This window comes from Myxocyprinus asiaticus, chromosome 45 (assembly GCF_019703515.2).
Source record: "Myxocyprinus asiaticus isolate MX2 ecotype Aquarium Trade chromosome 45, UBuf_Myxa_2, whole genome shotgun sequence".
In the NCBI taxonomy this organism is placed as follows: Eukaryota; Metazoa; Chordata; class Actinopteri; order Cypriniformes; family Catostomidae; genus Myxocyprinus; species Myxocyprinus asiaticus.
In genome coordinates, this window is record NC_059388.1 from 25,970,528 (window position 1) to 26,042,616 (window position 72,089).

At 37.1% G+C, this 72,089-nt stretch overlaps 1 protein-coding gene across 1 annotated transcript; it reads right to left on the reverse strand.

The window, feature by feature from the left end:
• Positions 1–15,877: 15,877 nt before the first annotated feature.
• On the reverse strand, positions 15,878–46,653 carry LOC127435082 (myoD family inhibitor domain-containing protein-like). The gene is made up of 5 exons (XM_051688249.1): positions 46,438–46,653; positions 45,964–46,127; positions 42,895–43,029; positions 25,352–25,636; positions 15,878–18,650 (listed from the first exon to the last, which is right to left on the reverse strand). The coding sequence occupies exons 2-5, from the start codon at positions 46,055–46,057 to the stop codon at positions 18,403–18,405; spliced, it is 762 nt and encodes a 253-aa protein (XP_051544209.1). The 5' UTR covers positions 46,058–46,127; positions 46,438–46,653; the 3' UTR covers positions 15,878–18,402.
• Between the last annotated feature and the right edge of the window lie 25,436 nt (positions 46,654–72,089).

Below are 72,089 nucleotides of genomic sequence, written 5' to 3' on the forward strand. Positions count from 1 at the left end.
ACTGTCACAATCCTGCCAAATAACGAATAAAACCAGATCAAAATGGCAGGATCATGACATTCATATTTGCATTCCTCATCACCTTTTTTTACTGAAAAAGTTGAAAATAACTAAACCATAGACCCATTTGATGCATATTATTTGCACTTGCATGCAAGTGTTAGCATCTAGCTAAATTCATTACCTTAACTACCATTATTTAACTTTTAGGTTAATAAATATTAATAATAATAATAAAAAAAACAGCTTTGGCAGCTTCATATTTGCATTCCTTGTCACTTTTTAAAAATGGAAAATGAACCTTCGCAATTCCTATTCCTATGTAGCACAAAGGTTTGTGGGCAATATTAGCTGAAAAAGCATGCATGGAGGCACACTTCAAAAATCCACCAGAAATAATATACCATCCAGGCACTTTTGGCTTACTACAGGTGCATCTCAATAAATTAGAATGTCATGGAAAAGTTCATTTATTTCAGTAATTCAACTCAAATTGTGAAACTCGTGTATTAAATAAATTCAATGCACACAGACTGAAGTAGTTTAAGTCTTTGGTTCTTTTAATTGTGATGATTTTGGCTCACATTTAACAAAAACCCACCAATTCACGATCTCAAAAAATTAGAATACATCATAAGACCAATAAAAAAAACATTTTTAGTGAATTGTTGGCCTTCTGGAAAGTATGTTCATTTACTGTATATATACTCAATACTTGGTAGGGGCTGCTTTTGCTTTAATTACTGCCTCAATTTGGCGTGGCATGGAGGTGATCAGTTTGTGGCGCTGCCGAGGTGGTATGGAAGCCCAGGTTTCTTTGACAGTGGCCTTCAGCTCATCTGCATTTTTTGGTCTCTTGTTTCTCATTTTCCTCTTGACAATACCCCATAGATTCTCTATGGGGTTCAGGTCTGGTGAGTTTGCTGGCCAGTCAAGCACACCAACACCATGGTCATTTAACCAACTTTTGGTGCTTTTGGCAGTGTGGGCAGGTGCCAAATCCTGCTGGAAAATGAAATCAGCATCTTTAAAAAGCTGGTCAGCAGAAGGAAGCATGAAGTGCTCCAAAATTACTTGGTAAACAGGTGCAGTGACTTTGCTTTTCAAAAAACACAATGGACCAACACCAGCAGATGACATTGCACCCCAAATCATCACAGACTGTGGAAACTTAACACTGGACTTCAAGCAACTTGGGCTATGAGCTTCTCCACCCTTCCTCCAGACTCTAGGACCTTGGTTTCCAAATGAAATACAAAACTTGCTCTCATCTGAAAAGAGGACTTTGGACCACTGGGCAACAGTCCAGTTCTTCTCCTTAGCCCAGGTAAGACGCCGCTGACGTTGTCTGTGGTTCAGGAGTGGCTTAACAAGAGGAATACGACAACTGTAGCCAAATTCCTTGACACGTCTGTGTGTGGTGGCTCTTGATGCCTTGACCCCAGCCTCAGTCCATTCCTTGTGAAGTTCACCCAAATTCTTGAATTGATTTTGCTTGACAATCCTCATAAGGCTGCGGTTCTCTCGGTTTGTTGTGCATCTTTTTCTTCCACACTTTTTCCTTCCACTCAACTTTCTGTTAACATGCTTGGATACAGCACTCTGTGAACAGCCAGCTTCTTTGGCAATGAATGTTTGTGGCTTACCCTCCTTGTGAAGGGTGTCAATTATTGTCTTCTGGACAACTGTCAGATCAGCAGTCTTCCCCATGATTGTGTAGCCTAGTGAACCAAACTGAGAGACCATTTTGAAGGCTCAGGAAACCTTTGCAGGTGTTTTGAGTTGATTAGCTGATTGGCATGTCACCATATTCTAATTTTTTGAGATAGTGAATTGGTGGGTTTTTGTTAAATGTGAGCCAAAATCATCACAATTAAAAGAACCGAAGACTTAAACTACTTCAGTCTGTGTGCACTGAATTTATTTAATACACGAGTTTCACAATTTGAGTTGAATTACTGAAATAAATGAACTTTTCCACGACATTCTAATTTATTGAGATGCACCTGTATTTTCAAATGTACTATTATTGGGGATGCACTTATAGTTTTATTTTGCATACTAGTCAGGACAGACAGTAAGCAAACTGGAAAGCAGAGTGTGTCTCATGTACTGTACAAAATGTCTGTTTTGTAAAAAAAAAAAAAAAAAAAGTGAGGGGGAAATTTGAGATGGCAAATCACTTCTGCATGTTACACAATACAGCACAGCTGGCCAATGGGCAACTACTTTTGATGCATGAAACTCTGTATCTCGGTGAGAGAGAATATGATTTCAGAGAGCAAAGCTAAAACAGAGACCTGACTGTGTCCATGGCCAGGCTGCAGTTTTCTTCCTGTGAACGACATGGACAGGAGATCTGCCTTCCTTCCTTTTCGCTCTGGCATACACAGATGAGTCATTGTTTACCATCTTTTCAGATCTGCTGCCCTCACAGGCCTTCCTGACAACACTTTTCCATTCACTCAGAATCCGTGCATGTTGCAGCTTGACTCTGTGCCATTCAACAAACCTCAAATATTATGAGGTTAAACTCTTCTTCTCTGGAGCATGTCACTGTAAAATCTAAACTAGCTGTCCACAAACACACACAATCTGCTTGTAGCCAAAAGCTCTATTTAACACATGCAATAGCAGTTTGCACCATGTGTGACATTTCTCACCATGCAACGCAGTTTTGGTGTCCTAAAGGCATTAAGCAGATTACGTGTACATATCCCTATAAATCAAGTATATTCTGGTGCTGTAACTGGAAAAAGTTACTCATGAATTAACCCGTTGTTTTACCAGCTACCACACAGAAGATTTCACAGCCCGTTTTACGCCCTCACCCACAGTCTTAACAGTGCATACAAACCAAGCCTATTTTTTTCCCTCGGGCTTTAAAAACTGTATAATTAAACTTGATTCTAATTACTTTCTTAGTACATGTTTCAAGTCTTAATGTGAGCAACTCATTGGTGCACTGTAATAAAACTCACCTGTCTTCGTAAATGTTTCATCATAAACTTGCTCTGCCTCTGAAACAACTTTCTTTTTTGGCTGATTACTAAGGCTGGGTAAAAATATAGATTTTTCTATCAGCATTTGATTGATCCTGATATAGATTCTTAAAATCCAGAGATACATTTTTACTTTTTGGTTGTGTTGATTATTATATCTGTTCAATAAATAGCAACTTGTCAACCCTTGTGGTAGTGATGATGAGGAGGTGATGGATCTATTTGCAGGCTTTAATGAAGAAGACAATGATGATATAAAACAATGTGGAGTGCCATAAACCAAATCTACAAACTAACACAAGCATTACACAGACGAGAACTGACAATGAATGAAAAAAAAACTGGATGGTATATATACAAAAGGAACTAATGAGGGAATAGAATGCAGGTGAGGATGATGTGGAACAGATGGAAGTGATGAGGGCAGTGCACTATGGGAAATGTAGTCCAGGGGAAAAACTTCAAAATAAGAGTCCTAGGGAAATGTGAAGAAGACAGAACGTGACACAACTGAACTGCATAGGTTGGGTCCTGTTATTAATTTTTTAATTAATATTTTTGTAATGTATCAAGTTAGAAGGTTCCCTGTATAAATGTACAGCATTAACTGAGAGATAATTTCTTTTAATATGCAAAAAAATGGAAATATACTGAAATGCTTCAGAATGGAATAAAATCATATAAATATCTGAATCAATTCAAGAGCTTGTGAATCGGAATCTAATCAAATTGGGAAATCTGTATTGATATCTATCTATAGACATCAATAAGCCCTCTTAATTTTCAACCTCTTCATTTCAACTATCTGTTATACAAAGACCACTTTTCACGAAAAAACAAAACAAATTCTTGATGGATAAAATCAAGTCTACTATTTTTCACTTTGAAAATACATTACATTACAGAAATAAAATGTTGCAAATGTCATTTCACGTTGACAAGCCTGTGTCAGACGACTGACACATTGTTACACTGTCAACTTTATAGTCACTAGCTAAATGAAGAATAAAATGCCATCCCAAACACCCCTGCTTCCCAAGCTGACACCTTCAGTATCTACAGCAGATGTGACTGTCCCTTTCTCTTAGTGCTGATAATAAAAAGCTGCTGGTTTTTCCAGTAAATCAGACAAAACAAAATCTCCTGATAAGTCAATAAAGAGCCAAATTAGTCTGGGGCTTAATTAAAAGAGAGGGAACCCTCTTTAAGGATATGCCATGATGTGTACGGAATGTTTAAAGAGGAGATTGAACAAACGGAGCTTGTTAAAACTCGCTGTGAGTCACCTGACATGGCTGCAACTAGGGCTTCACAAATAGAATGTCAGGCGGCACTCCCCAGATCTCTGAATGCTAATCTGGGACGGGGCGAAATAAGTACCACGCAACACCAGCTGGCACAACAGGAAGTAAACACTTGCAAAATCTCATGCTTAGCAGCCCAAGGAGCTGTGTGCATCTCCTGCTATGAAAGATCAATCTCTGAGCAACACGATTGTAGCTCTAAATGCATGTCAGCAATTGACTCGTTCTTGTCTAATTTTGTTTTTCCAAAGGAATTTTAGGAGAAACATCTGAGACAAAGATGATACTTTAATTAAACATGACTAAAATGCCTAAACTATGAAAAAGCACCCTGAGCAATTTTTTTTCCCCCTTTGGGTAGATGTACAACTGCTCATTGACTTCCTCAGGCAGTCGTGAAAATAATAATAGTGATCAGGTACATTGTATCATTTTCAGGAAATGGCAATAGTAAATTCACAAGACTTCTTGTGAAGGGATGCTCCTCTGTAATGATGGTCCAGACACAGCACTACCAAATTCATATCCGTAATTTAAGAGATGAGCAAAAGGCTGATATTTCCTTTTGAGGCAGAATAAATTATGCATCGTTTCATTTCAAAGAGAGGTAATATTATACTGGCTTTGTCTGTCTTCATAAATCCAGAGCTTTAAAACACTCACAAATGCATGCACACCAACACGATCCCTTTCACGCTATAACACACACACACACACACATACACGAGACAAGATTTTTGCCAGTGTCTTGAGATTTAGGAGTCAGTACACTAAAACATCACAGTTCACTGACTGTGTTGCCATCTCAGCGTCAAGTTCTATCCAGAACAATGCGACAGCTGACAGCTTGAACAGAGATTCATCCCGCTAAGCAGAATTATTTCTGCCACGTGCTAATTTATTAACAACCTGTGCATGCTCTAATGTAGTAAATTTGCATATACATTTTTAACCTGGAAGCAAGATCATGAATATTCCTGGGGCAGGCGAGTAGTTCTCTTTGTTAGTCACTTTTGATTCTTAGAAGAGGGATTGAGATGAGAAAGAGAAGCCACAATCATTCCAATTTTGCACAAGGCACGTACAGTTTTCTTTCAGGGCAATATATCGGTCAGTCATCCACATTTTGCTCAGAACACAGCCGAATTCAACATTAAACCTTTTTTTGCTGAAATGTACTTGATCCATAGGTGTTTGACCTGAAATAGCATAATAATGTGCAGGAAATATAAAATAGTGGGTAGTATAGAAGTACAGGAGCACAGTGGAATGAGGATGTAGATTGTTTCAGATCAGTGATTATTAACCAGAGGTACGTGTTGCAGGTTCACTAAAGCAGATTTCAGGGTGTACTTGGAAAGATTTAAATTTTACTTTGGTAAATCTATAAAACAAAAATTACTACTTAAAAACATAAGGCTGTCTGTCAAAAGATTCAAATAATTAAAAACGAACTTATGATTTTTTTTAATGTAAATGTCAGCTTAAAGAGATAACTCAACCAAAAAATGAATATCCTGTCATCATTTACTCACCCTCTTAATATTCCAAACCAGAATCTTTTCTGGAAAGCAAGAGAAGATGTGGAACACAAAAGGTGATGTTACGCAGAATGTTAGCCTCAGTCATCATTCACATCATGCAAATGAAAGTGAATGGTGACTGAGGCTAGCATTCTGCCTAACGTCTCCTTTAGTGGTCCACAGAGGAAAAGAAAGTCAAATGGGTTTAAAGCAATGTGAGGATGAATATGTAATGCCAGAATTTTCATTTTTGGGTGAATTATGTTTGTTTGTTTTTAATGGTATGCTTCTATGTCTACTTTAATGGTGAAATCCAGGTTAAAATATAAAAACAGGTAAAAAAAAAAAAAAAGAAAAAGAAACTTGAGATTCATTTTTTTTAATAAATATCAAACTAATTATCAATCGACTTCGATAAAAAAAATTAAAAAAAAGTTTAAAGGGTGTTTTTTGGGTGAACTGTGTTGCCATTTCAGCGTCAACCCCTTCAGTTACTTTTAAAAAAAGAAAACAATATAATATGTGCACGTTTATATATACTGTATATACAGTTGAAGTCAGAAGTTTACATACACCTTAGCCAAGTACATTTAAACTCAGTTTTTCACAATTCCTGACATTTAATCGTAGAAAACTTTCCCTGTCTTAGGTCAGTTAGGATCACTACTTTAAGAACGTGAAATGTCAGAATAATAGTAGAGATAATTATTTATTTCAGCTTTTATTTCTTTCATCACATTCCCAGTGGGTCAGAAGTTTATGTACAATTTGTTAGTATTTGGTAGCATTGCCTTTAAATTGTATAACTTGGGTCAAAGTTTTGGGTAGCCTTCCACAAGCTTCTCACAATAAGTTGCTGGAATTTTGGCCCATTCCTCCAGACAGAACTGGTGTAACTGAGTCAAGTTTGTAGGCCTGCTTGCTCGCACACGCCTTTTCAGTTCTGCCCACAAATTTTCTATTGGACTGAGGTCAAGGTCTTTGTGATGGCCACTCCAATACCTTGACTTTGTTGTCCTTAAGCCATTTTGCCACAACTTTTGAGTTATGCTTGGGGTCATTGTCCATTTGGAAGACCCTGGCTGATGTCTTGAGATGTTGCTTCAATATATCCACATAATTTTCCTTCCTCATGATGCCATCTATTTTGTGATGTGCACCAGTCCCTCTTGCAGCAAAGCACCCCCACAACATGATGCTGCCACCCCCATGCTTCACAGTTGGGATGGTGTTCTTCAGCTTGCAAGCCTCACCCTTTTTCCTCCAAACATAACAATGGTCATTATGGCCAAACAGTTCAATTTTTGGTTCATCAGACCAGAGGACATTTCTCCAAGTAAGATCTTTGTCCCCATGTGCACTTGCAAACTGTAGTCTGGCTTTTTTTTATGGTGGTTTTGGAGCAGTGGCTTCTTCCTTGCTGAGCAGCCTTTCAGGTTATGTCAATATAGGACTTGTTTTCCTGTGGATATAGATACTTATCTACCTGTTTCCTCCAGCACCTTCACAAGGTCCTTTGCTGTTGTTTTGGGATTGATTTTCACTTTTTGCACCACACTAATTTCATCTCTAGGAGACAGAAAGCGTCTCCTTCCTGAGTGGTATGATGGCTGCGTGGTCCCATGGTGTTATATTTGCATACTATTGTTTGTACTAAATTTTTTTCTTTTTATGAAGGTCTTTGCTGATTTCTTTTGATTTTCCCATGATGTCAAGCAAAGAGGCACTGAGTTTGAGCCTTAAAATACATCAACAGGTACACCTCCAATTGACTCCAATTAGCCTTGACTAAAGGCTTGACATCCTTTTCTGAAATTTTACAAGCTGCTTAAAGACACAGTCAACTTAGTGTATGTAAACTTCTGACCCACTGGAACTGTGATATAGTCAGTTAATAGAAACAATCTGTCTGTAAGCAATTGTTGGAAAAATTACTCATGTCATGCACAAAGTAGATGTCCTAAACGACTTGCCAAAACTATAATTTGCTAATATGAAATCTGTGGAGTGGTTAAAAAAAGAGGTTTAATGACTTCAACCTAAGTGTATGTAAACTTCCAACTTCAACTGTAACAGATTCCTGTCCTGTTTACACACTCTACTGATCAGTTAGGTTTAGATAAGGGGTTTGGGTAAGGGCATAGTATTAATAAGTATGTCCTTGACATCTTGCTTGTGGAACTCACGCTTACTTCCGCATTACACATCTGGGCATTTGCACGTGATGAAATCATATGAATTCATATGGAATAGCCAACTCGTAAAATATGTAAGAATTTTCGTGAGATCGGGTTGAATGAAACACAGTGACACAGAGGAGCCCTGTGTCACGACTGAGATGATAGAATGAAGAAACACAGAATCTCAAAGGTCTTTAATCATGTGAAGGGCTTATGGGTTTAATCGGAGAGCCTTAAAGTAATGTGTGAAAGTGAAGAATTTTGGATAGAAATATTTTACTATTGCATACTTATAATATAATATAATAGCTATTCAGGTTGGCTATCCAACAGCAACAGTGTAAATGCAAAATTGACCAAGACCGAAGTTGACCAAAGAGATAGATATTTGAAGTATCTTATTATTTTTAATGTCCTTCATAAGTTTTTAAAGCCTTAAATGAAATCACGTAAAAGTTAATATGAGTAAATTACTTCTTAAGGTTTATAAAGCACACATACTGTTCACCTATGACAAAAGCAGGACAATTTGTATGACAATTAATCGTCATAATTGTAAAAGCCCTAAAACGGACAATTAAACGCCATAATCATCATAACCGTGAGAGCCAATTAATTGTTTGACAATTAACCGTCAGCCAAGTTTCATAATCGGGACAGCCCTACTGACCCCCCCACCCCCCAAGAGATCTGAACACCCCCCTGTGAACTCTTATGCCGTATTGAGAGGCGTGTGGACCCCAGGTTGGGAACCACTGCTTAAGATGTACGAACAAGTCTAGGAGGTTTGGGGGGTTGATTTAAAAGAAAGACCAGGATGTGCAGCTATTATGGGGGTTGGTCACGTGGCACTGGGGCAGCAGCAGTTATCCCTGCGAGAGGAGGCTGCAGGTGCATGATTTGCACACCTGCAATGTTTCCTGTGTATTCCCTTGCGTTGCCCAACGATGCAACAATCAGATTTAGACATAAACACCATGCTGTTGTCACAATGCAACAAACTGTACCTGTCAGCTCGGCAGGTTGCGTCTGAATGGTGAATAAACAAGTGAAACAGAGGCACAAACAGATTTTTTCTCAGACAGCTGTTGTCTGAGGAGCCTGACAGAATGATAAACAAATCAAGAGCACCTGTAACAATATAATTACTGCTGGAAATGCTGGAAATGATTATATGTAGTTCCTCTGGAAAAAAAATTACACCAATTTTGTTTGGTGCTTTGGTTGGTTGACATAAAATAGATTCATTTTATGGATTATTTTGACAATAGTACACTTTACATGAGTGTGATAAAAAATATCTCTATATTACAGTATTTCTACCTCTAAATGAGGCCTCTTAAATTGTTCATACAAATTCAACAGGAAGAGATTGTGAAGATGCTGTGCTTTTTCTCAAAAACATGATCCGGTCAAATATCAAAATTAAGCATATTTTTAAGACTATTAAAACTGTTTTACATTGTGACATTATTTTCATTACAATTAAGTACATTTCCTCTGCATGTTCTCATTACTTAATACATTGGAGCATTAAAAATGCCTTTTTTTCCTTCTTTTTTTTTTAGCATATTGTAATGCCAATTATTCACAATGGTGAACGACTATAATACTTTATAGTTGAAATCAGTTTTTATTGAAATCAGTATGAATTAAAGGCAGTACAACAAATACTACCATGATGAGGGAGGAAAATGTGCTTAATTGTAATAAAATTGTAATGGTCCTACTAATAGGTTTCATTTTCTTTAAGGAAAATATAATTTATTATTACTTTCTTTTGATTTTGGGGCAAAATATAATGTGGACGAGAGATTCACAGAGTTTTGTACCACCAATGTTTTGGTGTCAGTGGGAAGGAAACATCTTAACAACCAGCCAATAAATCAGGCTTCGTTAAGCATGCTGGTCTGATCTGACATGCCACTGACTCTACCACAAGATATCACACTGAAAAAACATAGGGATTAAGCCGTTTATCTCTTGTAAACTGTGCCTTCCATTACTGACTGACAAAACCAAATCAAAATATATGTTCTATGTTCAGAATTATATTTAGAGCCTAGAAGAAAAACAATGTTTTTTTCTTGACATAATTACCATCAAACCCTGTAGGTTATGATAGCGTTTGGATTACGATACACACGCTCATCAAAGCATCCCTACAAACACCACTGCCAATCCTTGAGAATGACTCCAGGCCAACAAGGCCTTTCATTTAAGTGATGTTAAGAGCAAACAATCAAACGGCCTGCTTTGGTACCCACAACACTTCCATATCAAAGAATGACATGTAGCAAAGGTGACATCCAATTTATAGCTCAAGGACTGGGAACAAGCAAATAAACAGGCATTTCCGAACCACGTGTCCAATTCAATTTGCCTCTCCTATGGTTCGATGCATTTAAGGGTTGGAAAAAAGTTGGTGCAGAACTTTAATGTCGTACTAATAGGCTACAAGCCCCAGCCATTCACGATCACAGCTAGCAGCCGAGGATTCATGTACATTTACATGCAAGCTTATAGTCTTGATATGCAGTTGAAAACGTTGTTCTCTCAACAAGTTAAGACATATGTTCAAAATACATCTAAATGTGTTTCTTTCTGTCTAAATCTAACAGCAATGTTGTCAGCGCTCGACTTCAAAAAGGTGAATCGTAGAAACTTTGAACCACTTTGTGCCCTCTCTGTGGCTGTGGGCTTGTGTTCCTGATCTCGCTAACTACTGCTTGCTGTCATTACATTGCTGTTGCTTCGCCTGCAGGTAAAGAGAGATTAAACAGCATGTGGTGCCCTTGTAAATGAAGTTTTATGAAGGGGGTCTTTAAATATTTAAGGTGTGAGTACAATGAGACCATACTGAAATACAAAATACAAACCTGCAAATCATTTACATTTCATTCACTGTGTCTATTTTACATTTAATAAAGTTTTTAGGAACAAAATTCCTTTGCAAAACGGAAAATAAACGTACAAATATGACAGTCATTTGTCGCGAGGTTATAGTCATAGGTTAGAAATAGGTGCTGTTTTTCCCACTCCCAAATCATGAACAAATTAATCAAAATGAAACGATAATCTTTTTTTGGCTGTATAAAATAAAAGTTTTCATGGTGGTATTTAAAGACACTTTGAATTTTTAAATTTTTCACAATTATTATAATAATATTTCAGTAAACAACTTTAAACATTCTTGGCCACACAGCACAATTTGCAATGTGATTTTTTTTACATTTACATTCATTAATTTGACAGACGCTTTTATCCAAAGTGACTTACAAAAGAGGAATAATACATCATAAGCGATTCATCTTAAGGAGACTGTGGTAAGAAAAGTGCTGCATTACAAAGTTTCACTAGCATCAGAATAGTAGTATTCAAGACAGATAAGAGTGCAACAAGAATATATATATACTGTATATATATATATATATATTTTTTTTTTTTTTTTTTTTTTTTTTTTTTAATGAGTGAATGGTCAAGTGCTCATGGAAAAGATGTGTTTTTAGGCATTTTTTTGAAGACAGAGTGTGAGTCTGCTTCACGGATTGGAGTTGGGAATGTCATTCCACCAACGTGGTACAGTGAAACCGAAAGTCTGGGAAAGTGTTTTGGTGCCTCTTTGTGTTGGTACAACAAGGCGCCGCTCATTAGCCAACTGCAGGATTCTACAGAAATGATTTTAGGTAATTTTTCACTTCTTCAATAAATAGCAATTTAACCAGTAAATTTGAGGTCTAAATCAATGAACTTCAGATTTTTGTGGCAAATGACGAGAAAACAAAAATACTGAATTCAAAACATTCCGAGCCCTTGTCACAGTCAATTAAGTGAGCTAGGTAATGAGGCCATTTGCATTGTAAAGCATCCCCCATGTGTGAGGGTTTTAATGGGGACAGGACCTGAGGAGATTAATTGAGAGTGACATTTCTTGAACTCTATTTATCCCCCCTCCATGTCTTGCCTTTGCTTACCTGACTGACAGATCTACCTTTCAAACTCTATTTAAAAGACTGTCCACTCAAACCAATTTTTGACTAATATTTAAAAGGGCAGTATGGTACATTATGCATTTGGCTCAAGCTAGAAACAGAAGTGCTTTATTTCAGGAAAAGGGATTATAAAAACTGTATTTTCTCAACAAAAAAAAAATTGTATAGAAAATTTTGTTTGAAAGCCACAAACATGCCTATATTTCTGGGGAGCAATGCTTTACTGTGGTTCTATCATTCTATTAGGAACTGCACCAAAATTCATGGCTTACATCAAAATGTATGGACAGTCTGGCCTTGTATGTCAGTTATTCAAACCAAATGCATACAAACAGTCTAGAAAAGTATATATTTGTCCTGACTTGCATGTCAACAACTTTTAGCTTAATTTGTATATAGGATGCAATTTGTGTGTGTGTGTGTGAGAGAGAGAGATAGAGAGAGCGAGAGAGTTTTTTTTATTATTTTTATGTTATGAAGAACTCCATTTGTCAATATAAGTGGAATATTCCTCACATTGAAAGAATACCCATGTTCAATACAAGTTAAGTTCAATCGACAGCATTTGTGGCATAAAATTTATGACCACAAAAAATATTTTAAACTTAAAGCATATTATGAAAAACAAAACAAAAAATCTTGGTTACAGTAAGGCACTTACAATACAATGAATGTAAATGGGGTCAGTCCATATACACTGACATACACATTGTTTCAAAAGTACATAATGTGCATCGCTTACTAACCTTTTCACTGTAAAGTTGTATATAATATTGACGCATGCAATGCTATATAAACCCTATAAGCAATTTTATCACATCAAATTAATGTAGAAGAGATTTTAGCACACTATAATCATGTTAGCATGTAAAACATTTACGTCTTCCTGTGGCTATACTTTTGAAACAATGTGTATGTCAATGTATATGGACTGACCCCAATCACTTCCATTGTAAATGCCTTACTGTAACCACGATTTTTTTTAAAACGAGGAACGAATTGAAAATATTTCTGTGATAATCTGTGATAATCAATATTATGCCACAAAATGTAGTCAATTGAGTTTAACTTGTATTTAACTCAAAAGTATTCCCTTAAAGGAGCAATATGTAACATTGGCAACAAGCGTTCAAAATGGGTACTGCAGTCCAAATTCTAAATATTGTAGAGTTGTCTCCCCCACCCCCTCCTCCCCAGACTTGAAGCTCACGTGGGTTGCCAGGTTGAGGACATGCAACAGGAACGAGCAAACTGACAATGGCAAGCAACTTACACTGTAAGTTGATCAGCTAATGTTTTTATTGTTTGCAAATGATAAACCAGCTCATGTGGATTTTTTATAACTCTGTCAATGTTAGCTAGATGTATTGCTGGCTTCCATGGCTGCAGCACGCTGTGTTTGCCCGCTAACTTGTTTCACATCTGGCAACCTGGGATGTCAAAATACTATTGGGAAATGGTCAATATTATATATATATATATATATATATTATTATTATTATTATTATTATTATTATTATGCAAAATACAATGTGATGGCTGTTAAAAGATATTTATGGCAGATAAATTTCCTCAATTCACCTCCCATTGGCATTGATGTACATATCGCCACTTACTGGGGCAGGAGGAGTATTTATAGTTAAAAAAAAGACTTAAATATTGATCTCTTTCTCACCCACACTTATCATATCACTTCAGAAGATATGGCTTTAACCACGGGAGTGATATGGATTACTTTAATGCTGCCTTTATATGCTTTTCGGACCTTCTAAGTTTTGGCCACCATTCACTTGTATTGTATGGACCAACAGAGCTGAGATATTCTTCTAAAAATCTTTGTTTGTGTTCAGCAGAAGAAAGTAAGTCATTCACATCTAGGATGACATGAGGGTGACTAAATGATGAGAGAATTTTCATTTTTGGGTGAACTATTCCTTTAACTTTAGACCCTGCAGCTACACATACTGTAAAGTATCTGCAGTCTCTCCCTCATAATTAGCACCAAGTAGCCAAAATGTTGGGCTAGCTGAGCCAAATGAGCCAAGCTCCATTATAAACATTACACTTCAGGGAACAATTATCTTTAAGTTCTATCTCATACAATCAGTTTAAACACTACTAATCATCATAAACTACACCCTTTCATAAATCATATATTTATGTGTCCTACTGTCCTCTTATGATGCAAGCATTGTGCAACCAGAGCCTTTAAATATGCAGTTTTAGAGTGCCTACAAAAGACTGGATTTTGGTCCAGATTTTCTGCAAAGACAGAGCAACAGCACACCATTCAGGGTGGGGGTGGTCACGGGCCACTAATGACTTATTTAATACTGTAAGAGAAATGACCCAGGGACCAAGGAGCGCTACATCTCTCCAACCTGAAAAACAGAAACAATGGATCCACCTTAATTGTGACATTACAAGTGTTGGCACAGAGAGGAACAGAGGGGGTTTGATTAAAAGCAGAAGAGGTTGGTGACTTAGTGAAAAGGTCACTGCACACGTACCTGGACTTTTCAACTCCCTCTCTTTCTGAGCAAGGGGAAAAAAAGAGGAATACAGAGAAAAAAAAAAAATCTCCCATGTGATAAGAAAAGACCGCCAATATTTTCAGCAATGCCATTAGTGAAATAAGATGGAAATTTCCTGGCAGGTGGTATCGGGGCAGAAAATGACAAAGGAGGGGGCAGCAGGGTGTGGGCGTGAACAGAAGGCAGGTGGGGCAGTGTTGAGGCTAATTGAGAGGTTAACAGGGGAAGAGGTTTGGCATAGGTCAGGGAAGACCACCACTAGTGGGAAAGGATGTAGTTCATCCTGACTTACGCAACAGTTGTGGTCAGGTTCTGCTTTTACAGACAGAATGTTTAGAATATGATACGTTTTTCAAAGGCCAATTTAGATTTCTAGAAAACAGAGACTGATGGCCAATATGTAAGGCATAATGCACAGCCAGCCAGTGTAATTATATATTCAGTAAATAAGTAGTCATGCCATCATTTGGGTATATATGGGAGACTAGGGCTAGATGTTACAAGGGCTATATCTAAATAACTGTAAATTTTGGAATCAACGGTCCAATTATGAAAATCTATGGTTTCTCTAGCAGAGGTTTTGTATGTTAGTTTCAAACACCTAGTTCAAAAGCCTCTTAAATTAGAATAATTTTTGTGAAATGATTCTACCCTCTAAAGTAAATTTTCACTATCATCATATTTTTAGGTAAACAGGCAAACATAATCAAACCACACTGGCAAACACTAAGGCAAAGGCCCAATTAGAATGAAGTATTCCAAGCTGAAATTAAAGTAACACTTGTATAGTATATTATTACTTACAATTCCCTAAAAATATATGAAAACATAAAATATCTATTGACAAGGCTGTTGATAGATTTTGGAATTGACACATGGGGTAACTACAACTTCTGTTAACTGGCACAGTTATCACACAATGCCAATAATCACAAAATGGCCAAACATCAGTAAATATACTGTTTTAGATAGTCACTAGTAAGATCAGCAGCCTGCAAATACACATCACCCAATTTAACAAGAGTGTACAACTTCCCTAACCTCTAATTCAGCTTGACACAGTCCTGAAACTATCACAAACCTTTACAATCTCTCCAGAGACATCACAATTTGATACACTGACTCTGATGCTAACGATACACATTATATCCATCTCTGAACCTTGTGCAGGTGAGTCAATTACCGCATGCCTGAATGCGATGGGGAAACAGCCCAGCTGCATCGATGCATGACATCGGCACCTGATAAACATTCAGACCACGCGCGGCATCTTGAGAAAACCATGTAGCTGATTTTCAGTGTATAATCACACAACTGAGGATCACAAGCAGATGTCTTAATCTCCAGTTTAACATTTTATTTTTAGAAAAATGTGTTATTGGTCCATTAACAATCAAGTACATACTGAAGACATTTAAAACTGTACTGACAACAAAGGAAAAACATGAAAACATCCATCTGAGTACACAATGCTTTTTGAGAAAAGATAAATATGGTAAGCTGTATTCACATTCTGTTGAGTAATTTTTCAAAATTATGGCACATGGATTTTCATATTTAGCACAAATTTTCTTTTTTATTTTAAAAGGCCATTTTTCATAGACAAGTGTTTTTTCTGATCGTCTGGAATTGCAATTAACTCCTGATAGACACATTTTGATTAATCGTGATTTGAGTGTTTAAATATGAATAAAAACCACTGTCTCTAAAAGTTATTTTCATTTTTAACTAGATTTTTGTTTTTTAATTAAAAAAGTATGAATTTTTTAAAACTCTCTTGAATGCTACAAAATTAACTGGGAAATAAATTAATTTGGAAACAAACAAATATCTCAGGAATGTGATGTCAGCTTGTCAAGTTTCAGCTTGACTTTAGCTGACTATTAAAAAAAAATAATGTTTTAATCATATGAATAGCATAAACAATAAGCCTAATAATACAACTATATTACTGCATACATTTGCTTTGAATCTTCAGTGTAAAAAACCAGTCTTAATCAGTTAGGTCTGAAAGTGGGTCTTGTCAAAAAACAAGTGTCTGCTTCAGGAGAGGTAAGAAGTCTGGAGAGGTCAGGTAGTTTGATTTGTTAACCTATTTTAGTTGAATGTTACAGGTCAGTACAGTCACACTCTGAGAGGTGCAGTTTGGCAAGTATGTCGTAAGCAGTTTCGACGAGATGAGTCAGACGAGTCACAAACACATATGAAGTACCGAAAGTATTACACACTGTGAACACAAAACAACAGTGTTAACGTTATGATGTTAATAATAGCTTACATAATGCAGAAAAATGCCAGCTTTATACAATTTGCAAAAAGAAACCCTCAGGCAATGTCATATGGACTACATGTATGATTCAACAGTCAAGGAAAACAACACTTTGCAATAGTATATCCAGTATTCACTTAAAGAAGACAAAAAAGTGATTTGCTATTGTAAATTTAGCAGAGTAAATAAAGAATAAGAATAAAGCAATTCAATAAAGAATAATAAAAAGTCAAGTTTACACAGTATTTTCTAGACCTTAATTACCTCGTTTCATACAACACACATGCATGTTTTGTCCTTCCTTTGATCCAAATAGAGCACAAGTTGCATATCTGCATCTACAATGGCCGCAAAATGTATTTGGACACTTTAGCCATACTTAAAATGTACAGTATGAATGTCATTGCATTAGATAACAAACTACTATCAAATTGCATCTGCAAACAAATGATGCTAGAGTGTTCTCCAGAACTAACTTCACTTTTCTGGGCAATTTTTGCCATTACTAGTTGGACACGTGCGACACGGCACTTGGTTTGCCATTTTATCTAATGCAATTATATCATACATTTTTAAGTGTGACTGAAGTGTCCAAGTACATTTGGACCACTGTACATTCTAAACTATTGCATGTATCCAGTTAATTTATCCAACCATAAAATGAATTTCCACCAACCTAATGTCATTGGACGTTGAGACTTTTAATGAACTGAGCTACAGTAGACACTACTTAATAAAGACTTCCAAATTGGCTATCACTTAAACAGCCCTCTTTTTTCAAGAAACGGTTCAAAATAAGAATCTGACTTAAAACCTAACAAAGGTTTGACCTCTGATAGTGTGAATGCGTTATGTTTCCACTCAAATTACAGTGATGTGCAAAGCAGCCTTAAGTCATGTGATGTCTGCTCTGCATTCATTTCAACAACTGAGAGTTATTGAATTTATAAAATGTCAAATATATTTAAAAAAAAAAACTAAAGGTGATAAAAACCTCTCCAAAGAGATAAAAATAGGATACAAAAAGACAAGCTCTGATATATTAAAGCATTGAATATAAAGTGCTAAATATCTGACTTAAGGGATAGTTCACCCAAAATTTATGCCATTATTTACTCAACCTTAAACATGTATAACTTTCTTCCTTTTGACCAAAGGAGTTGTAAGCAGAATGCTAGAGACTGACAGCCTCAGTCCCCATTTACATTCATTGTGTGGGAAAATATTAAATTAAGGTGAATAGTGACTGAAACTAACATACTGCCAAACATCTTTTGCATTTCACAAAAGAAGGTAAGTCATACAGGGTTGGAACAACATCATGGTGAGCAAACAATGACAATTATTTTTATTTAGGGTGAATTAGCCCTTTAAATATTAAGTGTCTATGTAGTTTTAGTCTACAAGGTTATGTAAAGTATGCAATGTATTGTTGTCCTTTTGTACAGTTTATATGACCTTTACATAGTCGTCTTAAGCTCAGGAACAGATATTTCACAAGTGTGAAAAGAACACACTCTCTAGCTCTCATTCTCTCTCACACACAAACACACACACTCCCACTCTATATCTGTCCTGGCTGTAGTCTGCATGGGCTTTTATGTTGGGAAACAGATTCCGCAACACTCCATACAGATCTCCAGGCAGTCCGACGACTCACAGCAGGCATCCATAATGCCACAGTCCATGTCACAAGGGCAGTTGCAGTCGTCTCCCAGGTCATCTGCGCAGCAGCAGCAGCAGGCTTCTGAAGTGCAGGTGCCGCACGAGGCCTGAGCCACCACCATATTGCACAGAGTGAGAAATTCACAGAACAGGCAGGCCAGGATGCAGTGGACACAGCAGTCTGCACTCAGGCAGAACATAAAAAAAATATATACATTTAATAAATATAGGAAAATTACAGAGTATTACATCAAATGAAACTTATAAACAAAACTCAGCCAAAAATGTTTAAAGTCAACATGAAATCCAAACTGAGAGTTTGGCCACATCCACATACATTTTTTTCATTTGAAAACTGTATTTTCAGTTTCCTAACCTCATGGTTTTTCAAAGTATGCCGAAATGAAGAGCGTTTTCAAATCGCTTCATTTTCAGTGGAGGAAAAAGGCATTCTAGTGTGTATGAGGCGAAAACGTAGCGAAATGAAAGCTTTTTTTAAACGAAACGTATTAGTGCGGACACGACCTTAATTAACATGCTCAGGGTCAGATTTACGAAACATTCTTAAGAATAGATTTCTTCTTAACTACTATTTTCTACTTATTTTCAATCTTAAGCAAAAAAGTTATGAATATTTTGTACTCCCAAAAAAACTTAAGAACATTCTAATCTTTTTTCTTAAACCGTCAATGCTTATAGTCAGATTCCTTCTTACAAACTTCTTATAAATTGTCTTAAAAACTTTCTTAATTTTTTTTCTTGAGAAGATTTTCATGAATTCCAGCCCTTCCTCTTCAACAACCTGGCTCTATTCTCTTATGTAACACCTACTTTTCACATCCACTCAATTGCCATTGGATAAAATCAAGTCCCCTCCATTTTACTTTTTTTTTTCTTTTGGTTGAATATCCTTTTTTGCTCATAAATACTTCAGATTTACATTTCATGTTGACTATAAAAATAATAAATGGCAGGCCTAAAAAAAACTCAAACAATCAAACTTTTCATTAAATCTGTATGCATGCAACAAAATTCAACCAAGACATAATAAAATAACTAAATGTACACAAGATAAAAGATTACACACATGCAAATGTGTAAGAGTAGCAAATCTCATTTCTGTTTGTGTTATCACAGTCAACCATATTGAGTGAGAAGACATAGCTGATTTCACTTCTACACTGCTACCACACGGTCGTGCCTATATGTGTATAAAGTGTGTATGAGTGAGTGAGTGAGTGAGTGAGTGTCTGTGTAGGAGTGAGAGCAAGGAGGAATTAGAGAAATTCAAAAGAACAAATTCCACTTTTGTGTTGATTTGTAGCATTGTGAATAAATTGGGTTATTATCATGCAAAAGCACAGGGTTGGTCACGTAAAGCTGATTAACAGCATCCAAGATTTTCGCCAGCAAATCGTTGCATTAATGTCATCTTTCCGCTCATCTCTGATTAACATTTAACCTCACACTCACAGGCCCACCACACACAATGGCAAATTACTGTTGTTTAAGATGACACAAATACATATTTTTGCTGGAGTGCCGATCATCTGTTGGGGTATTTTGTTAAAAGAAAAATGTCAGAGGAACCAAACAAAACACAGCTTTTGTTTGTGTGCATATACTGTAGTTATTATTGGAGAAAAAAAAAAAAACAACAAGTTGTGGTAGATGTCGACTTATCTTAAGCGCTTAACACTTAAACATTTAAATTGTACTATAAAACCAGACAGTAGAGTGCTAATATTACAGGGCAAGTGAAATTAACATGCACTAAAGGGAAAAAAAATAACAGTAAAAACAAATCTCACATGCAAAAAAGAACATCTCTTACTCTGAAACTAAGACTACAGCATCAGTAAACAGCACGGCACACACTGTGCTTTGGTATAAACAGTGTCGTTGAGATTAACAGTGAACCCCTACCGGCCCGGATGTGCTGCTCGGACCTCTAATCAAAAGTAGAACCCAAACTGCGGTGCATTGGAGAAATCACAACGATGTGGTGTGTATCGTTATGAGTCTAAAATGTGAATTTGCATGGCTTTCATCAGTCCGTGGTGAGCTGTCAGAGAAAACGCTGGGTATGATTGGGGTAGCAGTAAGGAGGGAGAGGGGGAGAGAGCAAGGACGGGGCCTAAAGACCACTGGATGCTCATGTTTGTTTGATCAAAGTTCTTTTTTTGCAGGCGGCGGAGCTGACCAGCGGTGGTGCTTTGCAGCCTGGATGGTGTTTGAACATGAAACAAGTTTGCATGCAGGCCCACCAAAGGCTTAAAACACCAGCTTTTTGAAAGGTCAAACAGGCGTACTTTTAGATTTCATCCGTGCCGTTGACTTTACGACAGCTACATCAACTGTTTGCTCAGTCCTGCACTGGGCCTAAGGTTAATTCCTTACTTCTTTACAAATTTGCATTCTTTATACAACGGGGCCCAAAAGTCTGAAACCACATTGAAAATCTGTGATCTAAAATCTAATGTAAACCAGGAAATAAACAAAGTTTTAGGATTTTGAAAAATGTAAAGTAAAGAATGTCATGAGATACAATAGATAAGAAATATTTCAGATTTAGCTCTCTCTCTAGTTCACTCTTTTGTACAAAATGTTAGATTTCCTTTGCTTCCATTGAAGATGCTCTTTGGAACATTCTCCAATCATGCTGGATAACTTAGATCATCAGGTTTTGCATACATTCCCATGGCAGTTCAAGTGCATGCTGTCATTAAAGCTAAAGGGGGATATACCAATACTGGGAAATTCTGAAATGTATGCTGATTTTTCAATTCAACTTGTTATGCTATCATTTGCCATTTAAAAACTTAGAAAAATGCTAAATGTATTTTCACTAGTCATCTCAATCTTTTTTAATCAAAGCGTGTACATGTATAGCTTGATTACTCCTTTAATTAGATTTGATTCGCTCCATCCTATGAAACAACTACTAAAAATTTCTCTTGTCCACACCAATTCTTTCATTCTATTTTTCTTGTCCTTTTTTAACTAATAATTTATTTTTAGAAACAGCTTTAAAAGCTACAGTACATAATGAATTCCCTTGGATGTATAATTTATCAGCAGCGATTAGTGTGAATCTTAAGGAATGAAAGTCTGTGTAATGCACACAGGAGATGGGCTGCCTTATCTCAGCTGCAAAACCGACATCGCCTCCATAAGAGGGCTCATGTTTAATGTCAGCCTGAGTAAAGGATGCCCAGATTCTGAGTGACCAAAAACAGCCTAAGCACCTCCAAGGAAATAGTTTGAGACATCTGAAAAACTCCAAAGGCTAACATCAAAAAGAGAGGCAACGTGACATAAAACAAGCTGGAAGAGTTGCAGGCCGGCAAGCGGCTACAGGAATGTTCAAATCAAGAAAGATTGACTGGTGCACAGGCTGTACATAGCGGCTTCAGAGACCAAATGAGAGGGGAAAAAAGATGCAGTGAACAGTGCAGTTAATTTGCAGTCAATAAGTATGAGTGTGCAGAAACATTTCTGAAAGAGAGCTTCGGATACACTTGGGAAGTCGAAAAGATGGGAAAAACAGAGAATTATGAAGCACTGGATAATGACCGCACTAGCTTTTGCGTGCATCCTGAAGCTTTAATTTAATTTGTCAGAGGGATTTTTAGATGAGTACATGCTTACAACACAACACAAATCACAAACACACCATCACTCAAGGTCTTAACCCACCAGCAACAAAAAAAAACAAAAAAAAAACCTCTCTCAATTAGTTGATTTTCTGCTGTTATCGCAGCCAGAGACGGCAGCCAAGAACACAAGGAATTGCAATCCCTTGAGCGGAGATCTTGTAAAGCTTTGTTCTTCAAGCTTCCAAGGCTGTTTAGAGGCTAATTTCACAGGCAAACAGATTATGGTAATCCGTGTAAACATTAAAACACAACAGCTTGCATGTTTTCCAGGGGGAAATTACTACTTGAGAGAGAACATATTGATTCAGAACACAGTTTCGACAAATAACAGACACACAAGCCGTAATAAGACTTATTGAACTGTTCATGCAACATCTCCAATTAAGATTTGAAAACTATGACACCTTTACAGAAACACACTTCTGTTAAATCAGTGGGGAGAAAATTTTGTTACACATAAATCGCAGTAGGTTGTGCATCACCTCGCTATTACAGTGATAATTCTGTTCTACAACATTCCAGTGTGGGAAACCCTCACATAGTCTCTTGCCTGTACAAACACAGGTTTGGGTTTTACCATGTGTCCCCAATGAGTGTGCGTGCCTGTGTTTACTTTCATGCAAATGTATTTTTTTATATCCCTGAAAGCCCCATGAAAACAAAATGAGGCTTTTAGTCAAAGCAACTTTTAGTAGATATTCATAATCTACAGCCTTTCTCTTTCCAAATGGACCATATTGATGACTCATCTTGCAATCACAGGCTTAGATTATTGTCCAATCAAATGCTCTCCAGATTGAAAATGTCACAGATGCATTTGATGCAATATATCAAGTTGCTTTACAGAGAAGCTTAAGTACTCAACAGATGCAAGACTTTCCTTGATTCAAAAGTCTTATGGTATCAGGCAAGCATGACTAAATATTAAGCACTAAAGAAGCCTAGTGCACAGGAGCAGGTCGTAGGAGCCAGAGAGCCGGACTTAATGAGAGGACACTGTGAGAGAGGGGAGATATGGCCCCTGCTGAGGTGGGGTTGACACATGGCAGACCCCCACTCTCGGCAGTCTTGTTAAAAGGTCACACCTTGGTCACCATTACTAATGCACCAGCAACCTCCTTCATTACTGTCCGTATACCATCACACCTGACAATGTGCAAGCTGCTTTCTTCAGATTGGTCTTCTGTTTTTCCTGCCCATTTACAAGACAATACAACACCACGGAAATAAAGAGATCATTCTAGCTTGAGTTATGAAAGATGAAATGAAGGAAACAGGAAACTGAAAAGAATTGAGAAGTCGCAGATTAGTTGCTGTTAAAGCTGGAGGTGGTGACAAGGGATGCACAGAGTCAATTTGCATGTAGGATGGTGTGTGTATGTGCATGTGTTTCTGTTTTACCTACTTTGTAAGGACCAAAATGTCCCCACAATGTATGAAAACCTGAAATCACCTGCCTTATGAGGACTGCCCCATTTATTCAAATGAGTTAAAGATGATGTGTGCAATTTGCTCTTTGTTAAAATACTTCATCCTATCCTAGGTTAATATGGAGAGACAACTGTAAGTAAGCCACTGTGTGTCTGTGGTGGCTTCATACATTGCTTACTTTGAGCATCCCAACTAGCCCCCAACACTGGCTCAACCAATGGTGTGAGTTTTGGGTGGGACTATCTGTTTAGCCAACCAATGGATGATGCAGAATTATTCAGGGAAAGCAGTTTGAAAACTATCATTATTTGTGCTATAACACACTTCAGCTTTAAGGTTTAGGGGTAGGGTTAGGGTATAAAAATTAGGGATGTGCGAGACTAGTCGACTAAACAGTTCTGATGCTGCTAGTTGACACTGGAATTACTAGTCGGTCAATATTTTTCCCTGTTAAACTGTTCAGCATTTTTACACATTTACATTTGGCTTTATATTATTACTAAGGCTAGACTGTCATGTTAAATTTACACATTTTAAATATAATTAATACTATAAATATTATTTAAAAAAAAAAAAAAAAGAGGATATCTTGAGCAGATGTACACAAAGTTTCATTTTACCGCTTTGCGTGCTTCTTCCCTCTCTCACTCGCGATGCGTGCAGGAAAATGCCCTCTTGCAAGACCGGCAAAGTAAATATGGAAATCACTTTGGTAGTGCGGGAAGCGGATTTCCTAAACGTTGTCTTGCAAGTCGCTATGAATGTTTTCACATTTGAGTCTTTAAATCTGAGAGTGCTTAAAAGTTATTTTCTCGCCGAGCTGGCTTTTTCAAGCGCAGGATAATCGCCTCAGGTGAGTCAGGTCCCATCTTTCACCATACCATGTTGACATTAAATTAATATTGTTCATCAAAAATTCATGCTTTTAAGTAAGAAGCCTAGAAAATTACTATTTTTGGCTAGGAATGCAAATTATTTTTACCGTAGTGATCAAGAAGGCTTTTTTCAACAATGCGTGTCGACTGCTTCTATGGGTTAAACCCTTTTATTCTGTGTGCATTTCATGTTTAGAACAATACATTTGGGTTATTGTACATTTCTCACAGGCCTATATTTTAATATCCTAGCTATTTTTTTCTTTTTTTTTTACTTAACTGTTGTTTAACGTTCTTAGCCGAACAGCTGTCATATTAGATCATAGGCTAATGCACATTATGAAATATGTGCAACTTTTCAGCAAATGTTTTTTTCTCTCGTAGATTTGTCTTACCTGTGAATTATTTTCAAAAATGTCCTGACTGTTTTACAAAGTTAAGTTACTTTTACTTAGTGATTTCCATTTAGAACAGGCTATTAGGATTGCTCTATTGGTCCTGCACTATTCACTCAGTTGTTTTCAATAATTATGCCTGTATTCGCTAACATTGATTCATTAAATGCATGTCTTGTTCTATATTTAATGTAGCCTACAGTGATGATACCGCACGTCAAGCACATCGCAAATAAATGCCAATTTTTCAGAGGAATTTAGCATCTGATTTGGCTGTTGGAAGTATTTTAAATGGGTTGCTTAAAAACGCAATGTTTTTTGACTGTTTTCTGAGGGTTTCTTTCTTTTTAGACTAGTCGACTCCAACATTTTCCTTTAAACGTCGGTGAAATTAGTCGTTCCACACATCCCTAATAAAAATATATTGTTAGCTCAACATAAAAACAAAATAAGTCAATGGAAAGTCCTCATAATGAATGAAAACCAACCTGTGTGTGTTTGTGAGTGTGTGATGTCACCTACCCTCTGGAATGGAGCCGGGTTTATGGGAACCCATAGAGCTGATTTTACTCCTTCGGCTGGTGTCACTGTTGACGGACAGACTGGAGCGAAGCTTTCTCTGCACACGGTGCGAGACGGGTGACGGGTATTGTTTTCTGGGTTCGGCGGTTGGGGGCTGCGTGACCCTGCAGGGCATGCTTTGGCCGTTATTTAGCCTTGCGTGCAGGCCGTTCTGCTGGCTGGCAGCCTCCCTGTTGCTGGCATGCTGCAGGGATGTTGTTGGCTGGGGCAGCGGCTGAGGTTGAACTACAGAGAGGGAGAGACAGAAAGAGAGTTATTTAAAAGCTTGCAATCATCTGTTTAGACTGAAGAGACTTCACAGCTGTAAATTGGGTTAGTAACATGGTTTGGCTGAAATGACTGACCTTTATAGCATTTTTAATTTAATATGCAATGTAAAAGTGGAGAAGAAAAACTTTATGGTGAAATATGTGAATGACAACTTAAAGGAACAGTCCAGGTTCAATAAAAGTCAAGCTCAATCGACAGCATTTGTGGCATAATGATGATTACCACAATAAATTCATATTAAATTTTTCAACTTCGTTGCCATGATGACGTAACGCTGTAAAATCTTTAATTCACCTAGAACAGTTGTCTGCAGCAAAAACATAAATTTGAACAACTTTACAGCTTAAATAATACACACGTTTTTACAACAGAATTAAATGTTAGTGCTTTTATAAAATTATAAGCTTCACATTTTTGCCTTTAAACCCTCCAAAAATTGGCCCCATTCAATTCCACTGCAAGTGCCTCACTGATTCTCAATTTTATTTCTTTTTTTAAAGAAAAGGAGGGACGAGTCAAAATAATTTTTTCCTGCTAAACAGAGAAAATGTGAAATTAGTTCTCTTAATTGTTTTTTTCTCCTTTTCATTTTGGTGGGGGGTCTACACTGACTGCAAAATTATTGTTAACAAGATGAGAAATCCAGCCCACCTCTTTATAACAACAAATTACCCAAGAAAGACACTGACGGGAATGAAAACAACACAATTAATAACAGGCAGTGGCGTTTTTATCAGCCAGACATGTACACTACAGCAAGCAAATGGGAACATACCTACTATTAAACACTTGGTTGCTGACTACTGTGCTTTATTTTTTTGATTATGATTACATTAAATAACTTTGATTGTAAAATGACTAATGGATGGTCAATATATCAATATATGACCAATAGATGGTCAAATGCTCAATAAATGGGGGAAAAGCACTCATCAGCAGTTTTCAGTGCCTTACACTCTCAGTTCAATTTTATTGTCACCTGATTCCTGTACAGCTAGCCTTGTTAGTACCTTACATACAAAGAAAGTCAAGCTTTTAATTTATAAACACATTAACAGTTATTTGAAGGCTGTAATAATTAACTTATTAGCTGATGTTTCTACATCAGGACAATTAACCTGGAGCAACCTGTGGTAAAGTGTTTTTCTCAAGGGCACAATGGTGTGGTTCATGGGATTGTCATTTGTGTCATTTGAACCTATGACCTTTCAGTTACCAACTCAGATCTTTATCCACTAGACTACACTGACTTCTGCCAAGTTGAGGCTCAAAAGGGGTTGAAGCACAAGCCTTTGAACCGATCTAAGAAACCGGTTGCACATCCATTGCCAGAGACAGCGCAAACGAACAACATATGGTGTTGGAGTCATCTAGTGCAGGCTAATAGGATCATATGAGCCAAACGAAACGCCAACGGTCAACGCAATCTAAAAGAAAAAGTTCCCCCTCAATGAAATATAAATGTTGCCTTCAACCCAAGGCATGATAGGTGATAAAAATTGAATACCGCACTAACCATAAAAACAAGCATTGTCTCACAAACGGTGGTTGCTGACAGGTCGCATTATAACACCATGTTATGGTGCAGAAGAAAGGGAGGGGAGGAAGAAAACAGTCCAAATTGGTCTTCTGAAAGCTCTGCTTCCAACATATCAACAACTGTTGAGAGTGTACATTTGTAGTTGAATAATACATGGTATTCCGCTACACACTCTGTCAAACACATCACAGGCAAACAGAGGGTGAGTGCTTCTTGACTATCTAAGCAGCATCCCAATTTGGTCCCCTGGATCTGACAGCCTCAAATATCCTGGGAGCATTTTTAAAAGGCCAGTGTTTGATGGATTCATGAAGAACACACAAATATAATTGCCATTTGTCACCACGCGTTTGGCGGATGCCCCACACGGGGACGCCGAGCCGGGACGCCCAGGAGAGACTACGTGCCATTGTGGCATCGCTCTCTATGTAAAACTGTGGATAAACACCCCTTGCCTTGGTGTCACAGAAAACAGCTCCGCTGGAAGAATTCGAAATTGCACCCCAAAGACGTGGAAGCAGAGCATGGCAGACCTCCCAAGAACGAATATATATGAACGTCAATGGCGTGGAGCAGCATAAACAAGATGGCAAAAATTCGGTCAGGCAGGAGGATTTTGGAAGGTAGGTGAGACAGGGCAGGATGTACTCTAATTTGCACTGCTCTCTATGGAGACTTAAAGGTAAAGTAAGAAAGAGATAGAAAGAGAAAAAATAGAAAAGTAGGTCCCTGTATTTTTAGTAGCTTAAGGCATTTTAATATTTCATCCTGAGAGTGGAGCTGTTTGCTGTGGCCTATTAGGATGCCCATCAAACGGAACACACATTAATTCACTTGTCAACTCACATCATCCAGCTAAACTGCCCCCATCCATTTCTTTTCATCATTTTGTAATGGCTAACAATCCTTACCTGGTACAAAAGTGTTGGCCGGTGAAAAACACCAAGCGCTGGTCGGCACTGAGAATGTGAAGGTGAAAAACTCCGATCTAAAGTTGGAAAGGTCAGCATCTAACCTAAAGTTATGCAGAAGCCTTTTTTAAACAGCTTTATCTTTAGTAGGCTGAAGGTATAGTTTAATAATCAAGAACAATATGCTTAGATTCGTTCAGGTTTCAACGAAAATTACAACAGCAAAGTGTACCGTTATATTGGCTTTTTGAACCCAAGGCTAATTTTTTGGTTTTCCCAAAAAAAAAAATTGGCTTCTTTGAAAAATATGAATAAAAACAACTGAAAAAATAATCCTTCAGACAAGGAATTCTGTTTGAGAATTTGTTTAGCTCAGAGTATATTACATGAATGCAACACAAATACCTGTTTAATGCTCCATGTGCCCGTCTCTCTGATTGAAATGCTAATTTGTAAATGTGCTCTGACCTACCAGGAGAGTTCCCACCATCTCCCAAAACAGCCTAGGGTGGCATTTCTCCTAACAAACACCTATGGCAAAGCTTGCACCTTTCAATCCAAAGCAATATACACTCTCATTTAAAATTACGTCCCCGTATTTATTGAAACAAAACCATGGGAATTTGGTTGCAGGGAGGGAAAGCAGAAGGAATATTATTAAAAAGGCCTTTGTCAGAAAATATCCATCAGCATATTAAAGACGTTTACAGTCTGACCTTCCAACTTGGTGGCAAGGTCTTATTTCCTTAGAAGAGGCACATGTTTAAGAAGTACAAGAATTTAAATTTTAATTTATGGTGCATTTGATCTATTGCGCATGTTGGATTCACTTTGGACGTATGCAGGTTTTCTGAACCTACCAAAGAGTAAAATGAATGGTGAAAATAGCATTTTTGTTCACAACCCAATTTACTTTTGTATTCTGACATCTTCCAAATGAAATGGTACATTCAGTGAGAAAGAAAAAGAAAGGTAGGCCAGGACTTGATTTTATCCATCATGAACTGATTGGATTGTGAATAGTAGTTTGATGGGTGACAGGTGGTTGGAGGGGAGGAGTGTTAGAGGCGGAGCAAGACATTACATTTTGATGAAAGATTATGAAGACAAATTAAAAAAACAAATGGAATAATGTGCACCTCTGAACCATGCACAATAGGACCAGGGAAGTGCATTAAGAAACAAAATGAAGTTGAATTTAAGGTGCTTGGAACACCCAGTCCTTTCCTGAGATTTTTTCATGCACAAAAGATTTATTTATTTTTAGTTCAGTTATTTAAACTTTCACCCAGTTTGGGACTTTCAAACCTTTATTTGAGACTACTATGTGTCTTGATCACAGTAATTGCCCTGTTCTTTGAAGCCACCCCAAAATGCTGTTTTAACTCTATTATGGCACTTCTTCCGGTTTGCTGGCACCCTGCAGTATCTAATTTCTGAGAGACACCGTAGCTCACATCTTATTTTATACTCATTTCAAGCAGAAGATGAATAGGTAGTTACTATTACTCAGCTGTTTTTGTGCTACGGCACACTTTTAATTCTTCACAATCATTTAAATTTGGCTGTTCTAATGAAACCTGTGTAGAGATGTGACACCTGAGAAGGCGTTTAACATTCTAGGGCCACATTCTTTCGCAGTCATTCACTGTCTGCGCTGCTCGCTTGCTCTCCTTTTCTTTCACTCCATCTCTCCCTAACAATGACAAGCCAAGTCGGGCATCTGGGATTTACTAATTTCCAATTTAGTAATTTGGCTGCTGATTGAGTGGAAAAAATAAGCCCTTCGAACCTTGTTCTGCTTAATTACATTTTATAAGGCAGTCAGCAACGTGAAAGACAAGGAGAAAGATTGCAAAAGCTTGAGCTTTTCATCAATTATACTTCTTTTTCCAATCTGCATTTGCATGCTAGCAATCAAAATCATTAAAACCCTTCAGAAAGCCCTCTATCCTTTGCAGAAGTACGATATGGCGGAAAACCACTCTTCTAAGCATTAAAATCTAAGCATTAAAGTAGGGCTGAAACAATTAGTCAATGTTGTAGACAACGTCGACAATAAAAAATTGTCCACTAAAATTTTAGTTGTCGAATAGTCATTTCAAACGCTAATGAGATAATTTGAAACGCTAATGATGACTCGGAAGAGCAGCACTTCAGCTCGCGCATGATTAAGGAGAGGAAGAAAGAACAGCTCTTAGTCCAGATGCACTCCAAACTTTCCAAACAGATTAAGGTGCTGTAGATTGCAAAGTATATAAAATATATTACAAAAATACAAAATAAGTATATACAGAAGCAGTGCTGTCGTGACGTGAAATAAAGCGGAGCTGTACATGGCGTTCCGCTGAAGGAAAAATTGCCTGTCAGAGCGTCTAAAAAGGAAACACCCCAGCATTATATCTTTAATGCATCCTTTATTAAAGTTCAAATAATAAGGAAGTGGTTTGTATAAATAAGCACAAACTCCTAAACTGGCATTTCTCTATGCAGTCAGAGCCACTTATATTAAAGATTTTTCAAACAACTCCCAGCTGATACACTATCTCGTGCAGAGATGCTCACCCATTGTGCACGCTTGCTGCAGCTAGATTATAACATGATGGCTCGCGACATAGTGAATCATAATATGTGTCACGGTATGTGTCTTATCGTTCAAAAAATTAATCGCCAATACGCAGCTCTATTAAGAAGAGAGAGTTTGTTTTTTGTGAGCTAAAGATGAATCAAAATCAAGTGAACAAAAAGGTGACAGAGTGTAGACTTAACCCATTATACAAAAAAATAAAAAATAAAAAAATAAAGGTTTTTGATGTCTTTTTTGGTTTGTTTTCCTATATAAATATCTAAAACTCCTTACGAACATTTACTTTAGGAGCTACACTGCAGAACATAAAAATTTTATTGGATAATGTTGAATATAATATTAAATATTTAAATATTTTAAAATATCTAAAAATCCTTAAAACAATATCCATTTACCTAAAAAGCAACATATAAGATATTTAGACTTGCTTTCAGAGAATGTATCTTGAATACAAGTGTATTTTGTCTTTACTGCACTGGCAGAAGTATAAACAAGTGAAAAAATACATGTATATACAAAATACATTTATAGGCCTATTCAAAATACATTCTCTGAAAGTAAGTCTAAATATTTTCTATGTTGCTTCTCAAGTAAATGTTTCTACTTATGATTTTTAGATAATTTTAAATGGAAAACAAGACAAAAACACTTGATAATAACGGGATTTTTTGCAGTGATTTTTTTAAAATGAATTAAACAATAAAAATCCAAAGTATTTTTTTCCCCTTTAATTCAGCGAATGTCATTTAAAGATATTTTTAAAAGATGATTTTGTCCTCTTATTGTTAGTAAACATGTTTAATACAACCTTTTAAGTCGAGGCACAAGTCAATGATTAATCTTTGCAGTAATCACCTGAATAGTCAAATAATCGTTCTAATAATCGTTAGATTAGTCGATTATTAAAATAATCATTAGTTGCAGCCCTACATTAAAGGCATGTTGTTGTCATTGTGGTGAAGTTGTCCATTGATAATATGAGAAATGTTAATAAAGCAATTAGAAAGGCCTTGCCTTACAGTGATTTTTACTACAGGTAAGGGGTGTTCTTAGGTAGGAAACAAAGCAAGAATAATGCTAATATGGTTCATTAGCCGTTTATAGTTGCCAAGTGAACTCATGGCAACTTGGCACATTAATACAGCATGTGCACTCGTATCTGTATTTTACAATGGTTTAGAAAACAATCTTTTTTATTTCAAGTCAACATGTTATGTCCATTTATTTATTTATTTGGTAAGCAGCCATGCAATAAGTGGGATCATGTAAAGTCAGTCACACATGATCACCCTGTCAGGGTTTATTTTGCGACAATGACCAGTTGACTGTACATTATCCCACTTATCAAATGGCACCTTAAAGTAAACATGGAATCTAAATACCCCATTTACTTTCTTAATGTACATTCCTGGCTTATCTGTTACTTAACAGACCAAAACAGCAGATGAGTGTCACTCACTGTATGATATTCGGTGCCACTCTTTCCCATTTGCACCTTGGTTTTAAAACCTTAAACAACATTCACACAATCCCAATCCACACCTCATTTCCGTCTATCTGTTTCCATCATGGGGGAATGGAGAAATGCCATAAATGCAAAAGTTCTTCACAACTGCAGTTGTAAAGCACACATCTTGCAAAGATTTAGCCGTTTTACACAGCTAACACATTTTCTCGAAAGATCAATTATGACGTGACTCAGACCGAGCCTGAGTGAGCTGCCAGACTTCATACGTCAAAGAGTACTCCACCTTCCCTCCCGACAACTCCAAACAAAAACCCATCAACACAGACGTGATGAGGCTGGGGGTGTATTTTCAGTTTCAGTTACATCTGTGACTCAGAGATTCCACCAAACTCCCTGAAAAATCTCAAGCAGAGAAAACATTCCAAAAGGAAAAGGATTTGAACAAGGATCCAGCAGCAGTTGGCATCTCTTAGAGGCTATTGGATGTAAATAGGACTTTGGACAATCTTGAGGTGAAGGTGCAGGAGTTTACTACAGTGTATCAATGACAAAGTACACTGAATGAACATTGAACATTTTAAATCCAAACATTTTATGCAGTTTTTAAAACTATATAAAAGCCACCTATATTGTAAATGAAGTTGCTAAAGATGTCATTTAAGAACCCTAAAAGTTATAGTCTCTATGAGAATGAAGCTCAAGCCACCTCTTTTTTCTGAGATGGTTTTCGATGGCCCAGGCCCACTTCAATTCTACACTCACCGAGCACTTTATTAGGAACACTATGGTCCTAATAAAGTACCCCACATGGTCTTCTGCTGTTGTAGCCCATCTGCCTCAAGGTTTTACATGTTGTGCATTCTGAGATGTTATTCTGCTCACTACAACTGTACAGAGTGCTTATCTGAGTTACCGTAGCCTCTCTGTCAGCTCGGACATTCTCTGTTGACCCCTCTCATCAACAATGCGTTTCCATCCGCAGAAATGCCACTCATTGGATGTTCATTATTTTTGGCACCATTCTGAGTAAGCTCTAGAGACTGTTGTGCGTGAAAATCCCAGGAGATCAGCAGTTACAGAAATCCTCAAACCAGCCCATCTGGCACAAACAATCATGTCATGGTCGAAATCACTGAGATCAAATTTTTTCGCCCATTCTGATCTGCATGATTTTATGGATTTTATGGCCGATTAGATAATCGCATGAATAAGCAGGTGTTCAGGAGTTCCTAATACGTGTGTATACTGGTAAGGGGTTCCCTCACTTTTTAACCATTCTTTCTATAACTTGAACCGATAAAAACTATGAAAGAATCAATTCTACGACTATGAATCAATTAATTTCTATGACAAATTAGGGTTCCCACACTTTTTAACCAATCAGTTTCTGACTTTTCCATGACCTTTTCAATAATTTGTGATTACTGGATAAGGATTTTTTAAATCATTTTGATTCAGGCTGATTCAATAATGAATCATACAGACTAATGTGTGAACCAAATTGACTTATTCATTGAAGAAAAGTAAAAAAACAGCTAACAAATCAAACATCACCATGGCTTGCAAGCAAGTTTTACTCAAGACAAGCTCTATACAAGAGCAACATCTGGCCGAGGAAACATTTTAGAGCAGAGCATAACTAGAAAAATACATTCAGGGTTCATACAGATGCTTCAAAGTTAAATTCAAGGACTTTTCAAGAACATTTTTATTTGTTTTCAAGGACTATGCTCGAGATGTCATTAAAACAAATTATTTTTTTGTTAATTATAAATAAAAATATTTTATTCATTCAATTAATTTATTTTTATTAAACACCACTTATTGTAAGTACAGCATATCTTAATATGCATCTTTAACTACATATTCTCACAGTAACAATTCTTGGTTCATTCATGACAAAATGGATGTGCAGTTGTGTGCTCCCTTAAAACGCACTTCGCTTTCCAACAAAAGTGAATAACTGGGTCCGTAAACAGTAGTCCAATTTGCAAATGGGTCATTCTCAAAAAAATTTGACTTTCCAACTTACAAAATATTGAAATTTTCCATTTAGTTTAGTTTTTGCCTATAAACGCTGAAGGTAAACATTTTTTAACATGTTGACATTACTTTTTATTCATAAAGGACAACTTGGCTGTTGTTCTTTCATTTATTATTTAATTTTGTTTCATGAACGAATTCAGTTAACACTAAGTTAACACTAACGAGGGTTAAATGGGTTACAACACCACATTTTGAGGGTTAAATGGGGTACAACACCAAATATTTTTGTGTGAAAATATTAGTTAAAATGTGAATTCATAACTTTTAAACATGCTGGCAAAATTATTTATTGATTTTCCACAACTTTTTGTATTTAAAAAAACTGTTAAAACATTGATAACACCAATGCCATGAAATCAAGGGACAAACATTCTTTTTAAATTATTTAAATTATTAATAATAATTTTGTTTTGCTTTTTTGCACACTTGTTCGGCCTTGCACTAATGCTTTTATTAAAAATAAGTACAAAATATATACACAAATAACTTTACATGTCATAGAAGTGTCGTACCAGATGAAGGGGACAAGGATTTTGTTTCAGGCAATTAACAATTTCAAATATATTTTCAAAATCATTTCATATCATTAAAGTTTAGGTTATAGAATTATACCCCCCGCCCCCCCCAAAAAAAGTAAAGGGACATGTTTGTCAACATATTTTGATACTGACCCAAATGTTGTCAGAAATAACCTATTTTGTGAGAAACAAAGCTCTCTTTACACAAGGTGGCACTAGACGGCTCACAAAACTAAATCCTCCATTGATCTGCATTCAAATCTCAAATCGTTTTACATCTCATATAATTTTTTCACACTGGAGAGTAAATTGCAATTAAAACTGATAGTTGCAAGAATTCATACTTGTTAAATCCGCCACAGCAGTATCTATAAAATATACACTACCGGTCAAAAGTTTTGAAACACCTACTCATTCTTTATTATATTTTTTTTTTTTTTTTTTTTTTTCACATTTTAGAATAATAGTAAAGTCATCAAAACTATGGAATAACATAAATGGAACTATGGGAATTATGTTGTGACTAAACAAAATCCAAAATAGATAAAAACTGTGTTATATTTTAGCATCTTCAAAGTAGTCACCCTTTGCCTAGAATTTGCAGACATGTACTCTTGACATTTTCTCAACCAACTTCTTGAGGTATCACCCTGGGATGCTTTTAAACAGTATTGAAGGAGTTCCCATCTATGCTGGGCACTTATTGGCTGCTTTTCTTTATTATTTGGTCCAAGTCATCAATTTCAAACCCTTTTTTTTTTTAATTAAATTTTAGTTTTATAATGAAATAAATTAATATGGTGGCACAATTATATTTTTGTCTACAAAACTAATTTCCAACATTTAAGCATACGCCTTCAGATCAAAAGATTTTTAAGATCATGGGAAACATTTCAGTCAAGTGTTTTAAAACTTTTGACTGGTAGTGTATATTTTTTAAATCCTCCAGTGACAATTGATTGTGATTGGCCCATTCTGAACAGCGCTGCCAAAAGTAACAGGTGCCACATGACAGTGCTGTCTATGCGCTGCCTGCTTCAACAGAGGTCTAGTGGTCTGTCGTCGTGTTTTTCCGAAAATAAATAAATACATTTAGTTCATTAAATGATTTAACCAATGTATTTTAAGATTTTCTATAATTCAAGAACTTTTTAAGCACCTCTTGGTGAAAATTGCTATTTTCAAGGGTTTTCCATTACTTAAATTTGAAAAAGCCAAATTCAAGTACTTCAAGCACTTCAAGCACCTTGTACGAACCCTGTACATAATCACTATAGAAATGTACATGACTTTTCCAGGACTGTTAAGATTTTATTTATTTTTATAACTTTTCCAGGCCTGGTATTTTCCAGGTTTTACACGACTGTAGGAACCTTGCCTAATGGTGTGGACATTTCTTTGTATATAAAGCTGATGGTGATTACCATTATTCCAATAAAATCAGGTTGAGCTAGGCACTGAGTTTCTGGGATAACAGTGAGACTCCAGGGGCAACCTAAAGCCAGCCAGGAGAGTTTATTAAAAAATATATATATCTATGGACAAGGTTCCTTTATTTGCCCCGTTTCAATCTCAGCATTAACTGCACTAATGTGACAGCTGTGGGTCACTGGACTATGTCTTCGGTGTGCCAATCAAGACTTTAAGCCCAGGAATCAGGCTAAAGGACAGAGGGGCTCGTCTGTTTCTGAGAGGCTTTTTAACGGGAGATGGCCATATCGATTTTAGCTGTGGCAGGGAGCGCCGTGTGAATGGAGTAGGTCGGTGGCTCCCTGGTCACCCCCGAGTGATCAGAGGCCTTACGGAATGACCTACCAGAGGTGCAGTGAACCTGCAAACATGCATGGCAGGGGGGGAGCACATCACGAAAGCTCACTGTAATAGAAAGGGGTTTAACCTTAATGTTGAAGCCAAAACCCTGTTAGAGCGCCAGTAATCCCTCCCGCTCAACTCTCAACTCTACCAGTCTCACTGAAAAATGCACTTGCATTGCGTGCTGGTTCGGGTTGCTGTGGTGTGAGAAACTATCTATGCAGTGTTGCAAATTTGCATCAAGATCACACCACGTACCAGGGTAAATACATGTCTCGTTAATATTTCACCCCAAAATCAAAAGATACAAATAAAAATTTATACTTAAAAGAAAATGACCATTACGATTTTTTGCATTGCACAAAATTATGAATTTTCCACCAAAATTCAATTAAACATAATGCTAAATAAAATCTCATTCTCATTACTGTACATGAAAAAAAAAATTATATATAATTTACATTTAAAGTATTTTCACATCATAGTAGTATTTGTTGTATTGCCTTTATTTTATGCTGATTTAAATTTTTATTAAAATCATACATTGTTATTCTTTGCTGAAAAAAATATATTATTGCACTAAAGTGAAGAATTGAGAATTGAAAGTGAGATTCACCAATAAGAATAATGCAAAATGGAAAAAAAAAAAAAAAAAATCTTAAAAGGTGCTAAAAATAGACTTCATTTTCGTTAAAATACATTGTGCTGTTCTTTGGATTTTGGGGGTGACATTTGGCCTGGACATGTTTTCTTGAGATCCGCCCATCTAGCTCACTTATAATCACACTGCGAACCTCAAATCTACATCTTATTAACAGATAGATGGCACTTTCCAATCTTTCTTATTTTTATTTGCATAGTTCAAACCACAGCGCTTTTTCTATAATGCCCACTCGACGGATGAAATAGCATTGTGCCAATGGTCAATGAGAACAATCAGAAATTCTAATGGTGTGCTAAACCTATAGCTCCCAGATGTGTAGATCACCTCTTATCTGAGGTAATTTTAATGAATTCAACACACAGAAATCTGCAGAGCTCAAAAAGGGCTTCGGCACTTGTGAGCACATTAATTGAAATGCTGGGAATTTTTCCATATGAAATATGTCTGCACCAAGACAATGAGGAAATAATTAGCACAGAGGTAGTATCACAATGGCCATTTTAATCAACCCCTGTGCTAGCATTTCACCCTATTTATTCCAGTTTTGATTCCATGACCCACAGCTAAGTAATCACTTGAAAATTACTCGTTTGTTCTAATGGGCTCTTGCATCTGAGAAACACGTGGTCTGAAAAATTAGCATCTTGAATTAGTCAACTGCTTCTAAAGGCACACTTTAAAAAAGAATGCAGGTGAAATGCACGGTAAAGATGCTGTGTAACTCTATAAACATTATTTGAAAGATTGGCCCTGGCTCATATTCTGAAACTACAACATATTTTCATTTTAATGATTGATATGCTACCGCAGATGCCCAATAAAAGCATACAGCATTCTTTGAAAATATCAGGTGTCTAACCCTCAAAAGTCTTTCTTTCTTCCTTACGTAAGCCCTTGGCATAGAGATCCTAGAATTCCAGACATAACAGAGTTGTTTTCATCGTATAGAATGATATATATTTAAAAATTACTGATACTTAAGTAAATAACTCAGTCAGTGATTAAACACCCCTTGATTATTACATCATTAGCTTGTAATTCATTCAGCTCCAGGCCTGAACAAACCTTTCAGTTGGGAAACTCACCACATTTTACAAAAATGAAACTCCTCCAAAGCATGAGAACATGCAACAAGCAGTGAACATCATTACATAGCACTGGATAAGCCAGTACACACTACAATGCACGAATAGCTGACGTGTGTGCTAGCATGGCCCATTTAAAGTACTTGCTTTTATAGTCTTGCACAGAACTGCCCATGTGTTTAAACGGACAATGCTAAATAAGTGTGTTTTATCTGTAGGCAGAGGATTCTGGTTGGAAATTAAAATGAAAATATGATAAAACAAGATAAACTGCTCTAAAGTGGCCAGTCAAGTTGACTTCCAATCGATTTCTTGCTCTGGACTGTAAATATCACTGTGACGAGGAGGAGGTTGTGGCCAAGCCGTGATGGAGCACGGCCGGCGCTGAATCAGTTGATCAGCGGGAGAGAAAATAAAGGGCAGCCGGACACGAACTGCTCCAGAACCACCATGTCCATGATGTCCTGGGCGCTGTGGGGTTCCCCCACCAGCAACCATTTCCGGCAGGCATCCTGTAGCTGCTGTGCGAAGGCGAACGGGCGGCCGTGTTTGCCCAGCTTCAGGGTGCGGAGGTGCTGTCGGCTCTGTTCGGGGGTCCGGCCAACCCGTTGCAGAATGACTCAAGTCAGCGTAACAAGGAGGTTGGCTGCGGGGAGCTATTGGGCCGCAAGCTGCGCTTCCCTGGAGAGTAGTGGCAACAGTCGGGCCACCCACTGGTCAGCCGGCCATTCCCACACCTCAGTTGTCTTCTTGAAGAAGTCGAGGTATGCTTCGGGATCGTAAGCACCACTGTAACAGTATAAGGACGGGCAAGGAGGAGGCGGGAACGGCTGAACAGTAAACAAAGTTTTAATGAGAAACTCAACTTAAAACAAATGTAAACAAGCACAGACATATATGCAATGCGGCCGAGTGTGTGTCTCTCTCTCTCTCTCTCTCTCGAACCGGCGTCTCCGGCTGCCCTTTATCTCACTCTCCCGTTGATCAGCTGATTCAGCGCCAGCCGTGCTCCATCACGGCCCGGCCATGCCCTCCTCCTCATCACAATCACATCATACTTCTCAGTCAAATTAGTGTGCTGCCTTAAGGCACGGCCACATTTACCTTTGCAAAATTCTGTGGATGAAGAAAGCGTGGCCTGACATTGAGTGTATGTGAAACCAGCAAAAAACTGCCAAGCAGCCTCTTTTTAATGCTGCAATTTATACTCTGTGAGAGTGAAGTATAAAATGAAACTTGCAGCAAAATTATATTGATTGTTCAACATACTTGAACTCCACGCGAAATCCCCAAGGGAAATTCTTCGCCACCGGAAGTCCGTTGCACGAAATCGTGCGGATTCCCGTTAAAATGAAAAATCAAAAAGAATATCCTCTCAGTAAGCATCACTAGGTCAGTCTGCCTATCATATGTAATACAGCCTAACATATATTCTAAAGACTTGTACACATATCCAGTTAAATAATCTAATAATTATTTGAGAGGATTCCAAAAGTAGCCTTGTAACTTTCTAAAGCAGACACATATAACATCCTACTGTAGCAATGAAAATGGGCCAATCGAGGGGCCTGGGTAGCTCAGTGGTAAAAGACGCTGGCTACCACCCCTGGAGTTCGCTAGTTCGCTAGTTTGAATCCCAGGGCGTGCCGAGTGACTCCAGCCAGGTCTCCTAAGCAACCAAATTGGCCCGGTTGCTAGGGAGGGTAGAGTCACATGGGGTAACCTCCTCACGGTCGCTATAATGTGGTTTGTTCTCGGTGGGGCACGTGGTGAGTTGAGCACGGATGCCGCGGTGGATTGCGTGAAGCCTCCACACGCGCTATGTCTCCGTGGCAACACGCTCAACAAGCCACGTGATAAGATGCACGGGTTGATGGTCTCAGACGCGGAGGCAACTGGGATTCATCCTCCGCCACCCGGATTGATGCGAATCACCACGCGACCATGAGGACTTAAAAGCGCACTGGGAATTGGGCATTCCAAATTGGGTGAAAAAGGGGAAAAATCCCCCCCACCCCTAAAAAAAAAAAAAAAAAAAAAAAAAGGAAGATGGGCCAATCATTGCACAGAGAGACAACAACTACACATAATGCCATCCTGACAGGTCCTAACTGAGGTATAATTGCTTGTGATCTATAGAGAAAACATTTTTTATTGACAAAACCTTTTAAAAGATGCTGAATAGACAATTGGGCATAAGAGTTATTTTGCCTTGGTTACACATGTAAACTCTCAGTTAAAGGGAGAGTTCACCCAAAAAGGAAAATTCTCTTATCATTTACTCACCCTCATGCATCCCAGATGTGTATGACTTTTTCTTCTGCCGAACACAAAGAAAGATTTTTAGAAGAATATCTCAGCTCTGTAGGTCCATATAATGCAAGTGAATAGTGGCCAAAATTTTTAATATAACTTTGACTATAAATCTTCCATTTTACTTTCACTTTCACTTCCACATTCTTTTTCTTTGTTTTTGGTTATTCACATTCTTCATGCATATCACCACCTACTGGGCAGGGAGGAGAATTTATAGTAAAAAAAAATAAAAAAAATAAAAAAAGACTTAAATATTGATCTGTTTCTCACCCACCCCTATCACATCGCTTCTGAAGATATAGATTTAACCACTGGAGTCTTATGGATTACTTTTATGTTGCCTTTATGTGCTTTTTGGACCTTCAAAGTTCTCGCCACCATTCACTTGCTTTGAACGGACCTAGAGAGCTGAAATATTCTCCTAAACATCTTTGTTTGTGTTCAGCAGAAGAAAGTCACACATCTGGAATGGCATGAGGAGTAAATGATCGGAGAATGTTCATTTTTGGGAGAACTAACACTTTAATAGGACAATACAGAAGAAAATATGAGAGAGAAAAAAAAGAGAGAAAAGTTGACAGTTACAACCTAGAAAAAAGTTTGCCGTTACTGATTTGCAGCAACAATTAGACAAAGCAATCAGTTGCTAACACTACAACAAAAAAAACATGTCAGAGAAATAAGCAAACATTGCTTTAAATTTCAGTTCCTCAAAAACGGTCATGGAGCTTTTCTTGTTTCCATGTTCCTAGGTGCAGCCTAAAAACTTAATTGAATGCAAGCGAAGCTACTACTAAGGTTAAAGCTACTTTCATGAGGTGAACAGTAATATTGTTAGTAAAATGACAGTTAAAGTGTTTCCTCATCTCAAGACAGAACATTTCAAATAAGAGAAAAACATAGATAAAGAAAGCGATAGACAGAGAGAAAGAGAGAAGAGGGCCTTTCTCTGACATCTTGCATAGTCCACCAGATTTCCATACAACAGTATTGTGGGAAGTGGGTGTGTCAGGAACTTTTCCCCTCCAAACACAAGTGGTGAGAATTTTCCAATCACATCCTTTGTTTCAAATCTTTGTTTCCCCTAATTATTTCCAGCCATTCCAGTGATGTGTGAGCTTTTCCATGACTTCACATCCATTTGACCTCATATGCATAAAACAGTGCCCTGGGTTAGTTCAACAACCGTGCTGAGCTGACCTAGATCTCATTTGCTGAGCAGCAACATCCAAGATGTTATCAAATTCAATATTTTTACAGTACACAAACCCTAGCAGAGCAAGAAATGTCTCTATGATGCAACTCCATGCTTTACCAGGTAAGAGATCTCCCATTTAAGCACATTTAAATTCTCAGCTGTGATTTCCAGATTCAGAACAGCCAAGGCCAAACCACAATGGGATATCCTTCCTCACAAAGCTTTCAAGACTTTGGCAGGGGAATGACTGCAAGTAGTGTAAACTATTTAAAAAAAAAAAAGTAGTGTAAACTAACTTTATTGGATTACAAACATGCTGGTTTAAATTCTATACATTTAATCTAATTACCCCAATGTAGCCTAACACAATGAATGCCAAACAGTCAATGCTATTGGCACCTATTGCATTATCTTGACAATGATAAAACTGAGTGGACAAGCTTACAAACAGATTATGCATTATCATAATCTCAAATCATTACAAAGCTTCTCCCAAAGGCAAAGAATATCAGTGCTGCAGTAAATAGTGATAGGAATCACTATAAAATCAATTATCAGCACTGTACGTGGTTTAAAGAATTAAAACCACATTCATGTTTTCCAGATGTAAGCTTCAGTTTTCAGTAATGTCAAACTGTAAAAATTGCTGACAAACGTTGATATTCAAGATGATAATTCCAAATGTCATTTGATCACAAAATGCTTTGAAGTTTATGCTGATCTACCACAAACTTGTTCAATGGAATACATTTCATATACAGAGCAAATCTAGACTGATTATAAAAAACAAAATCCCAAATTCAAAACTTGACATTCCCGTTTCATAAACTATAAAAACCATTACGGAATGGCTTGTCCTGCAGACACTGTATTTGCAAACATGGCATTTGTTATATGATAGAAATAGAAACTTTGATATCTAGGTACATGTTTTATGAATAATCCTCATTCTAACTAAAGACAAAACTTGTGGGCAAGATCAGACAAAAATATGCATAAACAATTGTTACTGGAGTCTGGCCAATGATCACAAGTCTGACCGTATTACGTGACAAACACAACACTTACTTCTAACGAGGTCATCATGAGTGTGGTTCACCCCGGTCATGTGACCCTGCTCATCTGCAGTGTGATCTCCGGGTAGTGGAGTTTGGGATGTTTCCATAGTGTCTGGTGATTCATCAGTGCAGCTGTTTTGTTTGTCTAGACAAACAAATGAACAAAAACAAGTTATCAATCAGCCTAACATCTGCTAAATGGCATTTCCTCACTATTCAGAAATCCAGTTTGCTCTAGTTCATAGCTGCCAGGAAGCCAAGCATGCAAAAGGCCAATGTGAGGTTCATATTAGCTTTCCTCTGCATCAAGAATAGAAAAAGCAGCTCTAATTTGCCAGATAAAACAGATTCCTTTGGTGAACGGTTGCAAAACTGTGTGGGTGGATCAGGTAGGCCCAGGCCAGAACTCTGGATCTCATTTTCTCAATTCTGCTCCTGGGTGCACAATACCTGCCAACGTTTTTACAGCTATAAAGACGGCATTCATCTAAATTGGAAAATGGATGTAGGCAAAACCTGCCTGATAGGCATACAAAAAGATAGGTGACCTTTAAGCATTGCACTTACAGGAACAGTTCACCCAAAAAATCTAATTTGTTCCAAACCTTTAAGACGACTTAGAATATAGCGCACAAGCTGTATGGACATTTTTTTTATGGTTTGTGTCCTTTTTGAAGCTGGAAAGCTTCTGTCCCCGTTTAATGTAATGGCATGGAGAAGAGTGACCAACACAATTCTTGAAAATGTCTCCTCCTGTGTTCTATGGAAGAAAGTCATACAGGTTTAAAAACACATGTGGGTGAGTAATTGATTAAGTGTTTGGTAAAACTAATCCTTTAAACTCTAAACATGACAATAGGGTTGGGCGGTATTGCGATATATATCATCATGGGGATGAAATAAAATGTCAACCTGTAGACATTTTCTATACCGTATATTTCACGGTATGTAAATATCTGTGTTAGACTCTCACTCTTGGTGCATGCGAGACTGAAAGCAAGAAAAAAACACGGATAAAGATGAACACAGAACAACAGAATGACTCCAAATCAAGTCAAACTCAGGAGACAACATTTATTTTTTGCATTTAAAGGCGCTGTTTTCTCAAGAACGCGCTCTTTCTGGCGTGGGTAGACGGGGGAGAGAGAGTGCGCCTCAGGTTCTAATCACTTCACATTCCAACCAAAAATGAGGAAGATCTTGTTCATAAAATGCTATGTTCTCCATGGTGTGAAATGGACCTTCGGCTTAAAGCCCTGCTGCTCTTTATAGTGTTGCTGGCACCGTCAAGCTTTCGCACTGAGTACATTCCTTCAGGAATAATTAAATAAATGACAACAATGACAACAACTCAACCATGCATTTATATCTAGTAGGCTACATAGTTGCCAAAAAGATTTGCAGTGTCCTGTGGAAGGCTAAATTCAAAACAACTACCTGATGGATCGGTTTGTTTTTTTGCTTGGATTGAAAAACGATATAAAACAGATCTAATATTATTTTAATAATGATTTATTGACTGAGAAAGTTTTTTTTTTTTTTTTTTTCAATGAAATGGACATGACAGGTGTACCATTAGGCTACTTTGGACATAATTTTAAATAAAAAATGTTTTTTTTGGAATTACTTTTCATCAAAATAGATGTAAATGTAGGCTATAAGCCTATCTTCATGTATATCTCATGTACATCTTTATCAACCAAAACTTTTAAGAATATCGAGATGTAATTTTTTGCTTATCGCCCACCCCTATCACATGGATATTTAATAAAAAAAATCTTGATTTTCTTAAAAAAAAAAATATATAAATATATATATATATATATATATATATATATATATATATATATATATATATATATATTAGTGATATATACGTTACCATGATATAAAATTACTTATACCGTGATATAGAATTTTGGTCATATCGCCCACCCCTTCATGAAAATATGTTTCTGTATCCACAAACATCTGACTCTGCTACTGTGAAACACAACAGGTATTCTTTCTATTTATGGCAGCCTTCAATGTGGCCACACTTGTACACAGGCAGTAGCAAAGCACTCATTTATTTAGCATTGTCAAAGCTTTTTATACAGAACTGTGTTTTTTCATCAGTCAAGTGAAAGTTGGGAATAAAGCATGTGACTCAGCAAACAGAAGCATATCTTCACTTTTGGCAACCTCAAAGTGTTTCGTTTTTTTTTGGGGGGGGGGTCTTTCTACAGCCTTTGTTACAGCATATTATGGGACAAGATCAATACGATACAGTAGCTTTAGATACAGAGATGGATATCACTTGATCTGGCCCTGAGTCAGATGAATGGTAAACCTTTATTCTGACCATAACTTCTCAAATCGTTGTGCACATACAGCACCGGCAGCCTCGTGATGCATCGCTGTATTTAGCGATTACAGTTTGAAATAAATTGGTCTATTCTCTGAGCATGCACAGTCCCCTGGGAGGGAATTCCAGTCCTAACGGAGAGACTTTGAAGGCCCTACAAAAATCCATTTGTCACCAGAGCCTATGATTGCTTACTTTGTCCTACTTTGCCATTTTTTGACAGTGCTATAATGATGCTTGGTATAAATAGGATGGTTAATGGTTCAGTGCCTAAGAAAAAGAGGGGGGTGGGCAAAGCTTATTTTGCATGAGATAATCTCACACGCAACCAGAAAGTTAATTAAAAACTATAATTGGCAGTAGTTCCTGCTAATAGTAACCAAGGCGCTCTTCAATCTTTATTGGGAAATAATGAAAACATTATCATGACTACTGGCACAACATACATATGTGGAATCTGTTTGCAAGCTGCTTTTCATGCAAGACAGATACCAGCCATGAACATATGCCTAGCCTTGTTAGTGTGGTTTACAAATATGTATCTGTCATTAAAAATGGCTACTGACCCAATAAAATATACATACTTACACCATGCATGCCAAAAACAATAATTAATTCATGCATATAGTGATATAAAGCGAGTGCACTTTAAAAGCTATGGAAATAGAGGTATTTGTGACATCATAAATAAGTGTTTACAGAATCTCAGAAATGGAAGATCACCCTTCTTACCTGGTGAGTTGGACAGAAGTGGACTTGTCTCCTGTTGGAGCTGCTTTTTTGGCCCTTCAGGCCCCTCCGGAAGTAAGATAGTCTCCGAGGACATGAGCCAGACTTGTAGTTTAGATACTAAACACACCCGAAAAAACACTCTTCTTACTAATCACGCGTCGAACCTGTAATAAAAAAATAAAAACAATAATTATAAAAATAAAAATAAACTATTGTTGTGTCAACAGTTACATCAGCTGATACCGTAGCGTCAAATGTAAACAAACGCCAGCGTTGTATGAGATTTCTTTTCTCGGGAGTGACGTAATCCTGTTAACTGTCGTTAAACTTCTGTTGAAAGTTTTGCTTTGATTTTATCGCACTAACAAAACACATAATGTCACAAACACTGTTTTAAACTTATTTTAAGCTTGATAATTCAATATTGCTTCTGTTTACAAACAATGTAACGAAAAATGTTTGGGTTTCGAGTACCTTTCAAACATGTCAACTCCCAAAGTCTTTATTCGCATTCTTTCATCAGGCAAAACCCTGTCCTGTTAGGGAAAAAAGTTCCGTTAGAGTCTTTAGAACCCTGTTAAACTTTTCAAATTCTTCCGTAAAAGTGTTCAAAAGTCCCTGTCAGGTATTCGCAGTCCCACGCGCGCTCGAGCTGCTGCTGTTGCTGGAGAAAGTTTGAGCTGAATCATCTTTCATCATATCCGGATTCCGAGGCAGCGCGCGGCTGCGCCAGATGAGCACAAACAGCTGCATTCAGATGGACCACATGAGCGTGTGAGTGTGTACTGACATAATTGTGAATGAAATGAGACTATGTAGAAGTGATTTTGGCTTTCTCATACCGACATGCAGGCATATTTACCTATCTATCTAAATGGAGATGTTCCAATGACTTCTGTTATTCTAAAATTATATCTAAAAATTACAATTATTCTAAAGCCTGCATTTTACATACCTAAAATAAACCCTATAGACTAGGCTTATCCTAACTAAACCCTAACTAACTTTTGGTTGTGAATAAAGACATACATTAGTCTCTTTATTAACCTTTTTCACCCTTTGAGGACATGCCCAAAACAATTTTACCTCCACTTTGACTAACAAAAATCTCCTAATTATGAAAACAAGAGTTTCCCTGTGTTTTATTTTTAATGCAGATTTTCTTATTTATTGTGCACTGTTGTTGCATCAATGCTAATCTAAGCTGCCTGAATTCTACACATGTACACATACACAAATAGCCCTAAACTTATTCAGTCCATTCTCTCAGTGGCCTTGCTGGCAGATAAAGCCTATGAGCATGGAAGTGATTGATGTGAAATATGCCCTCCTCATTGACTGGGTGAACTCCATTTTCGGCTCCTAATACAGAAATCACTCCAGGTCTGTGGCATAATGATTTACGATGAATCTGTGTCAATGTTGAACTCACAAACCCCACCTAATCCATCTTGCAGAGACCCTCCTCGCTGCAGAGAAATGCTGGATTCTCCATTTATAAGTGTTGAATCTATTACCCCACTGATTGGTAATAACTTTCAGTCTTTGCACCCCTTGGACGGTAATTACTCAGATACTGATGCTCTTTGAGACTCTGCATTAAAGGTAAAACTCAGAATCAGCAGGGCTTAGCTGACCCCCCTTGCTTTTAAAGTTATCAGTTTTGAAACTTACACAAAGCACAGCCTGATATTTGTATATTAAAGGAATAGTTCACATAAAATGAAAATTATGTCATTAGTTACTCACAGAAGGGACTTAAAAACAACATAAGAGCACAAAAAAGTAGTCCATATGAATCGTGCATTATTTTCCAAGTCTTCTGAAGCCCTGTGATATGCTGAAAAAAAGATATTTGGCCCTTAATAAACTGTGTAATCAAATGTTGCTGTTTTTATTCTTTTTAATTATTTTTCTCATTTTACTCAGTAATATGTTGTTTTTAAATGTATTATCTGAGACTTTTGGGGTACTGGACTTAGGCTCTTGCACCCGATTTTATTTTAATTATGTGGGCATGGGTGAGGTATAGGGACTTATGTTTATAGCCCCTATAGTTTGCATTCAGATTAAAAAATGGCCAAAATGACATTGGTTCTTGCATGTGTCATAGCCGTGTGTCATCAGTTCAGATACGGAGAATGGAGAATGACATTTGAGGGCTGCAGAAGAATGGAAGATTTTCAGTTTTAATGATCCCTATACACATTTGTTGTATTAAAAGAGCTGTGAGAAGAGTCTTCTGACAGTATTCAGGTTTTGAACACCGCAAGAATGTGTAAATAAGGCACAAGACACAACATTTAGCCATAACATTAAGACATAATGTTTATTGCACAATGAGGTAGTTACAGTAAGGACTGGCTTATCAGATGATGACAGAATTTTCGAAATAATGCATAAATAATAACAGAATAAATTCTTAAACTTACCACAAAGTAGAACAAAAAAACTCTAGTTTCCGAAAAGCCAAAATCACACATTAGTATTTGAATATATTATTGTGTTTCATTTCATTCACACGGGACAGCGCTTTCATGCTTTCCTGTGTATTCCGCAGTGACACCACTGACAAACATTTATCTTGTGTTAAATCATGCGCTTTAGAGCCCGAATAAGGAACTGAAGTCACAGAGAGTGCGTCAAGCCGTCATGTTGTGTCGTGGTCATGTCACAGTAGTGTCAGCAAAGCATCTGTCAGAGTCACATTTCAGAGGAAAGAGGAAACGTCTCTATTGTCTTCATCTGTTTGTGTTGCAGCATGCCTGATTGCTAAAACACTGCCAAACACTAGGGTTTACAGTGCATGCATGCAGTAAAACTGCCTGTCACAATGACAACATCGCTGACAAAAAGCCACCTACCATGATTTTGTAAATATTTGAGGTAACACGGCAGGCGTGGATGCATACATGGCGACAGAGGAACAATCAGTGGAGAAAACGAAACAATTTTCACTTGGCGTTTTGCCAAGCATTCGAAACTTGACAATTTTTTTAGGAAGTTACATCAATCCAGTGCCCACTTTAAGTTGTTCTTTGAGTGACTCCAACACTGCAAAGAAATTACCATATGAATAACTGTATTCATCGAGATCCTAGAGTAAGAAAAGTCTAGGCACACACTTTGAGAGTGAAACAAGTAAGGTGTTTTGTGTCATTTTGATGTAAGATACCCACTTTGAAGTTGGCCATTTCTCCAACTTCTAGATTGGCTTTGGAGAGAAAACTGTGCCACTCAATTATACCTGTTATTCATCAAGGAGAACAAATTGCTCCAAGCAGGCAGGCAGGGAGGGAGGGTTATCTGTAGCTAACAAAAAGGCATATAGGGCCCCTTGCAGAGCGCCGCGACTCGCCTTTCTGTGTTCTTACCATTTGGTTTTTGTTATGGAATTAAAATTTCACACCAAATGGGTAGAAGGAAATGTGGTGGAATAGGAAACCTGTAATTAGCACTAATGAGATTATTCTTGGGCTCTGTGATTGGAATAAAAATGGGAGACATACAGATTCTTTTCCCATCTCGACTTTAATGGCCAGCAAAAGAAAGGTGCCACTTTGAACCACTGCGCAGCCACAATGCACATCAGAAACTGATCAAATCTTCAAAGAAAGCTTGCAGAAGTCTCCACTGAATGAAAAGAACTTAATAAGTCGTGCTTTGAAGCCGAGAGAGAGCCCCCCCCCCCCCCCCCCCACACTCATCAAGCGGACCGTGAAAACTGGACGAACCCTAACGACCTGGATGACTAATGGCTTTAGGGTTATTTTTTTATTTTTTATTCCATCTTTGTCTGATTTTTTTGTTTTGTTTTTTGTTAAGGTCACTGTGTGATTAACATACTAAAGACTTTTGTCATCCATTTTATCAGTAGGGACATGTTGTTTCAGTCAAGGCAGGCCATAGGGACATTATCGGGGCAGTGATAAGGTGGCACGGATAAATAAACTAATTAAAACAACAGGCCTCATGATTAACGATGTGTAATTGCTTTGATAGAAACGAAAACAAACACCATTTATGGCACGCCTTTCAAAAAACAGAGTTAAGAGTCACCGGGTTGTACACGCTATAGAACACATCTGGAGGGAGCTGTGCAACCTCTGAAATATGCAGGTATAATCAGTAGCAAATGTCCACACGACATGTCTTGAGTTCATAAATATGTATCTTCTAAATAAAAGGAATGTTGTTTGCTCTGTGCCTGGGAGTTGTTAGACTACTTTAAAGTAAAGGCCAAAGTGCTGGGAAACGCAGGAGTGTGCAAAAACTGCAGCCGTACAAGTGAACAGCTGCAAAATAGCTAACAGGTTGTGAATGGAAGATCCATAGATCAAAGTGCTGACCCATATGCAGCCAATATAACCTGGTTGACATTTCACTAAAAACCCCCAAATACCTGTCAAATTATTAAGTCTGTTGAAATACCGCAGTTTTGCTTTTAGGGGCGTGGTTGTTCATGTATATTGAAAGAGAGACTTGAAATCTTGGAGATTGGAACGTTTTGATTCGAAAATGCATTAGTCCCTTTTACACATACAGCCTTTTCCAGAAAATGTACTGCAATTTTCAGGTTAGAGGTCATGTGTGAACATGACCCTATTGAAAATACTGGTAAATTTTGCTCTGGTGATTAGAAAGACAAAGACTACTGTGCAACGAGCAGCCCTATTTATAACTCGAAAAAAAATTGATATATATCGATAATCATCGGGAAAATCTTCCGATTATCGATGCACGAAAAAGGCATCGATCACAGGCCTAAAGGCAACCCAGTGAATTTCCTGTAATTTACCTGTTGCATGTGTGAAAGGGGCTAGAGTTTGCTACGTTTATGCCTCTCATCCATACTGGAACGGTGTTTCCCTCCACAAGAAACGGAGCATTTCGAAAACGATCTCAATTACCACATACTGTACTGTGGTGTTAGGACACTGAAAACTGAGTTTTCAACACAATTGGTGTGGATGTGGCCTGATTTTGCTATGTTTAGGCCTCTCATCCACATTGAGACTTTGGAAAATGCTTTTTGGTAACACATACTTTGAAAAATGATGAAGCTAAGAAACAAAAACTATGTTTTCTGCTGAAAATGGTGTTCAACTCAACTGAAAATGGAGCGTATGGAAAACACTCTTCATTACCGCATTCTTTGGTAAACGATGACGTTATGATATGAAATTGTTGACATTTGTGTACTTCTGTAGATTATGTTTCGGGCCTAATGCATATAAAGGCCCAACTTTGTGTACGCCTATTCAGATTAACATCTTTCTCTGTACATTATCATCATATTGTATCAGGAACATGTTTACTGGTGCGATCAGTATGTAATATTTCGGTTCTAATCTCAGTTGTTTATTGTGACTCACACATATGGATTTATCATAAGCATTTGTAGGTAACAGGGGTTATGCATAGGCAGGGGGTGGGCGGAATTTATTCCAGGCATACGTGACACCCCATATTCACACTGTCTTGCTGTAAGCCACCTCACGCTGTGCACACATACCCCTGAGTCCTGTTAGCACACCCCTGGGTACCCACAGATCAGTCAGTACACACACACACACACATACACACATTCCCCCAAGAAGCCTACATGCATTACTGAAATACATCGGAAGAACACTAGCATTTTCGCCCACTCTGATTAATTTAATGCTCACACTAATTCCAAGATTAGGCTCTGGCATAGGTCGTAATTAAATATTAAAAATACAAAAGTGCAAGAATATTCAATTCTTCTTTTTAAAAGAAATCAGAGTTTTAATTTACCTCATGCGGTGACAGCCTTGGTCACCTGCGGAGAGAGAATCCAAACCACATCAAGCCAGGCTTGGTGAAACCGTGCCTTTAAATTGAGCCCCCCATTCCAATTTATAGAATGGGAGTCAAATATTTATCCAGTTGATGAGGCAAACGCAGCGTGCTGCACTGACAATAATTAAAATCTGGCCCAGACAAAGTTGACCTGACAAAGAACACTTGATCTTTTCTAATAGTATATATTTTTATGGTCAGACCTAGTGCTGTTGATTTCAGTAGCTGTCTATGAGAAGTTAATTTACAGTAAACATAGGATGTTGGGCCTGACATTAAGTTACAATGATTGTTTCCACATGGATCGATGAATGAAACAATTTAAAGGGATATTTCACCCAGAAATGAAAATTCTGTCATAATTTACTCAGTGTCATTTTTTTCCAAACCCATATCATTTTCCCTCTTTCTTCCCTGGAACACAAAAGTTGATGTACGGCAGAATGACAGCCTCAGTCACCATTCACTTTCATTGTAAAGGAAGAAATTCAATTAAAGGCTGTTTCATCCACAAAGTGGCTAACTTTGCAATAATGACCGACTGACTGTACATTATCCCACATATTGCATGACAACTTTCCAAATAAATAAATGGACATGAAATATTGATTTATGAGTTTAAATTATTTTATTGCATGAGAAGAAAGAAACTAGTGATATGAGAGACACAAAACTGGTACAGATATAAGGGAAATTGGTTTCCTGAGACAACGGTCAATATACAAAAATATTTGGCTGAACGCCACGATTAACCAATCAGAATGAAGTATTCCAGAGAATTGTGTAATATGACAGAGTATAACATTTCTTTCTCCGATATTTTGTTCACCATGCCCCCTGCACCTACAACAAAGCTGACAAAAAAAATGTCTTTTTGACACATTGACACATTGCAGTGTTACCTGAGGATGTCCTGCTGTGATGCTATGTGTGTGTGTGTGTGTGAGAGAGAGAGAGAGAGAGAGAGAGAGAGTGGTACTTTGACCTAAGTCCTGCTGAGAGGCCTTGGTCTCTTTGACACAGAATCACAGTCTGAGGCCTGTGTCTGCCACTCAAACCCCCCGAGAGAACAAAAAGAAAAATCAATAAGACACCACAGTGCTCTCTCTCGCTCTCTGTCTGTTTCACTCTTTTTCTATGTGGCCTATATTTAGAGATAAATCACCTCAAAGAGGAACATAAGGGTAAATCTTGCAAAAATAAGTCCAGGACACGTCCTCACCCCCACCCCCCTCACAAAAAAAATAAATAAATAAATAAATTAAATAAATAAGAATATCCCATTTAATAATAATAGTTCACTTATTGTCAATGGTGAATCTCATTAGATTCTCATAATAGTTTTTTTTATTATTATTTAAAACCAGCATAATATATATATATATAAATATATAATCAAAATATAAATATATAATTTCTTCTTTGCATTACAGTAATGAGCTTTTCATGTTCTTTAAGCAAAATACAAATTCTTATTTCTTTTGATTTTGGAGTGAAATATGACCGGAGCGTGTTAATTGATAGGTTTCAATAGATGCACCCATAAATGGTGTTATCAAAGCACTTTATTTTTTTGGACAAATAAGTGTGAGTGTATTTTCTTCAAACACTTGAAACATCAAGCTAGGCATGTCCTGAACTTTTTTTAAACATGTCCTTCAAATGTCATGTCTAAGCCATGGACTAACAGCATCAGTGCATGGCACGAGAGATGTGTGTTAAAACGAAAATTTCACAAATCACAGATCAAAGTTGTCTAATTATGTAAATCATGAATTCTCCAAATGTCAGCATTAGGAAAGAGGATTAGGATTTGCCATGGTAAATGATAAATGTCCTATCTAGCAGACAAATAATAAAAAATGCAGCTAATAAAACACTCTTGGCCTTCACAGTTAAAGGGAGATGGTTATAAACAGAGTGAATTTAATTTACCAAATACAAGAGAAGCTGGAATTGACCAGAATTAGCTGTTAAAAAAGTTGGCAACAATGTACTGTAAACATTTTGTTAATTGCTGTAAAAATAGAACTACAGTATGATGATGTAGAAAGCAATTTACAGCTAATTGTATTATGTGAAATACAATATATTGTTGTTCTTTACAGTAACATTGTTGAAAGGTTGTACAGTAGTTTTACAGTATATATTGTTTTTAGTAATTACAGTAGCTATCTTTCAAATGGAATTGCTAGTAAAGTGCTCTGAATATCCCTAAAACCAAGATGTTACTGTAAAATATTTTTAAAGTGAAAATGCAGGAAATAATAATCTATTCGAATAGTAACCTGTAATATTGTTTACCAATATAATCAAAAATCACAGTGCTCTTCACAAATCAATAATAAAATCACTGTGACAAAATGTGTGAAATCTTATCTTAGATCACAAAGGGCTCTCAAGAAAAGATGTGCAGCTACCAAACAGACACTACACATGACAAAACAGCTGTTGAGATGTGTGTGTGTGTGTGTGTGTGTGTGTGTGTGTGTGTGTGTGTGTGTGCTATTTGGCATTTATCTCCCTGTGATGACAGCAGAATGTAAATTTGGCGATGCACGCTCCAAAGACGGCAACGGCAGCCAAGAATCTGACCCAATTTCACAGATACTCAGGAAGACAGGCCACCCTGCTGTAGACACGGAGTACAGGGCTTATGGGATCTTCCAGCATGTTCATTGATTCCTTTTATTGATGTCCAGCCAACAACAAATAAAACACAATCAAATAACACAATCATGAGTGCTTACCCATGACACTAAGGGTCTGTCAAATTTATGAGGGCATATGAAATGACCCTTTCGCGTGCGTGTTGTGGTTTTCACAGTAAACTCATCATTGGGTTTATAAAAAGTGGTCAGAGGGAATGATATTACTGTTGATGCAAAAAAATCTTTTAAAATACGGATAGTCCCAAAAATGCTTTCCTTTGACAATTGTTCTGAAATGTATGTAGCTGCTGTTGATAATACAAACGCTAAAGCCGAATACATATTTTGGATGGATGGATACCCATCAGCCCATAATCAAGGAATGGTCCAAAATGGTCCAATAACTCTATAGAACACTTTAGTGTTAATAGGTGCACAGTCAGCAGCAAACTAAGGCCTCTGTGATTGCACCTGGTCTGTTTCAAAATCTGAGATCCACTGTAGCATCATGAATAAAAAATCAGACCTCACATGCCTGCAGGTCTATGGTGTTGCTCACCTTCATGCAAAACACACCAAAATAAACTTGAGACAGAACAAAACATCAGATATTACACCCCATTTGCATATCATTAGCAGAGCAGGGCCCACCACCCCTATGGGGTACTCGCTTATAAATATATTTAAATATATAAATATCATGAATACATTGATATTGTTCTCACATCCTCAAAAAAGCATGCAACTTCCTTGTCATTGTATGTCTCTCTTGGGGACAAAAATACATATTTTTAGAATCTCAGGCACACACACACACACACAAATACTGTATTCACATACACTGCCAGTGAAATCTTTGGTTTATCTTGTTTATTTAGTTACCTATTTAAATAATAAAAAAAACTATAATGACATTTCAGGTTATGTTTAGGGTTCAGTGATGATACATAACTATTAGTAATTTGCAAGACTGTAAACACACAATTAGGATTGAGTCCTTTTTTTTACTATAAATCTCTACTTTCACTTTTACATATGAAAGTCACATGTGGTGCCTGTTTAGCTTTACTTTAACATTTGAAACATGTTACTTTATGTGATTTTTGGAGCTTCAAATGGTCTGGTCACCATTCAGTTGCATTGTATGGATTTACAGTGCTGAGATATTCTTCTAAAAATCTTTATTTGTGTTCTGCAGAAGAAAGTAAGTCATACACATCTGTGATGGCATGAGGGTGAGTAAATGAGAGAATTTTCATTTTTGGGTGAACTATCCCTTTAAGAATAGTTTGTTGGTCACTCCATAATTCCAGTATATCCTTTTGTGTTGCTGTATTTCAAAGTTTTGATGCCTGACCTAAAATGTAGAAAGTGTAGGGTAGTAACAGGTTACATATAATCTGGATTACGTAATGAGATTACAAAATTCTAGTGCTTGCAATTGGATTTTATTACATAATACAGTTTGCATAATCAGATTACAGTTACTTTTCAATGCATGTAATGTACTGATTATATTCCTAAATTTAATATTAAACATTAATGTCTGACGAAGGTCGCATTCAGTCAAAACATTTGTACGATTTTTTTGCATTCAACAGCAGTGTGCGGGACTTTTTCTTGTTTGTAACTAATGCTTAATGAAAGGAGTGTTACCTAAATACATTTGGTATATAATAGATTAAAAATTAATGATTACATTTATAAAAAACATGCAATGAGTAATCCAAAAATAATGAAATTGGATTACCTAAAGTGTAATATTAAAGATTACATTACTGATTACAATTTTAGCTTTGTACTTTGTAATCAGTATCGGATTACATTTCAGAAGTAATCTACCCTAACACTGATTGTAGAAAAACAATCATAATAAAGAATGCATACAGTAGGTGTTTCCAAACTTTGACTTGTATTGTACAAAAGTACTGAACAAGATACTGTTGGTGTTTTTTTTTTTTTTTTCGACTTTTCTCATTCTCATGCTTGAATCTGACTCAAAACACAGATCTTCTTATTCTGTTTTACATGGTTCGCAGGACAGAGTGATTACATCAGCGTCTGCGAGCCTGAAGACATGAGCATGGCTCGGGGCAAACACCTGGCTGTGGATACAGCAGTGGTTAAAGGGCAGAGTGTGTATGTGGGTGTGTGTGTGAAATACACAGCAACTCTGACTGACTCCCACACAACCTCGGAGAAGCCCTCTGAAACTATCACATCCGATTAATATTACGGCCCTTTAGTGATGAGACAAGAGGCCACCAAAATTTCTCATAGTGCCTCTAAACTCGCCCCTTTTTAACGCTTCTGGCCTGTGTCTCATTGACGAGCAAGACTGAGACCGCTCAACCGCTTGATGTGCAATATCTTGGAGATATAACTTTAAAGATAGTTCATCCAAAGAGTGAAAGTTCATTAAAACTATCATTTACTCACCCTCATGGACAATGTCAGTTTTTGTTTAAGGAAAATATTATCTCGGACATTCCAACAAACTTCTGCTTTTGTGTTCCTAAAAAGAAGATTTCATATGGGTGTGGAACGGTGAGTAAATGATGACAGAGTGTTCTTTTTTTCTGTTTACCCCTACATGATACAGCCTGCCATGTGACTGATTTGTCTCAGTATTACCTGTTGCTAGCTCATTGCAGCCGTGCTCCACTTAGCCAATTAACAGTAAATAAAAGCCAAACAGATTTCAGCTGATAAATCTTTAATGGTACCAGGGATTTTACACAAATGCACACTTGACAGTGATAATTTAAAATAAATACCGAGCTTGATTAAAAATTCTCCCGGCTGATGGAAGATAAATGTTTAAATAAATTATCAGATTTAATTGACATGACTGTGATGTTGTAAACAGAAATGTTTTGATGTTCGTAATGTATTTTGACACCACGGGTTCTTGGGATGGATCCAAAAGAGAAACGCAGCTAAAAAACCGAGACAGCTGGAGAAGTGGTGAAAGTCAGGGTGTGTATTTATGCATGTGAAAAAGTGTGTCTTATTCATACACTAGCTACGGATTGTGTAAATGAACTTTAGGTGAGCTGTATTTACATATTACAGAGATTGAGTGTAATCCGTATTGCCATTGGGCATTTTATAATGAGTAATTTAAGGAAAAAGATCAAATGATGGAGGGGAGGAGAGAAGAGAAGAGGAGACTAAATTTGTGGTGCTTCTAACTTTTCCAGAAACAAGTGACTTTATCCAACAAGCAGCAATGTAACAATTGTTGGGGGGTTTCACAAATCGGTTTCAGACACTTTGTTTTAGCAAATCATTGTTTGTTGGTTTGTTTTTGTTTATTCAGATGGTTCGTTTGAATGAACTGACTCAAACAATAGATTTGCCGATTCGTCACTCATGTCATCACTCAATAGAGCTCAACAGTGTCCGCCCACTTGTTCAGCTGTCTTGGTTCCAGAAGTATTTTTCCCATTCAAATTTTCCATAGGAATTTGATAAAAATCCTTCTTTAAAGAGTTCTAATCCATGAACCAAACCGACCAGCTCCAAAGTGAATCACAACTTTACATACTCTGATTTGAAGCAAAAAACTATTTGGAAAAAATCGGACAAAAAGACAAAGGTACAAGAATGTGTACTTAATGTCTTCGATGAGAGCATTAACTACAATCCCATGAAGCATTGCCCCCTTATAATCAAATTAAAAACGAAAGAAAATAAAAAAAAACTTGATTTAAAGTTGTATACTTAAATTATAAGTATAGAATCAATATATCATATATATTTTTTGGCAAAACCTTCAGATATGTATAAATCTATAAGTAGTTTGAGAGCGTAGAGAGATCGACTGGTTGCTGCAGAGCTCTTTTGGCACGTCTTGTTCACCACAGTTCTCTGATTGGTGGATGTTTTCTCTTCAGGATTATGGGTAGTGTAGTTCTTTAGCAGAAATTCCGCTATCAATCTCGATTTTTTAAAAATGAAGTTGAAATAGCATGGACTGATGGCTTCAAAAGAAGCATATACCATCGATTAACAATCTCGGAGCTTACTGTAGGACTTTTTTTTTCTTGCAGTTGAAATTTAATCTAAGCACAAACGCAACATGTCAAGCAGAGTTATATGTTATTTTAGTGGATTGTCTGTATTAAAGGAGCTTCAGGTGTTCGTGCTTGTCATCTGTGTTGATATCAGACACACTAAAGAAGATCCGGGAAGCTCTCATGATTGTGTATGTATCTGCTTTTTTACATTTTTCAATCGGATGGTTATTTCCTTTTAAATCTCGTAAACGGCAAAGTTTAAACTCTTGTTTTAGCACAGTGTTTAATTGACATGTGAGGGGTGACTTTCCGCTGCTGCCGGGACACATACAGGACGGATTACCGTTTACACCTCAAATTCGTATGTGGTTTCTGTGAGCCGATCATAAAACGTTTTAGACCCCATTTAGTCCTGTATTTAGGGCTGACCACATGTGATCGGATCACCCGAAATGCATCTTAATGCCTTACTCACCCTCATGCCATCCCAGATGTGTATTAGTTTCTTTCTTCTACTGAACACAAACTAAAATTTTAGAAGAACATTTCAGCTCTGAAGGTTCATACAATGCAAGTGAATGGTGAACAGGTCTTTCAAGCTCCAAAAAGCACATAAAGGCAACATTAAAGTAATCCATGTGATTCCAGTGGTTAAATCTATATCTTCATAAGCGATATGATAGGTGTGGGTGAAAAACAGATCAATATGTATGTCCTTTTTTACTGTAAATCTCCACTTTCACTTTCACTTGTCTGAAAGCCCTGATGAAAATCAAGAGTTAATGGCAAATTTGCCGCAAACTTGCTGAAGATTCGCCACTGATAATTTTCACATGCAAATGAGCTTTGTGGCAAATTGTCCATTGTTGCCAAAGGTTTGCCGGAGGTTAACCACTACCGGCGAAGAGCTGAAAACTTGTGGCAAACATTTGCGGCAAATCAAAAGCTCATTTGCATGTGAAAATAACGAGCGGCACATTTGCTGCAAATTTTTTAATTTTGTTAGATTCTTTGTAAGGGAGTGAAAGTGAAAGTGGAGATCTACCATAAATAAGGATTGAAATATTGATCTTATTCTCACTCAAAGTGATTGCAGTGCTTTAGAAGACATATATTAAACCACGGGAGCATTTATGTGTTCAAATTTGATGCCGTCACCCTAACTTAGATGCTTTATTCCCTCAAAAAGCTTGAGAAGCTTTTAGTTTGGCTTCAAACTACAGTTTCAAAGTGGCTTCCCCAACACATGCGAAATGGAACGCTATACAACAGTATCTCATAGCAAACCCAAGGCTAACGGTCTTTAGCTTGACCCTGCAAAGACAACATTAAACAATCATGTAAATACACAGAGAGAGTGATTCTAAAACTGGTCACCATCGTAGGCCATGCTACACACACACACCCCTAGCAGACAACTTCATTTGGGGAGGGCATGCCATGGAGAGAATATGACATGAAGCTTCCTTAGACACTGATCTCAAACCCACCAGTGGAATGTTAACCAGCTCTGATCCGAGATAAGACCCATCGGAATGCTGCTGACCCCACAGTTGCCGGTTGAATGGCTGCAGATGTCCGCCAAGCAAACATCTCATCTATAAACAAACACTCTCACTCACAATCATAAATGAATACATCAAAATTTGATGGAACGGCCATGTTGCGGATCCATGGCCCATGGCGAGATGTGCCATGATACAATGTACACCGGCATACATGAATAGCAAACAAGGGGGCTTGTGTTTGCCAGACGCTGTTGACTGAATTTTTAAAGATGTTTCTGCAATTTGACACAGATGTGACAGAAACACTAGAGTAACACTAGGCTTTTCTGCATATGTGCTAAGTCAAGCATTTTGATCTGGCAATGTTGCGTCAAAATGAAGAAAAGTCTTTTACTCACCCTCATGTCAAACCCGTATGACTTCTTTCTTTCATGGAACTCAAAAAATTCCTTTAATGCAGTGCAAAGTTTACTGAAACCACAGTGTTTTCGTACTCATAACACCCTGCAACTCTATAAACGAAAATGTTTTGTGCTGACGTTACAACGCAAGATAGTTTATTGTGCCCGTTACAATGCAAGATAGTTTATTGTGCCCCATATGCGTCGCCCTGCACATCAAAGGCGAACTACGCCTTTAAATGAAGTCGCTTTATTAACTTCCAATCAATAAACATGCAGTCGTTGCGAGAGGTAATCAGGAAACACTGCCAAATAAGTTGACAATAAATCAAAGCTGGTGCTCGGAGGCAACAGCAAAATCCTAACAAGCAGTTTATTACCCGTAGCTGTTACTGACATTAGTCAAAACCAAGAAAGATAAAACAGACAAAGGAATGTGATGCTGGGTAAGCGCCCACGGGCAGCCTGTTCCTTGCATGCTTTTGATAACTGCACGCCTCCTCTTTGATATAATAACAAATATTAATTGTTTAAAAATATCAAATGCATGGGAAGGCAGGGCATAAACTTCCACATAAGTAATGTAGTGTCTATCGAAAAAAGCTCAAGGTGTAATTTAGACTTCCGGGCCCATTGGCTGCTATTCTGTTAAAGTTTCCTTTTGTTTTTAATCTTACCTTGTCAACTGATCCTAAATAGCTTTCTCAAACAGTCAATCAGTGTTTTTAATACTAGATTTTCAGAAGAAAAGGTTAAGTCATGGTTAAACATGCAAAACATGCAGCCAGATGTTAGGTTGTTGCGAGTGGTTGCCAGGGTCACCTACCCCGAGTTTCGATTTGAGCATGATTTGAGGTAGGGTACAAAGGGGCTAAAAGCACCCCTTTAGGAACATGTGCTTTTTCTGGTCACAGTCTATCAAGATTCAAAAAGAATGAATTAAATAAATAAATAATTGAATATTGATGGAGCAGCATAATTTAAAAGAAACAGAAACAGAAGGTTGTTTTGTTTATCCCACACTTGGTATTCTTTTTATTGGGGGTCTTTAGCCCTTGCACTGTAAATACTAATACTTATCTCAAATTGTAAAATACTAGTTTACTCAACTTAAGCTTATTTTTTTACAATTCTTACTATTTTTAATTAAGTTACCGTTACTCTCTAAACCCTAAAGTTGTCATTAATAAAAACATTTAAGTGGTCCTAATTAATCAGTACTTGAAATGTCACATTTTGGAATCATAACCCCAATTTGGAATGCCCAATTCCCAATGCGCTCTAGGTCCTCGTGGTGGCGTAGTGACTCGCCTCAATACGGGTGGCGGAGGACGAATCTCAGTTGCCTCTGCGTCTGAGACCATCAATCCACGCATCTTATCACGTGGCTTGTTGAGCATGTTACCGCGGAGACCTAGTGCATGTGGAGGCTCACACTATTCTCCGCGGCATCCACGCACAACTCACCAAGCGCCCCACCGAGAGCGAGAACTACATTATAGCGACCACGAGGAGGTTAACCCAATGTGACTCTACCCACCATAGCGACGGGCCAATAGGTTGCTTAGGAAGCCTGACTGGAGTCACTCAGCATGCCCTGGATTCGAACTCGTGACTCTATACTGTACATTCTTAAAACTTTGGCTTCGAGTACTACTAACTCAAAAGTACACAATTCAGCTTTGTGGAATCCACATAAGCCCTTGCACTTGAATAAATGATGAATGTTTGGTCAGAACAAGGGAACTTATATCAAAAAATAATAATTGTTATTTAAAAATGTATATAGGTTTAATTCTTATGACTATTGTTGTTGTTTTGTTGTAGCTGGTTGATAGTCGTAATTTGTGTGAAGTCTCCATGATAAGTGTTACCTTTGGAGAACTTAAAGCCTGTTAAAATTAAGCCATTCTTCTTTATTCAAATGTATTTTAAATAAAGTACTGAGGAGAATCCAATATGCCATATGGCTAACCGAGATTCCAGTCATAATTTCCCTTATACTGTATAAGATGTGCTATAACTCAATTTAAATAATTCAATAAAAACAATGAAACTTTAATCACATATGCGTTAAGTTGACTTGTAACTAGTTTATGTTACTTAAAAAATTGCATTCAGTTTACTTGGGCCAAATAAGTACGATTGGCTTAAACATTTAAGGAAGGTCATCTAATTAGATTTTACAGTGTGCAACAAGGGGGATTTTTTATTATTTATTTATTTTTTTAACCCAAGTACTATCCTTTCACTTATTGGACAGTAACTGAAAACATTTGTATTTAATCACCTTGAACAAAACTGTAAATGACAAACAAGTATTTTTTCTCAAAATAAATGTAATACATTTTGGGATTCTCACTAGCAACATAAAAAAAAAAAAATCAACCTTTAGAAATTGCACACGACCTGATGGATCAGAAAAGTTTTGCAGTGCATTGTGAAAAACAGGTGTTTAGGAAAGAATTATGGTAGTTTTTATAGCTATTAAGTGTTTTGGGAGAAATATATTTCATATATGGGAACAAATCAAAAGTGCATTTAGTCCCGTTGTATCATTCATGTCCATAGCACAAATGGTGCAGGATGAGTTACACAATTATTATTATTATTTTTACTTTAATTCTTAGGGTTAGGGGTTTGATTACATTCTTAACCCTAAGTATGAGCAATAGTAATAGTGATGCTTGCTTAAGCAAACACCAAAGATTAGCATGATCAGTCATACTCTATAAAATTAAGAGTTTTCAAGTGATTCACTGACACTGAAAGATCACTTCGACAAGTCCAAAATCAAGACTTCTCCATGAATAAATTATTTTGGCACTCTCTCTCTCTCTCTCTCTCTCTCTCTCTCTCTCTCTCTGCTGGTGTGTCAGACAGCATGAAGATCTTGTAGAGCTCACTCTAGGTTTAACACCAGGTGAAGGGGCAATTTGAAATGCAGCTTGCTCTTGTACAGGGGTTTGTTGTTACAATTCTGGGTTAAACTGAAGCAGAAGTTATTAAAGGGTTGTATGGAGAAGTGTGTGTGTGTGTGTTATACATATGCCTCTGGTATACTGAGAAGATGCTACAGAGAAAAAAATCTCATCCAAATAATTTTCTTGCCCCAAAGGCAGTTACATGCAAATAAGAGATCAAAAGCATGTTGGATGAAGAAAAAGGCAGATTGGTGTGAATATCATCAGGCAGTGGACTACATGCACTGGAGGAAAATGATGCTGATGCTCACTGACCAGGTAGAGAGAGAGAGAGAGAGAGAGAGAGAGAGAGAGAGAGAGAGAGAGAGAGAGAGAGTGCATTACTGAAGGTAAGGTAGGAGTGCTCTTCAAATTAATGCAAAAATCACAGCATCTTTAGAAACAGTGTTTTCTCTATGTAGGTAGGTCAGGATGTAAAGCTTTCATGAATACTTTTGAAAACACTTTGAATTTTGGAGGGGACAAATATATTATTTACTTAAGTATTTACCTATGAGGACATTCCTTCTATTCCAGACGCATTTACCTCACTTCTGAGAACAATTTTGACAGTTTCTGGTGATGGCACCTACTGTACTACACACCTGGCACGGACTCAGACCACACATGCACACAGAAGAAGTAACATTTAGAAAGTTTAAGGCCACCTCTCAATAAAATGTTTTCATAATCAAATAAACGAAGAACACTGTAATTTGTTTTTATCCCATTAACTATAGTGTAAAAGTTCTTCAGTCTGTCTTCTGTCAGAGTTCAAACTGTCTACAGCACATCTGACGAGCAGATGAGAACTTGCCCCAAACACTGTGTTGCCGTGACTACTGCTAATGACCCATATCGCATGACCTTGACCGGTGGTCACATATAAATTACAGCATCTTTAAATGAGGAAAAGATGTTGGGCTCTGGTGAAGAGTTCCTTATGTTGGGGACTGGAGCTAGTTGTCACACGGGGAAGTTGTCACAAGGGCTATTGTATAATATCAGTAAGGATAAGATTTGGAGTCAAAACTCAAGTTGCGCAAATGTGTGTTTTCTCTAGCAGAGGTTTTGGGAATAAATCACCTAGTTCTAAACCCTCCTAAATTAGAATCATTTTTGTGAATTTTACCCTACAAAGTTCATTTTCACTATCATTATATTATTGTTATAGCTCTTGAGTGAACAAGAAAATAAAACATCAAACCACACTGGCATACATTAAAGCAAGGGTCAGCTATATTATTATTAGGGCAGATTCTTTACTGGAAGGTTTAAATGTGTTCTTAGGACAAAAGTATTTTCATGAATGTCAGGTTGGAGTATGTCACATTTTTATCAGGGCATGTTGTCACATGTGTTTTTAATGTCATACATGTATGCAACTTATCGGTTACAATATTTGTTGGCCAAAGCAATGCTTTGATATTTTTGTATGTTACCTTTTTCATGTTTAATAAATCGATTTGTCAATATTGTTTTTTAACTTTCTTAAATTTTGCTGTAAAACCTATGATAGGCTGTTTGTAGATTTAATGATCACATTAAACACATTCTAATCTGACAGACTGCCTCATATTAAGTGATGCTCCGCTATTGTGGTATGTTGTCCCAAAAGGTCAATGTGTGTTCAATGAACTGGATCTTTTTTCCTGGGCAAGAACAGCGAAATGGGCAATAGCTTTTCTGTACCCAAGACTTGAAGGTATGTGGCTATGCAGAAACTGACTTTCAAAAATAAACCTACCTTGAGAAATATTCACTGGAGTAAAAATTGTGACAACTAGCCCCAGTCTCCCCTATGTTTGTTATATATGTTCACATTTAATATGTGTTTGACAGGCAGTTGCATCTCAGGATATTTCAGTGTGAAAGTTATGAATCCTGTTCTAGATTTGTCTTGATTTGTTGCATCATCTCTTTGATATATGAAAAATAAAACATCAAAATATCTTTTATTCTATTATTTCGAATTGTCTTGAAAATATTCGGAAAATGTGACACTACAGAATATGGGCTGTAATATTTAGGTCCATTTTTAAAAGATATACGTGCCGGTTCTCTAAAGTCCCAAATATGTAAGAGTGTTTGGTGAAATTCCCCATGCATTTAAAGGTTAAAGGCCAAAAACTACATACCCAATAAAAACTATAATTAAAAACGTTAGAAAAACAAGATAAAATCAAATACTAAAAATGATTCAACATTAAAGGCTCTGAAATCATGTGATTAATTGTGCTCTAAGAGTCCTTTTTTTAATTGAAAGGTTTATTCATGGATAATTTAATAAGATATACATTTGAAATCTTATTAATGTGATGTTCCAGTGCAGAGCCAAACCCTGTGTAAGCATTCAGACAGCAAAAAGGGAGTTGATTTTTCTGTTGAAAAGATATTTGCTTTAATCTCTACGGAGTCATGCCATTTAAATCCTCCAGTCATGGCGTGTGAATGCCAGCTATCCAGAGCAGCATTAAAGGGTTCACACGCCTGGATTAGAGCATGTGCTCACGGACTCAGCCAAAGAAATCCAAAAACACGGCTGCATTTTTAACATTGGTCCGCAGAACTATTGAAAATTCGGCTTCATCCACATTTGAATTCACACCTCTGTATCCTACTGCTCGAGGAAAAAGGAAGGTTTCTCCATTGAACATAAACCTTTAATCCATCTTTTTTTCCCCTCCTCCTGTTATTCCCACCCACCTTTCCAAGCCTCATTATTGCCAATCATTTGAATCTGAGCGCCCACTGTCACCTGCTCCGTAATATGATTACTTCATGCCAGAATTAGTATGTATATTTAATGCAGGTTTTTCTTTTTTGTATCCTTCTTTCCTCAATCTTGATGAATTCACTGGTGAGGAACGCGAGAAAGGTTGGGTTAGCGTGTCTGCCAGCATCATGCTAGTAAATGACAGCTGATTTATGCATCTGTATTCTTTTATTTATAAAAAATAGCAAGCCGTCTGATATTCCGATATTAATAATACAAGTGGATCCACTTTGATTAGGCCAGTGTGGCGAGCTGTGCATATTCAGCATTACAATTAAATCTTCTGATGTGAAATAGGAATGACACGCTAATGAAGCGAGCCAGCGAGCCTGAACCAAGACTGTCCAACATCATTACGGGATATCTTAGATGAAGAGTAATTACGTGCGGAACACTGAAATGTCATTAAAAATCTTCAGTAAGTGATTTAACCCACTATTCCTCACTAATGCCAGACTGTTTTCCCCCCCTACTTTTTCTCATGTTCCCACTCCCAACCACTCTAGGCTGAGACCATACTGAAAGTTCATCTTCAGAAGTTCTGAAAGAAAAAAAAATTATGCAGGGACTTAAGAGAGTGATACAATCGAGTGTCCTAATTTAATTTTAATTCAATGCGTCAGTACTCCATACTGGTGGTATGTAATTCTGATGAATTGGCAATTAGGTCGTGGTCTGATTCCCGAGGTCGGCCTGAAATTGATAGCAGTGGTCCATGAGCGATACTTCTCAGGCCTCTTTTTAATATCAAATCTCATATTTTGATATAAATGTGGGTAAGTCTTTAATAAATGTTCATTTATGAGATTAGACAGTTCTGATTTCATTTTGATTTGAAATGCGTCTAAAATCCCTTTTAGACGGCCTAACCTTTCATTTTTGGAATGGACCAAAAATGATTTAAAGGAATATTAAGTTAAGCTCAATCGACAGTATTTGTGGCAAAATATTGATTACCACAAAATTTTATTTTAACTAGCCCTTCCTTTTCTTTAAAAAAAAAGCAAAAATGTAGGTTTTAGTGAGGCACTTACAATGGAAGTCAATGGGGCCAATCTATAAACGTTAAAAGATTTTTTTTTAATTTTTTTTAGAAGATGTAAACAATATACTGTACGTGTTCACATAATTTTAGTGTGATAAAATAACTTACTAACCTATTCCGTGTAAAGTTATAGCCAATTTTACAACTCCGTTGCCATGACGATATAATGACAAAACTTAAAACCCTAAGACGACTGAAAAAATGACGATTTAATTAACTTTACAGCTCAAATAATACATGAGTTTTAACAGAGGAATTAATGTAAGTGCTTTTATAAAATAATAAGTGTCACATTTCTGACTTTAAAACCTAAAACAAATTGGCCCCATTCACATCTATTGTAAGTGCCTCACTGTAACGTACATTTTTGCTTTTTTTTTTTTAAAGAAAAGAGGGATGAGTTGAAGTAATTTTTGTTTGTTGTAATCAACATTATGCCACAAATGCTGTCAATTGATGTACACAATAAAACATCTTAATGGCCCTTACATTGGCTTCATTTTCTGTGTGCAAAGTACAGTTTCTTATTTGTTTCTTTGACATTTTGAAGAAAAATATGACCATTTTCTTGACAGATTTCCCAACAATCAGCTGAACAGTAATACATAAATAAATAAAACCAATAAATAAACCAATAAATAAATAAATAAATACAGTAACTAAATGTCCTACCATGTGTATCTAATGGAAATCACCCAAAATTAATCAATTCATCAAGTAGTTTTGACCTACAGTAAATTTTTTAACAAATCTTTTCTAAACAAAAATTCAATTAATGTTATCCTTTGATACATTTCTGATGCTTGTGATATATTTTTGAACATATTACATTACTGAATTACATTTCATCAGTTGACCCCCCCCCCCCCATCCATACTCGGCTGAGAACTGGAGACAGGGAGTACACCAGCAACCCCGAGGAGAGACAGAGGGAGGGGTGAGAGAGAGACAGAGAGAGACAGATAGACAGAGAGAGAGGAGAGAGGGAGCTGTCCAACCCAAACGTGCCTTGCAGCCATGCAATTATTTTCTGCAGTGCGTTCCAATATCAACTCGAGAGCAATGTAAATTATTTAAGACACACTTTTTTTAGGAGCTGCAATTATAATAATGATGATCTCAATTAGCGTTGCCATTGCCTCTGACTATTTAGAAGGCGATTCTGCAGCCGCGGGCGAGTCCCTACTGGAGAGAAGGCACACAATGTCAGGGCTGAGCAGAGAGGGACACTTTTGTTATATGAGCATGCATACTGGCTTTTGAAGAGAATTAAAAGACATGTTAAAGGAATGTTCTGGGTTCAATATAAGTTCGACATGTTTGTAAAATGTGTGTACAGTAATGCACAGTAACACACTTTTAATGGAAGTCTATGGGGCAAAGCATTGCACTGCGATAAACGTTAATATAAGCACTGTTTCAAAAGTGCAGCCACAAGATTTGAACTTTACATGTGTTAACATGAGACTGGAGTAATAAAATCACTTACTAACCTTGTGTGTGCAAAGTTTATCAAATTGTTCACCTCCTGTCATGACTATGTAAAACTGGTAAAACAATAACCTTCACAAGATACGCACAGGGATACCAGAAAGGACTGTTTACCCCCCCCCCATATAAATTGCATGATATAAGGAATATCCCAGGTTTGATACAGTTGACAGCATTTATGGCACAATGATGTTTACCTTCCTGCTCATTGCAAAAATCGAGGTCACAGTGAGGCACTTACAATGGAAGTGAATGGGGCACATTTTTTTTAGTTTTTTTTTTGAGGGTTTTAAAGCAGAAATGTGAAGCTTATAATTTTATAAAAGCACTTACATGAATTCTTCTGTTAAAGCCCATGTATTATTTGAGCTGTAAAATTGTTTAAATCATATTTTTTCTGTTGTTTTAGGGTTTTTTGCAGTGGTGTAGTAGTGTCTGAAGAGGTGGGCATACTGTGAATTTATATATATATATATATATATATATATATATATATATATATATGTGGGTCAAAAGCCAACTTGTTGTTTTGGCGGCCATAGGTATTATCACTTATTTTAGGTGGGCATACACAAAATCCTAAGAAAGATAGGTGGGCACACAGCATATGCCTGCGTATGCCCTAGACTACACTACTGGCTTTATGGTGTTACACGAAGTTGTAAAATTGGATAAAACTGCACAGAAAAGGTTAGTAAGCGATTTTATCACACAGTATGTGAGCACGCATATTGTTTAAATCTTGTGGCTATACTTTTGAAATAGTATTTTAACGTTAAGGAATTGGCCTCGTTCACTTCCACTGCAAATGTCTCACTTTAACCAAGATTTTGCTTTTTTAAAGACAAAAATGGACAAGTAAAAATAAACTTTTGTGCTAATCAACATTATGCCACAAATGCTGTCGAATGAGCTTAACATGTATTGAACCCGGTATATTCCTTTAATAAAGTTAATTACAGAATATTCTGGGTTCAGTACAAATTAAGCTCAGTCGACAGCATTGTGGCATAATACTGATTACCACAAACATTTATTTCGACTCGTCCCTCCTTTAAAAAAAAGCAAAATTCTGGGTTCCAGTGAGGCACTTATAATGAAAGTCAATGGGGCCAGTTCGTAAACGTTAAAATAGTCACCGTTTTAAAAGTATGGCCACAAGACACACAGTATGCTTGTTAGCATTATTTTAGTGTGATAAAATAACTTACTAACCTTTTCTGTGTTGTTATAACCAATTTTACAACTTCGTTGCCATGACGATGTAATGTCAACAAACCCTAAAACGACTAAAATGATGATTCAAAGAACTTTACAGCTCATTTAATACACAAGGTTTTACAGAAGAATTAATGTAAGTGCTTTTATTAAATTGTAAGTTTCAAATTTATGCCTTTAAACCCTCTAAAAATTGGCCCCATTCACTTCCATTGTAAGTGCCTTTATTTTTGCTTTTTTAAAAGAAAAGTGGGGACAAGTAAATTTTTTTTTTTTTTTTTTTTTTTTGTGGTAATCAACATTATTACCACAAATGGTGTCAGTTGAGCTTAACTTGTGTTGAACCCGGAACATTCCTTTAATAAAAGTTATTATAAAGTGTTACAGAGAAAATAAAGCTTTTGGTTTGGATGAGAGTCTGTATGTAGGTTTAAAACCATAATGAATTGATGCAGCTGTCATTAGATGACTAGGGCACCAGCAGATGCTTATAAGACACCATAATTTGAAATGCAACAAAGATCTAACAGAGACCTCTACCTAAAGAACAAAATGTATGCTGACCTATTTCAGTTCACTCTCTCTCTCTGTTCATGTGGAAAAGGCTTGCACCGCTATCCCATTCTTTTATTCATCGCACTGTAAATAACTCCACTTTATGAAAAGCAGCGAATGCGACTCACGGATACCTCTAACCACAAGCCATTATTATTTCATGGTCTTTGAAAGAGGGGTCTGTAATGGGGCTCACACTTTAATGTCTGCGCTCACTCTGATGTTGTGTGGTACACAGCGGCCCTTGTTGCACGTCGTATGCCATCCCTCACTTGAATTCACAAACACATCCAAGTGCATAAATAGCATGGAAGAATAGTGTCCTGAGAGGCAGCACGCAGAGATGCCGTGGAGGAGCCACGGAAACAGATGTAACTGTAGCAAACTGCCATGGTGGGCACAGGGGCAGAGGGTGGTTGGGAAGTGCCGAAAGTTACCACACTGCAAAAAAACTTTTGTCTAAACATTATCTAAAAGAATATATATTACATTTACTTTAAAGCATTTTTTTTTCTTGTTTTAAGCATAAATCAAACAAACCAAACATCAATTTTTCAATAAACTTAATTCACAATATATTCTCTGAAAACAAGCGTTCATATCCACAATTTTGTTTCTCAAGTGAACTGATGTTGTTTTAAGGATGTTTAGTTGTAAGACTAGTAGTGCAGATGAAGATTTACCAAGATATTATTCTCAGGGGCTTGTTGGGCCGTTCTTAAAGTCGAATCCCTTCAGAGTAATAGGCCACTGCTGGAGTGGCCCATCAGTCAAGATAAAACTGTTATGAATGAAAATGAGTGCTGGGTCACACCAGGGACTTGGGTTCAGTCACGTTCTGCCTGAGACCTACTCGTGACTTTGAGAAGTTAAGACTTTGCTTTTACTATTTTACACGCCTTTTATAATTTCTTGCAAATTTGTGGTCAATGCATTTCAATTTCAAAGGCAGAAATGAGGTTAAATCACATCTGTCTACGTTGACCCCCCTGAGTAAAAAGTGCAGTTTCCTTGGGAAAAGGGTTGATTTGTTTGATCGGAGTAAAACTAGGATAGGAAATGAGCCGCAAGATAATTTAACATCTATACTGTGGCTTAAAGCTGAAATGTGTCATTTTTTTCCAATGTTAATACACTTTCTCTTATCCCAGACCAATGGAAGACAGGGGGGGCATGTTTGGGACACCTGTTTGCAATCCCATTTTATGACACTACTGGCACAGGAAACCCAACAATGTGTGGCATTTCAAGTCCACATGAAATTGCTTGAGAGTGCAGATTTCTTTTCAGTGTTGACATATTTCCTGATGAAACAGGAAGTTTGGATGGAACATATCAAATGGCCCTATGCCCTTTTATTACAAATTAAATGTAAAAAAAAAAATATATATATATATATATATATATATTTAGCCATTTTGGTTCTGGAAGTATTTTTCCCATTCATTGAACCAAACCGACCAGCTCCGAGATGAATCGCACTATTACAAACCTTGATTTGAAGCAAAAAATATTTGAAAATCTGACAAAAAGACAAAGGTACAAGACTGTGTACTTAACATCTTTCATAAGGGAATGAACTACAATCCCATGAAGCATTGCAAATAACATACTTAAAAAATGATGGACAAATTAGCTCTTGATTTAAAGTTGATTATTAACCATCTTTT

Bases quoted from the DNA above. Each gene is read 5' to 3' on its own strand.
- LOC127435082 (XM_051688249.1), bottom strand. From the start codon at position 46,057: ATGTCCTCGGAGACTATCTTACTTCCGGAGGGGCCTGAAGGGCCAAAA. The intron at 43,030-45,963 runs GTAAGAAGGGTG...TTGTTTGTCTAG, and splicing joins ACTTCTGTCCAACTCACCAG to ACAAACAAAACAGCTGCACT. The intron at 25,637-42,894 runs GTAAGTGTTGTG...CCCTCTCTGTAG, and splicing joins TCATGATGACCTCGTTAGAA to TTCAACCTCAGCCGCTGCCC.